This window comes from Mixophyes fleayi, chromosome 1 (genome assembly GCF_038048845.1).
Source record: "Mixophyes fleayi isolate aMixFle1 chromosome 1, aMixFle1.hap1, whole genome shotgun sequence".
Lineage (NCBI taxonomy): Eukaryota > Metazoa > Chordata > Amphibia > Anura > Limnodynastidae > Mixophyes > Mixophyes fleayi.
Genome location: NC_134402.1, coordinates 60,754,036 through 60,826,124, shown reverse-complemented (window position 1 = coordinate 60,826,124; position 72,089 = coordinate 60,754,036).

Sequence of the window (72,089 nt, the reverse complement as noted above, 5' to 3'; positions counted from 1 at the left end):
CCCTACAGTACTAAAATTACTACTTAGCATAGGCCAGACATGCAGTTTTTCTGGAGCTTGAAATCACCGTCCACTGTCCAATCCAAATGCCCTAAAAACCTACAGTATGAAATTACGTCATTTAGTATGGACAGACTGAAAATGTCAGTTTTAAAGCGTCAATACCCTGACCCCATGCCTGTATTACATTATACAGACATGGGGTCAGGGTATCGCCACTTTAAAACCGGCATTTTCCTCTACCACTCTACTACCTCTTTTGGAATGCTGCAGCACCTATCTACTAAGGTTTTGTAAGAGTAGTTATACCTTAAATTACCCCTAAACCTTCTACCTTCTGTTTTTTTCTTTCTCTGAAGAATGCCTGTACCTTGTTAGAACCCTTGATATATTTGAATGCTTCTACATTGCACCCTCTCTGTTCGCGCTCCAAGCTATGAATATTGAGATTCTTTAGTCTTTCCTGGTATGTATTGTGATGTAGACCATGCATCATTTTACTAGCCCTTCTTTGCAAAATCTCTAATTTATTTATGTCCTTCTCAAGCTATAGGCTATAGCATGCAGAATTTAACTAAATATTCTAAGTGTAGTTTCACCAATGACCTAGATAGTTACATTGCCACCTCTCTCTTTCTGCTACTAATTTATTTTCCTATGCAACCTACTGACCTTTACTATTGCTTTGCTACATTGTCTTTTGACATTAAAGTTACCTGAAATAGTAACTCCTACAGTCATGGGCAAAAGTTTTGAGAATGACACAAAAATTATTTTTCACAAAGTCTGTTGCCTCAGTTTTTATGATGGCAATTTGCATATACTCCAGATTGTCATTAAGAGTGATAAGATGAATTGCCATTAATTTCAATGAACTTTATTCAAAAAACAACATTTCCACTGCATTTCAGCCCTGCCACAAAAGCACCAGCTGACATCAGGTCAGTGATTCTCTCGTTAACACAGGTGAGAGTGTTGACGAGGACAAGGCTGGAGATCACTCTGTCATGCTGATTTAGTTAGAATAAAAGACTGGAAGCTTTACAAGGAGGGTGGTGCTTGATATCATTGTTCTTCCTCTGTTAACCATGGTTACCTGTAAGGAAACACGTGCAGTCATCATTGCTTTACAGGCAAGGATATTGCTGCTAGTAAGATTGCACCTAAATCAATCATTTATCGAATCATCAAGAATTTCAAGGAGAAAGGTTCAATAGTTGTGAAGGCGGCTTCAGGGCGCACAAGAACGTTTAGCAAGCGACAGGACTGTCAACAAAAGTTGATTCAGCTGCGGGATCGGGGCACCACCAGCTCAGAGCTTGCTCAGGGATGGCAGCAGGCAGGTGTGAGTGCATCTTCACGCACAGTGAGGCGAAGACTTTTGGAGGATGGCCTGGTGTCAAGAAGGCCAGCAAAGAAGCTACTTCTATCCAGGAAAAACATCAGGGACAGACTGATATTTTGCAAAAGGTACAGAGATTGGACTGGGGTGAAGTCATTTTCTCTGATGAATCCCTTTTCAGATTGTTTGGGGCATCTGGAAAAACGCTTGTTCAGAGAAGGAAAGATGAGCGCTACTATCAGTCCTGTGTCATGCCAACAGTAAAGCATCCTGAGACCATTCATGTGTGGGGTTGTTTCTCAGCCAAGGGAGTAGGCTCACTCACAATTTTGCCTAAGAACACAGCCATGAATAAAGAAATGGTACCAAAACATCCTGACGAATAATACCTTTTCCAGCATGAAGGAGCACCTTGCCATAAGGCAAAACTGATAACTAAGTTTCTCGGGGATCAAAACATCAAAATTTTGGGTCCATGGCCAGGAAAGTCCACAGACCTTAAGCCCATTCAGAACTTGTGGTCAATCCTCAAGAGGTGGGTGGACAAACAAACACCCACAGATTCTGACAAACACCAAGCATTGATTAGGCAAGAATGGGTGGTCATAAGTCCCTATGTGGCCCAGAAGTTGATTGACAGCATGCCAGGGCGAATTGCAGAGGTCTTCAAAAAGAAGTGTCAACCCTGAAAATATTGACTCCTTGCATAAACTTACTGTAATTGTCAATAAAAGTCTTTGACTTTCTTGTAATTTTACTTGAGTATACCATAGCAACATCTGACAAAAAGGGCTAAAAACACTGAATCAGCTTTGTGAAAACCAATACTTGTGTCATTCTCAAAACTTTTGGCTCAGTAGTTGTCATTTTTGTGCTATTAATTACTGTATTTGGCTTTTTGAGATCACACTCTTGACCATTCCTCCAATCTACCTAGAACATTCATAATTTCGGTAACTCCACCCCCAGTGTGTCTACCCTGTTGCATATCTTTATACTCTGCAAAAATAAAGAATTTCCCTTCGATACCAGTAGTATCACCAACAAAGATATTAAAGTTGGTTGGTGGTTCAACTACAGATTCTTGAATAATACACTTATAACATCTCCCTCTTTTCAATGCATTCCATTTACTACAACTCTTTGTTGTTTATCCTTCAAACAGTGCTATATTTGCTCAACCACCTTTGACTCTTATTCATAGAATTCCTATATGTTTACTCTTATTCATATTATATTTATGCATACAAAATACTGTATAGTTTCTCCTACTATGGAAAACAATTATAAAGTACTGATGCTACTTGCTACTGGTGAACTAAGGACAAATTAACCATTATTGAATTATATATTTTCATGATGGTATGTTATGAGATAAACTTTGCCTATTTTTGGAAAAACTAGTATCTGGACAACGAGGCATGACTAATGCAGAATGTTTCAATACAAATATTCTCAGACGTATGTGTTACGAGCCGCGGCGGTGCCCAGCCGCCGCGACTCACTCACCTGCGTCCCGGCCGTCGCTATGGCGACCGGGACGTCACTTCCGGCCCTGACCCGGCCGTTGCCAGGGCAACGAGAAGACGCTTCGGCGCTGCGTCCCGGCAATGAGAGGAAGCCGGGCGTAGCGCTCACCATATGTTCTAGCCTGTGGGCTAATTAATGCAGCCTATTAATTATGCTGGGGGCTGTGTCTAATTCAGAGCTAGGCTCTGATTGGTGGCCACTGGTATTTAAGGCAATGAGGTCTGCTGCCTCATTGCCGGTTATAGCTTCTGTGTTCCAGTCTGCTGACCTGCTAGTTCCTGTCCTGTATCCTGATATCTCTATTTGACTCCCCGTGTATGACCCTTGGCTTTGATTTGGACCTTGCTCGTGTTTCCTGTGACCCTGATCTTTGGCCTGTTTACCAGTTCTGCTATTTGCCTGTGACCCCTGACCTCAGCTTGTTCATCGATACCGTTGTCTGCTGCCGGCCCTTGACCTCTGCGTGGACCTGACTCCTCTTGCCTGGGTTCTCCCCAGCTGGTACGCACTTCACGACCCTCTGTCAGTCTGCGGCCCAGTCTGTCCCCACCATCAGGGGCTCCAGTGAACACCTGACTGGCAGAGTAGATTCCGGGTTGTGTTGTGCCGGCTGGAGGGGTTCCTAACATTATAACCGGCCCACTCACGGAGACGAGGTTGGAATGGATGCAAGTGGATCCTCACCGTCTCCGGCACAAGCCCTAGCAGCTCATGTTGAGTCCTTATATCAGATGATCCAGGGATTGGCTGAGCGTCTGTCTGTTCAAGAAGAAGCCGCAAAAGTGTCACAACCCACTCCAAGTTCCGTCTGTGAACCTAAGATGAACTTGCCGGATCGCTTCTCTGGAAATAGGTCCCTGTTTCGGAATTTCAGGGAGAGCTGCAAGCTCTATTTCCGATTGAGACCCCGCTCCTCCGGGTCAGAGCATCAAAGAGTCGGGATTATCATTTCCCTTCTACAGGGTGACCCCCAGTCCTGGGCGTTTTCCTTGCCGCAGACCAGTCCTGCCATGCAGTCAGTAGACGCTTTCTTTGAGGCGTTAGGTCTACTATATGACGACCCGGACCGTACTGCCTCCGCTGAAACTCATCTACGGGCCTTGAAACAAGGCCGGCGCTCGGCAGAGGAATACTGCGCTGAATTCCGTAGATGGTCACCTGATAGTGGATGGAATGATCCTGCCTTGCGGTGTCAGTTCCGTCTTGGCCTGTCGGAACAGGTCAAAGACTCTTTGGTGCAGTACCCATCTCCTACCTCTCTGGAGGATCTGATGCACCTCTCCATTAAAATCAACAGGAGATTTAAAGAGCGGAAAATCGAAAAGGAGACATCATCACCTCTATCCGGCTTCATTCCTGTTCCCACGGATGGTGAGGAACCCATGCAATTGGGGGCGTATCGTCTCTCCCTTGAGGAAAGAGACAAGAGAAGATCACAGGGCCTATGTCTCTATTGCGGCACAAAAGGCCACTTCTCCCGTTCCTGCCCGAATAAGCCGGGAAAAGAGCATGCCTAGGGAACGAGGGGAAAGTTCACCTAGGTCTGCAGATTGTCTCCCCGAAAAACGCCGTATTGATCCCTGCACAGCTCATGTTTAGTGCTCGTTCAATGGACCTGTCTGCCTTCGTTGATAGTGGAGCTGCAGGCAACTTCCTGGACATCGGGTTCGCCCGCGCTGCTAAAATTCCGATGGTAAAACTCAAGTCCGCTATTACTGTCTGTGGCTTAGATGGAGGTCCGTTGCCTGGTGGCAAGATTTCCTGGGAGACCTCGCCACTACAATTAAAAATCGGAGCTCTCCATTCAGAGTCAATAACCTTCCTTCTTATCGATTGTTCATCAGTTCCCTTGATCTTGGGTCACCCATGGCTTTCCCGTCATAACCCTGTCATGGACTGGGTAAAGGGAGAAATTGTCCAGTGAAGCTCTTACTGTACACAGTCCTGCTTGTCACTGCCCCTGCGGGTGATTCAGTCTATTCCGGAGCAGCTTCCCTCACAATATCATGAGTTCTGGGATGTGTTCTCCAAGAAAGCTGCTGACACCTTACCACCACACCGTGACTTTGACTGTGCCATCGAGCTTATTCCTGGTTCCAAGTTGCCTAAGGGTCGCCTGTACTCTCTCTCTGGTCCGGAGACCAAGTCCATGCAGGAATACATTGAAGAAAATCTGGAGAAGGGCTTCATCAGGCCATCTAAATCTCCCGTAGGAGCAGGATGCTTCTTTGTATCCAAAAAGGACGGAGGACTAAGACCCTGTATTGATTACCGGGGATTGAATCTTATTACAATCAAGAATACCTATCCCCTTCCGCTCATCTCCGTATTATTTGATCAGCTGAGAGGTGCTACTGTCTTCTCAAAAATCGATCTTCGTGGAGAGTATAACCTCATCCGTATCAAGGAGGGAGACGAGTGAAAGACGGCATTCAATACGCACTCTGGCCATTATGAATACTTGGTTATGCCGTTCGGTCTTAGCAATGCACCTGCAGTATTCCAGGACTTAATCAATGAGGTTCTTCGGGACTTCCTTGGTAGTTTCGTGGTCGTCTATTTAGATGATATCCTCATCTATTCCAGATCGCTGTCTGTACATCAGAATCACGTTAAACAAGTTCTACAAAGACTGCGAGAGAACCACCTTTACGCCAAACTAGAAAAGTGTGAGTTCGAGGTGCAGAAAGTATCCTTTTTAGGTTACATAATCTCTTCTGAGGGATTCTCCATGGATCCAACTAAGGTTCAGGCTATTCTAGATTGGGTGCAACCAAACAACCTTAAGGCGGTGCAGAGGTTTCTGGGCTTCTCCAATTATTATAGAAGGTTCATTCCAGGTTTTGCGGACATCGTGGCTCCCATTGTCGCCCTAACCCGTAAAGGGATGGATCCAACTAATTGGTCGCCTCAAGCAGTAGCCTCATTCGAAAGCCTGAAAAAAGCCTTTGTCTCCGCTCAGGTCCTTAGACACCCGGATCCAGCTAAACCATTTGTTCTTGAGGTCGACGCCTCTGACGTCGGTGCTGGGGCTATACTATCACAGAAGGACCCTCATACTAATCGTCTACACCCGTGTGCCTATTTCTCCCGTCAGTTCTCTTCAGCAGAAGCCAACTATGATGTCGGGAATAGGGAACTGTTGGCAATCAAATGGGCCTTCGAGGAGTGGCGACATTGGCTGGAGGGTGCTCCACATCAGATCTCTGTCATTACCGACCACAAGAACTTGCAATATATACAATCGGCCAAACGTCTAAATCCCAGACAGGCCCGTTGGTCGTTGTTCTTTACCCGGTTCAATTTCCTGATCACCTATCGACCGGGTTCCAAAAATGTCCGGGCAGATGCTCTGTCCAGAAGTTTCTTGGCACACCACGTTCCAGTTTCGAACCCAGAGCCTATTATTCCTCCTTCCATAATCCATGTTGGATTAACCCAAGATCTGAGTATCACACTTTAGAGATTCCAGAAATTAGCCCCTGATACTACTCCGGAACAACGTCTTTTTGTTCCAGTCCATCTAAGGAAGGCGGTTCTTGCAGAGGCGCATAATAGTAGGTCTGCTGGACACCCTGGAGTTTATAAGACGCTGGAGATCCTTTCCCGTACGGTCTGGTGGCCATCCTTGTCCGCTGACGTCAAAAGTCATGTCCTCTCGTGTGAAATTTGTGCCAGGAACAAAGTCCCCAGGACTCGCCCGGTGGGTCAATTGCTTCCATTGCCCATTCCTGCAAAACCTTGGACACATTTGTCCATGGATTTTATTGTTGATTTGCCACCTTCTGCAGGACATAATACTATTTGGGTTGTGGTGGACCGTTTCAGTAAAATGGCACATTTCATCCCATTAACCAGGCTTCCTACAGCTCGAGATCTGGCCATTCTCTTCATACAACATGTTTTCCGGCTCCATGGCCTTCCTTCCGATATTGTTTCTGATCGTGGTCCACAATTCATAGCACAATTCTGGAAATCCTTCTGCACCCTCCTCGGAATCCGGATCAGTCTGTCATCTGCATACCACCCTCAGTCTAACGGGCAAACTGAAAGGGTTAACCAAGCACTTGAACAGTTCCTCCGATGTTATTCCTCAGAATTCCATGACAACTGGTCATCTTTGCTGCCTTGGGCAGAGTTTGCCTACAATAACTCATGTCACTCATCTACTCAAACTTCCCCGTTCTACTGTAACTTCGGTTTCCATCCCAGGTCTAATTCTCTGTACTCTCTCAAATCTGCTGGTATTCCGGAGATTCATTCCACAGCTGCTGATCTGAAAGTAATTTGGGGGAAAGTTCAGTCCTCCTTGAAAAAATCCTCATTGTCGGTCAAAAAATTTTCGGATCGCCACCGTACCACCTGCCCATTCAAAGTGGGCCAGAAAGTATGGCTATCAACTAGAAATCTCAGGCTCAGACAGCCTTGTAAAAAACTAGGGCCTAAATTTATTGGGCCGTTCATGATTACCAAACAGATCAATCCGGTAGCTTTTAGATTGAAGATTCCTAGCTCACTAAAAATTCCGAACACATTTCATTGTTCATTATTGAAGCCGGTATTGTATCCTAGCCAATCCTCAACTGTGCCTGGGGGAAGTTCGAGGAAGCCACTAAGATATGTGGTTCAAAGGATTTTAGATTCCAAAAAAGTGCAAGGACAGGTGCACTTCCTGGTGCAGTGGAGGAATCGCGGGTTAGAAGAGCGATCTTGGGTTCCGCGAAGACAACTCCATGCCCCTAAACAATTGAAGGAATTCTTCAGGAGGTTCCCAAGAAAACCTGGATGTCGGGGTCCCTCGACCCCTCCTCAAGGGGGGGTACTGTTACGAGCCGCGGCGGTGCCCAGCCGCCGCGACTCACTCACCTGCATCCCGGCCGTCGCTATGGCGACCGGGACGTCACTTCCGGCCCTGACCCGGCCGTTGCCAGGGCAACGAGAAGACGCTTCGGCGCTGCGTCCCGGCAATGAGAGGAAGCCGGGCGCAGCGCTCACCATATGTTCTAGCCTGTGGGCTAATTAATGCAGCCTATTAATTATGCTGGGGGCTGTGTCTAATTCAGAGCTAGGCTCTGATTGGTGGCCACTGGTATTTAAGGCAATGAGGTCTGCTGCCTCATTGCCAGTTATAGCTTCTGTGTTCCAGTCTGCTGACCTGCTAGTTCCTGTCCTGTATCCTGATATCTCTATTTGACTCCCCGTGTATGACCCTTGGCTTTGATTTGGACCTTGCTCGTGTTTCCTGTGACCCTGATCTTTGGCCTGTTTACCCGTTCTGCTATTTGCCTGTGACCCCTGACCTCAGCTTGTTCATCGATACCGTTGTCTGCTGCCGGCCCTTGACCTCTGCGTGGACCTGACTCCTCTTGCCTGGGTTCTCCCCAGCTGGTACGCACTTCACGACCCTCTGTCAGTCTGCGGCCCAGTCTGTCCCCACCATCAGGGGCTCCAGTGAACACCTGACTGGCAGAGTAGATTCCGGGTTGTGTTGTGCCGGCTGGAGGGGTTCCTAACAGTATGAGGTGTTGTTTCTGTACATACTTTTATCATTTGAATGTTGTTGCCTGGAAAGTCAGGTTCCACTGTTGAAATAAAATAGCTATGATATTTTGGTCACATACCCTCTTTGGGAGCATACAGTAGCTGCTACCTAATCCAAAAAAAAAACATACTTGACATCAAAGCTGTGGACCCCAGATTTTGGTGTAACAACCCTCCAGACAACATCTTATAGGACATTAAAGGACTCCATACAGTGCTCCATGGTGACAACCAAATAAGTATTACTATTTCTAGGTTTACTAGGTTGAATATACCATGTTTGTAACACATGTAGGGCCTGATACATGGTTGGATGTAAGTCTGTTTGCATGCCATATACTGCACATGTTCATAAATGGACCTAACACAATTGCATGCAATTCATGTCTAAATGCAAATTACACAAATGACTTCCTATAGCTTGAAGTGTGGAATGGGGGTAGGAAGGGGCAGATGGATGTATGCACTGTGCATTAAGGGCGTACCAAGAGCATGCTGACGCAGATGGGGCTGATTCAAGTCCTGGTTTTCTCTTAAGTACGCTTGTTTTAAAACATATCATTTGCAGTAGCAAACAAATTTTGAGATCTGTTTGGATTTGAATATGGTCAGAACTAAGCTCAAGTTCTGTGATCTTTTTAAACCACCACTTTTGTACAAGCTGCGTTTTGATTTGGATCAGGCCCACAGTCTCTTTAAGCTAATCTCAACAGCTAAACGCAATAGTGCATTTACAAGTGAGATATTTTGGAATGTCTGCAATCACTTCTTCAACCTCTGCAGCACACTCTTACTGAGTCTCTAGTCATGCTGGTAAAGCTCATTTACAAAAGTAGGAAAAATGTAATTATAATATACACCCTCATAATCATATGATAGGCTTGAGCAAGGAAAAAAGCCTATGACCTTCAAAGGCGAATCGGCATTCAGTCAATCATAAGAAGGCACCCACGTGTGATATGGATACTGAAAGGTGTATCTGTGTCTCTGTGCTAGTCTGCTTCAGTCGCAATTTTGCAAACATTCCCTAATGTACACGGATCATGTTTGACTGACCATTTCCTCCCCCTGTTCTGCCTCTCCGGTCACAAGGAGGCACAATTATTGGATTCCTCCAAATCTACATAAGAGCAAATGTGTAATTTTTTTTCTTGGTGAGCATGCCCAGTACAAATTTATGTATTTTACACTAAACAAATGGGAGTAGCGCAAACTCAGCATGAACCCCTGAACCGCTCATCTCTATTGTTTTCCCTTTAAAAAACAATGAGGGAGATCTTGCAGTAGCCCAAATAAAAATGTTACTATAATAATGCAAATAGATGGTGCAACGTTGTGTAACATAGCTATTAATTATCACCTGGATGGGTCAATATGCAAACAGCCAATCAGAACCAGCTAGCTAGCACTTCTGATAGTCATTATTATCACTGTGTATCGTTGCCCTCTAGCACCATCAAGAAAAAAGCCTCATAAAAGGCATATCTATGGATGCACCCATGCAGGGCCTGATCAACCAATAGGCTGATCAGGCAGCAGCCGGGGACCCTAGGTCCTTGGGGGTGAAGCACCAGCACACAAACATGTTTTGTTTTTTGTTTTTTCTCTAACGTGTCCGTCCGTGGTCTCAAGAGGCCTGCCCGGACTGTCACTGTATACAATGAGGCTGATACAGGCAGCTAGCAGCAAATCCGATGCTGCTAGCAGCCCTGCCAGTATGGCTGTGGTGCACTGCTTAGTGTGGTCTCGTGAGATTATCCCATTACAGTAATCACTGACCCCGCGCCTGCACTGACAGGGCGGCTAACAGCACTGGATTTGCTGTTATCAGCCTGTCAAGAAAGCAGAAGCCCTGGAGCCTGGAGAGAAGAGGTGCAGAAAAGAGAAAAGTAAGTGCAGTTTGTTAAATATTGGGGGGGTGACACATTGGCTGTGTTGGGGAGGAGATAACTGGGGGAGGGTTAATGAATTGTCTAGGGAGGAGGATTAATGAATTGGCTAGGAGGGGTTAATGAAATGGCAATGGTAGGTCAATAAATAGACTAGGGGTGTTAATAAATCGGCATTGGGAGATTAATTAATTGGCTGGGGGAGTTAATGAAATGACAATGGGGGGTAAATTAATTGGCTATGGGGGATTAATGAATTGGCTAGGGGAGTTAATGAATTGGCTGGTGTAGGGAAGGTGATGAAATAAATTGTGGGAGGCATGATCTCTGTATTTTGTGGTGGTGACATGGATGCTCTCTGTGGTCTCAGAAGTCACTAAAATGCTAAATACTAGACTGGGTTGGTAGATGTTAGTATATGATTGTAAATATGATTATAAATAATTTTCATATGTTTTATTGTCTACGCATATATGCCTGTACTAGGGGGTTGTTTTATTTGGTCATAATGGAGTGCTGTGTTTTTGCACATTTTCAAAACAGGACCTCAAGTTTCCAGAAAACAGCCAACTGATAACAATGCTCCAAAAGCAAGCAAGAGAGAACATCAGGTAGTGTACGCTGCAAGATAAGGTAAGAGTGCGGCACAAATTGTTTAGCGGTGAATGCAGAATTTACTGTCATGACATTTTAATATGTTTACAGAATGAAGTGTTTTATGTAGTAATTAAGGGCCTGATTCATTAAGGATCTTAACTTAAGAAACTTCTTATTTCAGTCTCCTGGACAAAACCATGATACAATGCAAGGGGTGCAAATTAGTATTTTGTTTTGCACATAAGTTAAATACTGACTGTTTTTTCATGTAGCACACAAATACTTGATAGCTTATTTTTACACTGAAATTTAAAGTTGATATTTGTGTGCTACATGAAAAAACAGTCAGTATTTAACTTATGTGCATAACAGAAAACTAATTTGCACCCTTTGCATTGTAACATAATTTTGTCCAGGAGACTTAAATAAGAAATTTCTTAAGTTAAGATCCTTAATGAATCAGGCCCTAATATTTTACAATTTTGTATATATATATATATATATATATATATATAAATATATATATATATAAAGGCTTTGTGTTTACTTAAATATTATATATGCGGTGGTCGAAGTGGGCTGATAGACGGTGGTATTATTATTATTATTATTACCATTTATTTATATAGCACCACTAATTCCGTAGCACTGTACTTTTGTAATTCACTCACATCAGTCCCTGCCATACCACCACCTCTACTGTGAAATGATTTCCACTTTGACTACTGTATGTATGTATATATGTATGTATGTATGTTTGTATATATATATAAATATATATATATATATATATATATATATATATATATATATATAAATATATATATATATATATATATATGTATGTTTATATATATATATATATATATATATACATACACACACACACACACACATACACTTGGTGGAACACTTAAATATTCTCTATCTAATTGTGTTGTAATTACATGATCACACCATTACTGTATTGCCTACAATTTCCTGTCCCATTCTTCCCGTTCCTCCTCTCCAGGCATAAAGATGTCTGCAAATGTGGATCTTACACAAAAATATTCAGCAGATTTTCTAATATTTATTAGATTGACTACTGTTTGCTATGTATATGTATAGATATTTTTACATGATAATGGATGCCAAAAGAAGAAAAGAGTGCAAAGCAATGACTCCACTGGTGATTCCTACATTGTACATAAGAGGTTTGCAGATCTTCTTTAAAAAGAAAAAGTATTTCTCACTAAATGATGGCTTGAGAAAGCACTCCACAGCAAAACATGCATTGTCATGTACATTTTGTCCTACCATCTATAGTTATTAAGGTGGCTTTTCTAAATTTTATTACAGGTGTATGTGCAGAATGCAGCATTGTGGTGACGAGGATTAGTGCAGTTAGCAATTCAGTAGATCTTGTAATTGTACTATGTCTAAATGAGAAACTATCCCCATATAGATATTACCCAGTCTGTAAGGACCGCAGCTGGGAGAGAGAATTAATGTTGTCTCTGTAAAGAATGTAGCACTGTTAGCATTTTTAATACAGTAACTTTCTACTTAGCTACACAGTTATGGGATAGGTGCAACAGTTACAATTAATCTCTTTGCCCCAATCATTTCACAATATTAGGGTAGTTACATTGAACAAAAGTACAAAGAACTATTACAAGATGTGAATGTCTAGCGAATTGTACTGATACCATTAATATAAAAAGGATGAACAGTATATGTCAAAATAAACTGTGACACCACCTCAACAAATATCACATTTAATCAAAAGAACAATTAATTAATAGTACTATATAAATATAAGGAATCTATTACCACACTCAGCATATAGTTCTTCTAAATCATGTACACTAAATCATGTACACTTATATATTCAAAATAATTTGCTGGTTTCTTTTACTATTTATAATTTTGCATGATCTTTTTTTTTAGATTATCGATAAAGATTCCTGTTTAATGATAAATAATGATGGAAATGGAAATTATCTGTCCAGTGTACTACATACTCTAACTCTTTAGCTTATTTATGTTCCCCAGATCCCCAGTGCACAAGTACTGTGTCCTATTACTTGGGGGTAAGATTACTAGTGTTTATAGTGAGTTCAACTGAGTATGCTTTGTAATTATGTATGGTAATGTCATAGCCCTGTTACAATATTTAAATGTATCTATGTTTCCTTAAAGTGGTCAGGTGGGTTGTGGGTAAAGATCAGGTGGGTTCTGGTATCCTTCACCCTTCCTTTCTCTACAGGACATTCGTTTTTTCTATTTTTTGTAACCACACAATGCGAAGATTGAAATACTGAGGATGCATCACCAGAAAAGTCAAACTTCTCTCTGCCTGCTGGGTCTGCACATTCACCATCTGTGCTCCTCCTGAAGGCAATGGAAGAGGCAAAAAACAAAGCCACTGACCTCATCAGTGGAATACATGAAACCCTCCAGGAGATGAAGGTCCACCAATTGTGTCAATATAAGCACCTAGAAACAGTACTAGGGGAGTTTGGCACAGCACTGATGGGCATTCTCAATAGGATGGTCCCTCCGGCACCAGGTACTGGCCCCACATCTGGCCCCAGGGTGCCTGATGGAGTAGAGACTTCACCACCCATCTCTGCTCCTTAAACCTCCACTGCTTGGGCCACAAGGAGCTAGGTACTAATGTCAACAATAAACATTGACCCTGGAGGAAAATGCTATAAAAATATTGGAAGACATTTTGCAAATATTTTATATATTTAATAACATTTATTTGAAATCTGCTGGTCTTTTTCAATCAATCCAACATTGGTAACACATTAAAACAGAGTATATCTTGTGCTTAGTAAAGAAGGACAGTATATTTGGAAGCTGTGTTAAGTCCATTAACAATTCTGAGTATGTTTTTGTGAAATAATGTGTTAAAATTGTTTAGATACACCAACATTTTCATGCAGCCTGGATTATATGCCCATGTATACATAATTCTTCCAAATCAAAATGATAAATGACCAAATCGATCCAAAAAAATGACTATAGATTAGGTTAGTAGTTGCTAGATGTTTTAGTTAGAAATATTAAATTGAAAAATATGTAGTAATTGTGTATCACAGTATTTATTTTTAGTTTGCACTTACAACTCAAGTATTGTTAAAAACATAATTTAAAAAAAAAAAAAAAAAAAAAATTCTGCGGACGAAAGTTCCATATCATGATCTCCTGGTTCCTCCAATATAATTTTCACCTCTTCCTTAACAATTTTTCATAGCATTGTCACTAATAATAGGCTGCCTATTATTAGCAACAATGTTATGAAAAATTGCACACAAGCCAATAATATCACACTCAACATCCAGTGCATACATGAGGGCTCCAAACAATGCATCTAAAAATCAGGCTTTGAGAAGGTCAAATGTTCATTTAATGATTGACCATGTGGATGCATGTGTTGAATTGTGGGTATGTATTGTATGAAACTTGTTAGTCTGTGGCTGAATGTAAAATAGGAGTAAGGAGTCCTCGATGAAAAGGATAGACACTGTCACCTGCAAGCAGAACGAACATTTTAGAAAGAATAGTCATTTGTGATTGAATGATATCTTACTGCATTGAACTGTATGAAATGCATAGCTTTATATGGGAATAAACCCCAATATTGAAATGTTCAGTGTTATCCTGATTTTCCACTATAGCAAAGTATTTCCTACCCATTCCCTCCTATAGATATCCCTTTTTAAGTAACTATTATATTATTAAAACTATTAAATCATATCCTTGAATCTTCTGCATTGTATTATATTTGAATGCATGTAACTTAAATAAGAGGGTATAATTCATTTAATAGAATTGCCCATTGTTTTTTTCAAACAATTTCTTTGTAAATAGAATGTCATCTTGCAGAATAATCCTGTCTGTTGGTACTTAGAGATGTTTTGCAAATGGTGTAATTGAGTATGTTGTTTTGGAGTACAGAACATTGCTAGCCCCATTTTTAGCATGTTGTACTGTGTACTTGTTACACTTCAAAGGGATGAGCATAAAAGAGAATAGATGCAAACTCTGAAAGGTGAAACATTTTAATATTTGATATCAAGTGGAGGCATACAGTATTTTGCAATTATAAGATAAAATCTGAACACAAGCCATCTTCGGTCAAACAGATGGTGCATCTGAATGTCAAGATAAATCCAAGTGGTTGTCTAGATCAGTTTTATTTCATGAGATCTACTTTCATAAATGTGCTTGGAAATGTTACAAACAGCTACTTGAAAGCTTAGACACAAAGCCCTTGTAAAATCAGGAAGTATTTGAAATTGTAGAAAAATTATATGCCAAAATCTCTTACAACGTGTAAACTGAGTAGTGTAACACGTAATAAAAAAATGTTTAAAAACAATGCTGACTGTTTTCAATGCAAAATAATTCTGTGATTGACTGACATCATTCATGTGAACCGGGCACAATTTATTAAGGGGAGATTGGCATCGGCCAACATGACTATTCATTGTTGAGGCTTTTGGTTCAAATTATTAAGAAATGCATAATTATTTGTTAATAGTTTCTCAATTCTTATTAAGAATTATTAGAAAATTAGTTTGACAAGAATAAGAAGATGTGGCTGAATAAAATTAGGTTTTAGGGTTTACTTAAAACAGCTTTTGAAACTTTGGCTAGATATTTATACCCCTGTATTTATACCCCTGTACTTGGTTATATAGTATTAAAATTGGACAACAAGATCCTTAAAGAGCACTATGTGATGATGATGATGATGATGATGATGTTCTATTCTTGAACATCCTGAACCTGATATGTCATGTCTGGTGGCTTTTTTTCAAGAACTCCAGACCGATCTTATTTAGGAATAAAGCTAACACCTCCAATTGTGAGTGGCAGCCCTTTGATTACAATGCAGTTCTAACTTGGATTGCCGATATCGGCATGGCTATGGCCTCACATTAAATTTTAACCTATAAAATTCATAGTGAGAAATTGGTGACGCATGCCAAGGGGTCCTTCACTCAGAAGGACCAAGAGTTGTGATTCTTCGGAAGGGGTAGTGAACCCCAGCCATACTGGTAACACTATATGTTTATTATCTGCTGACTGCCCGTTCTCCTACAACTGTGCCTCCTCTGTGAAGGAAAAAACAGGGATTGTTAGCGTGAGCCGTTGCAATAAGCTGTGCAGGAGGGAGGCAAGCGATGCAGGAATCAAGAGGCCAGCCCACCCAAAGAGGGGGGATATATACAGGTGGAATTTGGAACCTCCCTCTGGCACCCATTGGCTGGACACTGCACAGCCATTCAGTCTATTACTTCTCTTAGCATAAAAACACATATATGTATGATCCAAAAATAGTAACTCTCTCATATTAGAGTTAGGACCAACCTATAAGCAGAAGTGCCGTGACGTGACAGGTGACTTCATGCATTTGCAAATTTGTGTAGCTAAGAATTCTGCATTTTTATGTACAGCAGCTCTGTTACTGGTTAACAGCAGTGGGCTTGGGGGATTTTCTCTGTATTTGCTCCTCTCGGGATAACCCCACCCTTTGAAGCACCTGCTGTTAAACTATTGATTGAGCAACTTTTCTTTCTGTTTAGTTAATTGCAAAGTTGTAAGTATTTGAGGCAGAGCAATCCAAGTATCTTTTAATAGGATTAAAATAATGAAACTATTTTAATTCATTAGTAAGATGCAGTCCGTGTCATAAAAAATACATGTTAATACACTGAAGACAGTAGGTCCTCAAATTAAGATAATAAATAAACATATTGATTATATGAACTTCTATGTTGTCACGGTTTCTAATAAACGCTATCTAGAAACAACAGATCCTAAAAATAGTTCACAGCGGTAAATGTTACAAAGTCCATCTACACTACTCTTCACTGCTCTTTTAAACAATTCCAGACAGTAAGCTGTTGACTGACGTTTCACAATGTTTTGTTGTTTCTGCCATGGTGCAACTTGGGATGGAAATAAAAAGGGGGTTGTGGGGGAAGGGGAGGTGAAGAGACAGTATACACGGTACAGCCGATCTCTTTGATGCTGCTGATGTGGGTCTCCAAATAAATAATTATTAGTGAAACCTGACTCTGAATAGGCTTTTGCTCATTTTCTTCTTCAACCCCCTGAAAATCACCCTTGGAGTGTGTGACTGTTTCATGCACATGCTGTATTACAAGAAGCAGCTGCCACAAGTGAATGTACTATACATATACATATATATATATATATATATATATATATATATATATATATAAATACTAACGCAACTTGAAAATAAATATAAGTATAATTATCTTAGTAATAATAATAATAATAATAATAATAAGTCCCTGACAACGTTAATTCAAATAATTATATCACTTGTTACCTAAAAGTTTTGCTTAATTTGTTAATCATGTTCATGGGAAGAAGTTGCTGAGTAAATATGTATGCTGTTGATCCCAAAAGCAGTACTTCTAAACTTCCTATAACACATCCTTTCATCTAGAAGAGTCAAAACTTCTGTAACATAGTTGGACAATTCAGTAAAAATTATGTTATAAAAAATGACTGAAGATCTGTCCTTACCTATTCTTGAAGTTAAATAAATATTATTTTAGCATGCCTATATAAAGATAACATTCAACTGTGCAAGTCATCAGATAATGTTTTAAAAATGTTTCCATCAAATTCATCAATATCCTGTCTAATCCAACATCTTTTTTCTTTATCCCACAATGACATTCATCAAAATTGGCTTTGTCTAAATAAGTTTACATATGTATTTTTTACTCTAAGTTTGCAATATTACATTTGCTGTTTCAGGATAAATGGTACAAATCTGTTTTAGGTCTCCCCCTTTCCTGAAAAATAGCAATTTTGTAAATTATTGATCCAGGTCAAACTGCCTGGAGAACAGTTCAATGTACAATAGTAATGTCTAGATTGTAACAAATAAATTTTATTGACTATAATACAAGTGTAAGAAAGTATAATATCGTCCAATGATAATTTTGATATTTAAAAAGTGTTTTTGATGGTAAAGATAGGAAGTAATAGCTTTAAAAAAAATATGTTGGCCATCCCAACTGTGGGAACATAATTATTGTATGATTTACATTGGATTTAAAAATACATACATAAATTCATCCATATTTAAGTTTTGTATTAAACATATTACAATATATTTTATGAAATAATAGAAGATTTTATGTTTTAAATGAGTATTAGCTCTACCTTTTTTAGCTAACATTTACTAGAACGTACTAGAGAAAGGATAGCTATGGGCAACACATTTACTTTTCCTTTTTAGAAGGTTTGATGAATATACCCCATCATCTAAATTTTCCAGTGCTGTATAGCTATCTTTTTATTAGGGGAAAAAAAAATTTCTTTGTTTTCTTTTTTCTAATTTTTTTATATTTATAAGCTTAAATAAAAGAACTTCTATCTAATATGTTTCTGCTCATCTTGCCTCTGAAACACAAACAGGGAAGTCAATTAAATGTAAATTGATGTTTTAACAGAAAAAAAGTTAAATTGACAATATTACGAGTTTATTTTACAGCAGGATTAACAATAGTGGTTTTCTAATGGAAATATTAGACCCATTAATGTTGTCTCCATTAGAACACTAAAAGCTGTACAATTAACGATCTGTAGAGAACTTTTTTCCTTGGGTCTGAAAATAAATTTTAAATGATAGCTACAATATGCATCAAAAGAGGCCAAGCAGAATACAAAATGTACATATTATGTAAATGCACTTAAGCTTAATTTATTTTATGTTTGTTTTTAGTTGTACTCAACATAAAAGTTCTGCATAAAGAGTTTTTATAACCCTGACACAAGGTTATTTTTTAAGACTGAAATAAACATACATGGGATTATTAATGATGATCAGGTGGTAGATAAAATTGGTTTTATGTTCTTGCAATTGGTTGTGGGCTGTGCATATGTACATATGGTCACCAACAATGTATTTGGATGCAACTGATTTTGTGACTTTCATAAGATGGAAATTAAAATTGAGTTCCCTACATTAATGCAACTCATGAACTTTAGATACAAATATGAAATGTCATGTCTTAGTGCTGACACCCACCAGAATTAAAGCATCGTTCCAAAAATACTGTGTTTAATTAATCATTTATTTTTCATATTGTGAGTTAACAACTCAGGGGAGTAATGCACGTAAGACTATGTATAAGTCAGGTGTTTGGTCTATCCATTTTTTTATTACGCTGCACATGCCTACCATATATAAATTCAGTCTAGTTGTGCTCTGAACAAAACACTGGTTAAAATTGAATTAAAGGATTCATTACATATATGCTTACACTTCATTCATAACATGTGATATCTTATCTAACCAGGGAAAACAAAAAATGTGTATACATTGTGAAAATTCATCGGCTAAGTGGTTTGAGGAAACAATAAACCATTGAGAATACATTCTAGGTATATTATGAAGCATGTCATGTTTTATAAATATAGATAACTGTAGGTTTAATTTTTATGGTACCTATAGTTTAATAACAATTAAAAGGTCACTGCAGAGCATTAGAAGTGCTTTGAAATAGGGAAATTTGATCAGTGTTTAAATGTTTATGCAATAAAAACGGTTGAATTCAAAGGTATAATAGTATCATTAAAATCTTTTAGCTCTGTCGTTATTTCCTTCGAAAGTATTGTGTTTTCATCATAAAATTGCAGGACAGAGATACTTTCTTGATTGATTTTTTTCCCCCTGGTTTCCCTATTCCTTATAATGCAGGGGGTAGGGGGATATACAGGATTTCTCGAGGTAGGGTTTCAGAAACAAAAGAGAAAAAAACACTTTCAGCAATTTTAATAAATATAGAAAAGTATTATGTACATACATGTAATAACGTGTGTTAAACAAATAAAGCATAAAGTAAGCTGTATATTAAAAAAAACACATTAAAATTAATCTTGGCCATCTTGGTATAATGTAATACCATGTAAAGTAATACAATAAAATGAATACTAATTTCCCACATGCAACTAAAAAAATAATAATAATAATAATGTTACAGGTACGCAGCCAAGATACAGCAGAATATCACGAGTAACTTAGTTTTACTGTATTTTCATTTTCTTAAAGTCACAGAAACACTAGATTTAAAAGTGAGTACAGTCATTGTGATCTTTTGTTGAAGTTTTTTAAAGCATAGACACATAAGTCTTAGGCCTAGATTTACTAAGCTGCGGGTTTGAAAAAGTGGGGATGTTGCCTATAGCAACCAATCAGATTCTAGCTTTCATTTATTTAGAACCTTCTACAAAATGACAGCTAGAATCTGATTGGTTGCTATAGGCAACATCCCCACTTTTTCAAACCCGCAGCTCAGTAAATATACCCCTTAGACTGCATAAGTTATAGTTTTTTTTTAATGCAGACAGGAGGAGATTCCTAGCAGCTATTTCTTCCTTCTATAGCTACAACAACAACAACAACAACTTAAAGCTGTTCTGAAGTTGGCTTCCCATGCAAATTAGAAACATATTAGCACTTGCTCTATGAATAAATGCAGATTTTCATTTAATATTAGTGTAGCATTTTCATATTCTAATGTCGGACACCAAACAAACAATGTTACACTTGGAACTGATGTTATTTTAACAGTCTCTCTCAGTCAAGCACAATACAGTAGCTTATATCACAGTTATTGTACTAGTTAGAAAGTGATATCCATCACATGCAAAAAGATAGGTAAACAGAATTTATAAAGTTCTTATCTGAGTATCCCAATGTACTGATGCATTTCTCCACAGAGGAGAGAGAAGATATTTTTGCATGTTATGGATATTGCTCTTTAACTAGCACACTGACTGTGGAATTCTGAGATTTTGCAGAACCTTATTCCTCCAGCTGTAACCTCATTTCTGATAATTGACTATATACCACATATATACCCCATATAGCACCAGTTTAACTTTTATTGTAGAACATTGTACATGTCTTGTAATTTTGTTTAATTTTTGTAATCGTAGCATTTGCCCATGACTGTAATACTTAATACTTATATCCCCAAAATCGAGACAATCTTTGAAGCCTCTAGGTATTTACAGCATCTATTAGAATGTGTTATGTCAATAATGGCCACTTGTCAGCTACATTATGGTATTTACCATTTCCAGTAAACTTGTACAACTATATGGATTAATGTAAAATTCTTTCTTACCAGTGAAATTAAAATATATAGGGATCTAAATTCCAGAACACTAGTTGCTATGAAGAAAAAAGAAAATGAAAAGAAGACATTGTTATAAACAACCTTTGAGCCTTTCAACAAAAACAATTCCTTTCTTGTCTTTCTAATCAATGCTGTTACACTGTTTACACATTTTTCTTGGATATCAGTACATAAATTAAATATAATTTATTCAAATAAAATAGAAGAGAAGTAGTTTACATTGCCTATTAAAAATCAATATCCACTGGTATCATTCCTTCCCTATTCAAGCAGCAATTACTACTATTCTGAAAAAAACAAAATCCTGACCCAAACGTCCTCTCAAATTACCATCCCATCTCTCAGCTCCCATCCCCTCCAAGCTTGTCGAGAAAATTGCCTACACTCGCCTCACACACTTTCTTACAGCAAACAACCTACTGGATCCTCTTCAGTCAGGCCTTCGCTCTTAACACTCCACAGAGACTGCGCTGACCAAGGTTATCAATGATTTGATCACAGCAAGAACTAAAAGCCATTATTCTCTTCTAATTTTCCTGGATCTCTCTGCTGCATTCCACACTGTTGACCACTCTCTCCTCATGCAAACGCTACAATCCCTAGGTCTTGAAGGCACTGTCCTATCCTGGTTCTCATCCTACCTATCTAATCGCTCTTTTCAGTGTTATTTCTCTGGAGCCACCTCTGCTCTGCTTCCTTTATCAGTTGGAGTACCGCAAGGCTCAGTGCTAGGTCCTCTGCTGTTCTCTATCTATACCGCTTCTCTTGGAAAACTAATAAGCTCCTTTGGATTTCAGTATCCTCTCGATGCAGATGATACACAAACTTATGTATCCTCTCCTGACCTTTCACCATCTGTGCTGTCTCGTGTTACTGACTGTCTTTCTGCCATTTCATCTTGGATGTCCTCTCGCCAACTCAAACTCAATCTTTCAAAAACAGAATAAATAATATTCCCACCCAAAAACAGAATCCTCCTGCCTGACATTTCTATTTCATTGATAACATGACCATATATCTCACCCCGCAAGCTTTCTGCCTAGGTGTAATCCTTGCCTCACAACTATCCTTTGTTCCCCACATCGACTATATATCTAAATTGTGTTGCAAACATCTAAAAAACATTTAGCGTATATGCACATATCTCACACAAGACACTGAAAAACTTTAATTCATGCACTGATCATCTCCCGCATTGACTATTGCAATTCCCTCCTTACTGCTTTTCCCAAAATCAGACTCAAATCCCTACAATCTAATTTGCATGTAGAAGCTAGATTGAATTTTCTTGCAAATTGTTCTTCCTCTGCTGAGCCACTTTGTCAATCTCTATATTGGCTGCCTGTTTTTCAACGAATCCAATATAACATTTTTCTACCAACATGCAAGGCCATCAACAAAATTGCACCGACATACAGTGCATCTCCTGACTTGTCTCAAAATATCTACCAACTAGCCACCTCGGTTCTGCACAAGATCTGTGTTTCTCATCCACTTTCATCACATCCTCCCATTCCCAGTTACAGGACTTTCTTCGGGGTGCACCCACTTTATGGAATTCTCTCCCTTGCACAGTAAGACTTTCCTCTAATCTTCAAACCTTCAAGCGTTGTCTGAAAACCCACCACTTCCGGCAAGCTTATAATATTCCTCAACCACCATCTTAATCTCCCGAGGTTATCTTAATTCCACCATCTGCACAGCTAACACAAGACAACAACCCTCTAATCAACATTGCTGTGTGACTGATCATGCAGCATACTTCTTACCTTTGCATTCTTGCTCGACCAATATGCAATATGATATAGCACTTACTGTTGTGTATCAAACTCCCAGTGTCCCATAGATTGAAGCTTGCGAGCAAAGTCCTCTTACCTCTCTGTCTGGATGTATTGTTTTATTGTACAGTATTGTTTTATTAATGATTGTCCCCAATTGTAAAGCGCTATGGAATTTGCTGGCGCTATATAAATAAATATTGATGATGATGATCCCAATCGGAAGTGCTATAATAGATGTGCATAATTCCCTTTGAGTTAAAACCATGGACACATTTTTTGTCACAATCCGATTTAACCTCAAGAAGATGTTTGGTTAATTATTTAGTTGATTAAAGTTCTGAAGTGTATGAATTTTGACATGTTATCAAGCTTAGTTGTCATTTCATAGTCTGTCGACATTTCTCTTTAGATTTACCGGGTTATCTTGTCTGCAACTTATTACTTTGAAGTGCCGCCAGTAATTTAGAGCAATTTCTTTTAAATTAAGTCCAGAATATAGGTTATACTAGCTTGTGATGTTATTCTACCTTTTCACTGAAAGTAACGCCTGTCTTCTCTAGAATGTGCCTGTCAAGTTGCCATGGAAATTCCTATGTTCTGAATACTGTTCTTCTGCTTTGAATGCCTAATATTGATAAAAGCATCTGCAATTTTTCAGAAGTAGCATTCATAGGATGGAATGAAATCATTATTGTCCAATTACTTGAAATGTTCAGAACAGAAATGTTTTCCATTATTAATTATCTACATTCCATTTCTTATTAGTTTGTTGTTTATCATTGTTATCTATTATTATGCTTAACTTAAAAAGTGATAACATATTATGATGTGACTTCAAAAAAAATATGTTATTGGAAGTAAATACACTACTACAAATACAAATCTTCAGGTATGAGTAGAAATAGTTACCTGATATAGAACACCTGGGCCAAATGCAAAAAGGGCATGAAAAATTTGCACATTAAGGTCCAAACTGGGCTATGACATGGTCCAATTGTGTCTCTGGTAATAAGCATAGCTCCTTTGTGGTAAGGTATCCAATGAGCATTCTGGTTTTCAACAGAGAACCCTGAAAAGGTACTTGCACTCTAATACAGAAGGGCTACAAAGTGGACCTCCCAAAATGGAGTATTAACAGGAGGCTGTTGATAAACAAACAGAGAAGCACCAGAACCCCTTGAAAATCCAAAATCCAAGAGCAAGCCAGAGAGTTAGGTTGCAAGCAGATGCAAAGAGTCTAGGTATAGGCCAAAGTCAGGTCAAGTAGATAAAAAAACAAGACAGGATGCATACCTGAGTTCACAAGCCAGGAACAAAAGAAGGTGATGTTTAAGCTACATATTATAGCATAGGAAAATTTGAGCTGAACTAAAGGGTTTATGTATAAATAGTCAAGATAAAGATGTTGGAGTAAGGACAAGATAATACAATTCTATGAAATACAAATATGAAAAAAATGGAAGGAAATCAATAGACTTTGTCACTGTGCTGAGAGCGGGTGGTGCACAGTTTAAACCCTAGGTCAGACAGGTTACATACACTATATCTTACATCGCAAAGTAGCCAAACATTGACAGAAACCACGTCTCCCTTAAAATAGTGCAAAGTCTCTTGACATGAAATTATTGCCAAATAATACTATTAACTTGAGTGGAGAAGCCATTTAACAAACTCATTGGAGTATGTTGTGGTTAGTATTATTTTCTGTGAAAAGAAAATATGAGATTTTCATTGTTTTTTTGTAACAATCCTTAAAGGTTGTAGTTTTGTTTTTACAACTTAATCTCTACTATTACCCTATACACAATATCGATGTTTTGAACAAGTAAATCTATGAATAGTAACAGTTCAACTGGACATTAATGTAAACCAACAGTCATGAGATAAAATTATTATTCAACAGTGAAGTTAATTTCTCAAAGGGGCACATTTCTACAAAAGCCATAACAACTAATCACAGAGCTACAGTAGACATACTGGCCCAAACTTTGAAAGGAATGACCTCACTCCACCCAACTCCTTTTTATCATCCAGCGCAAATGTATGCTTCTCCACAAATGCCACCACTTTGCTCTGTTTATCCATGCAATTTGGCAGAAAACTAGTTGCATAAATGCAAATCTGGGTACATGACATCACCAAAGAGGATTTTAAGCAGTTTTTCCACTTTGCTCATCCAGCCATTATCTAGCCTGCACCAAGCAACATTAGTTGTAGAATAGTAAACATTGCCTGGTTATATGGTTGTAAGTGAATAAAATATGTGTAATCAGATGTTAAACATGTAACATTTGTAGGGCCTTATTTTCAATTTAACACTTGGTATTGGAATTAGAGGTTATCAGCAAATGCCTATAATCAACATCATTTGATGCCCTGAACATTATTGAACTTATTGATGACATTACCAGTGCAAATTTTATATATTGTTAGGTGTAAATACTTTTCACCTTTTAAAGTTTTATATTTTTTACTATTGGGCCTGTTGATCTCTATGGATTGGTTATTGCCTGCTCTGGAAATAAACATTATGCTTGTAAAACTGTCTATGCAATAACTGTACCTAGTTTATATGTTTATATTTTATAGAATGATTTTCTTGTATTGCAGTGAAGATTCTTTTTTATTACTTTCTTATTAATAGTGGGTAATTAAACACATTTTTCAGGACCAGCGATTTTCCCACTTTTGACATGAAAGCAGATTTACACCTTTGTACATGTTTAGTAGTTAACCTTCCTCCCCTCCCTACATCTCCAATCTCATCTCTACCTACACTCCTAGCCGGCCCCTCCACTCTGCCTGTGACCGCCGCCTCACTACTTCACTGATCACCTCTTTTCACTCTTGTCTCCAGGACTTTGCCCGGGCTGCTCTCCTGCTGTGCAACGATCTTCCATTTTCTATCAGGTTAGCATCTACACTCAAAGGCTTCAAGCGTGACCTTAAGACTCATTTCTTTATTCAAGTCTATCAGTCCTCCTCCTAGCTCGCTTGTCCTAGCTCTCTTCCCCAGTTAGTATCACCCTATTTGTGTCTACCCCTTTCCTTTAGGATGTAAGCTCTCAGAGCAGGGCCCTCTTTCCTTGTGTGCTCCTTCTACTGTTCCATCACCCTCTGTACCTCTTGGCCTGCTTCCCTAGCCCTGTTTTCTTAAGCTTCGGCCTACTTCTCTCTGATTTCTAGCATCACTTTCACTCATTGTAACAGAAATAATTTGATTTGCATGACATATACAGAAAACAGGGATCCATGACAAAACATGATACATAAAGAACAAAATATGAAGAACAAAAATATATAAATATATACACACTCACACACACACACACACACACACACACACACATAACATGGTAATGCAAAGGGTACAGAACCGATGTCCCCACAAATAATCCATACTGCATTACCTACAAATGAATGTATATGCACAGCCGCTATATCGCGGGTCAAAATGCCGTTTCGCGCATGCGCGATGACGTCACCGATTACGCGGGCACAAAATGGCGCCGCGCATCGCATATATTAGACCCAAATTTTCACATAAGTTATCTTATTACTCCTGATGAAGTTCATTGACTGAACGAAACGCGTTGAGCCCCTATACCATATCTGGAAGACTACTGGCTATACTGCTACACCCTGAGACACATACCTTTAGAATATCCTGCACCGAGCTTCTGTGTGAAGCCTGCTGAGAGATTTCTACTATCTAAGGGGATGAGACTGCAGACCAGTTACTTACAGATAAGCCTATTTAAAGCATATATATTGTGAGATGGCACTTTAAATGCTATACCTGAATAAATGTTTATATAAAATACTACACCATTTGGCTTATATATTTCCTTTTTATGATGAGCGGATAAGTTTGGTGTCACGGTTGTTTTAGAACATACATTATATCCATCGTTAAGGAGATTTGGTTGCAGATCATACTCCGGGATTTCTAAGGAGCTACTATACAGATAAGCGGTTTGATTTTATATATCTGGTACGCACACCACCTATTATTATTCTGCACGATCAATATACAGATCAACTTTTTCCTGCACTTCAGTATTTATGAGTCACTTGCGGTGCATTTATACAGACACCGTCCTGGTTTAACTCCTCTGGACTATTTTGTGTGCATCTGTGCTTATATGTTTATATACATTGTATACACCTGAAGGCGCTGCCCTTCACCATATATATATCTTACTATATATATATATATATATATATATATATATATATTATATACATACATACATACATACATGCATACATACACAGAGAGAGAGGGAGAGCAATGGGCTGGAGCTATAATAGTATACAGTGGTATATCCAGTGGTCAAAGTTGGATGATTTACAATGGAATGCATGCCGCCACTTCTCCCACTGCTTTAATTGTAAAGCTATCAAATTCCATTCACTTCTATGTTCCATGCAAACACTGAATTTCCACTTCGACCACTGGCCATATACCACAAGTATTCCTACATTATTCCTATGGTTTACAGTATATTAGTAAAATATATAGTATAACAGTCACAAATCCATGACAATTAACACTGTTCTTTACTTCCTCCTTAGACAGGGTATTGACCTTCTAAAAGAACTGTTGCTAACAGGGTTTCAATCTGTTGCCAAAAAGTTAAAGAGAGGCGCCCAAATGGTGAAGTACATTTGTGTAGTATTCTTACTAATTCTAGAGTGTGCAAAAGTTCCAAGGAAAAACTTAAAAAAATAGTTATCTGAAAGACTGAAATGATCAGTGGTAACTCTCCACTCTAGGAACATTAAGGTATTCAGTGTGTGCTCTACCTTGGAAGCAGATGTTTGCTACCATTTTCCATGAATAATGTGTGTTGCACTGTGTATAGAAGTAAAAGTGTTAATTACATCTTAGTTAAGTTTATTAGAAATTGATGGTCTCCACAACAGCAAAACTGTCATAGAGTTTTCAAGGCCACCTGCTACAAAAAAACAGTAAAAAGAATTAAAGATATGGAAACAGAGTAAAAATAATAGTGAATATATTATAGGTAAAAAAATAGATTCAACGTTTAATAAAATTAGCAACATATATTGTAGTTAAAACAGCAAGATTTTAAAATTGAAACTTTGGTGTGGAAGGGAGGTAAGTATTTGACCTTTCATGATAGTATCTCTCTTGTATGTATACATATTAGTGATACCTATATAAACAATATCCTGGGACCACAAATCAAAGTGCATAAATAACCCACATATTAATTTAATCCAATATTTACTGCATTTGCTAGATTTTAATGTAAATATTTCATATTCTTAACTTCTCTTTGTAAATATATTCATTATACAGTGATGATTTGGAACTGTTCTTATCAAAATATAATAGGCTTTTCTGACAAACCACTTAGCAAGAGATTTTCTAGTTTCCAAGGCAACCTCAATCCTTTCTCAGTTTCAAAGTGATTTCTCATTCTGAACATGAACTAAACTGAAACTGGAAGTTGTTTATTGTAGAAAGAGTTAGGTGTTTTCATTGGCAGAACCAATTATTAAAACTGTCAAACAGAAAACCATATAGTTTCATATATTAAGAGGCACATGATTAAATTAACATACATGCAGATGTAACACGTGACATGTTAGGATATCACAAAATGATTGGCTATACAAGGCATAACTTGATATAATTACATGGGATTTCTGTGATGATGTAACTCAGAATAGTGCAATACACATTATATTTTATGTAATGCTATATATGCAAGAAAACACAAAAAATAATATGACAATTGGTTACATAAGTACATTTGACATGTAAGATGGAAATTTTGTTTAATTCCTATAACTATGCCCACATGCAACTTACCATCTGTTCAACTTCTGGATAATTTTTTTTTTTTTTTGTTAAAGATAAATTGTTTTATTTAAAAATCGAATGGAGAAAATTCTCGGAGAACTGCAATATCCTATGTAATGAATTCCCTTACATGATGTACATTTTCCTTTGTATTTTTTCGTGTCCTTGCGATGTTGTAACCTGTGGTGATACATAAACTATACATACAAATGCTAAAAGTTAGATGCCTGTTTCTGGAGCCAACTTATTGCATTAAAGAAACACAATCAAGGATAAAATATCCACTAAATGACCCACAAGTAATTATGATTTTCATATTGTCAATGACGAGACAAGAAGTGTTGCAGCTCTGGTGGGGCGATTTTATTTTACTTTTAACATGTGTGTTATTGGTTAACATTACATTTTAGCTGGGATTACTATTTCAGAACAAATGGTGTATATTTAAATCTCAATTACAACCAATGCACATGTTTTGCACTCTTATTACACTTTAATTGCCTTGCTTCCAGTATAATTGGGATGCAAGGTAAAACATCAAGTTAAAGCACTCTACATCTACACTTTCTGATCAATACTGTATTAAAGGGTCGATGTCCTCCAGAAAAGTATGCCTGAGTTTAATTCAATCTCTTGCTGGAAGTGTCCAGTTTTCAGGAAAGAAGGAAATATATAAAAACTTGTTGAGCTCACTAAACTGACAGAAGTCAGCATGATATAATCATCAGTAGCTATTTTTATAGAGCCACTAATTCCACACAGACAACTCACTCACATCAGTCCATGCCCCAATTCAGCTTACAGTCTAAATTCCCTAATATACACACAATGAGAGAAACTAAGGTAAATTTACTAGCATCCAATTATCTTGTTAGTATGTTTTTGGAATGTGGGAGGAGACCGGAACACATGGAGGAAACCCATGCAAACATTATCATCATCATCATCATCACCATTTATTTATATAGCGCCACTGATTCCGCAGCGCTGTACAGAGAACTCATTCACATCAGTCCCTGCCCCATTGGAGCTTACAGTCTAAATTCCCTAACATGGAGAACACAAGGAGAACATTCCACACAGATAAGGCCATGGTCAGGAATTGAACTCATGACTCTAGAGTCTAGACCCAAACACCAAACACCAAAGTTTACTGAAAATTTAAAGGAACAAATGAGTTTGTAGCACAATATAGTGCCAATGATTTACTTGTAAAATTATTACATCTCCCTCCTTTGAAATAAAGCTTCTGGCGTATTTATTATTCTGTTTTGTATGTTAACTTCAGTAGTATTTAAACTCTTCCCATTTAACGAGTTTTAAAAGTCTGTTGATTAACCACATTTCTGCTGTAAGCTTGTGCTGCTAATGGTAAATACTATTGAAGTTGTACTCTTAAACATTGTCCTGATCCTGGTTGGTTTCACTTAAATAATCAGTGTTCCCTTGTACTTTGTGTTAATTCCTATTTCTCTTTACTTGTTTCAGTTTCTTTGAGTAGAATTGGTGGATACATATGTCTCTCTGGGCTTTTGATGATTTTCTTTTATCCTTATCTGGTTACCAATCAGTGCTCTGATACAGTAGGTTTTTGGTACTGCTGCTGTTCTTTCCACAGTAGCACATTTTTCATCTGTATTTGTATTTGTATTTTTTGTCCTAGGTCAAGTGCTGAGAATGGGCTGACAGATTATTGAAGTATTAACACTGTGACTCTTTAGGACAGTGGTGGCCAACCTGTGGCCAACTACATCATGGTGTTCTAGGCGCAGACAGGGGCAGATTGGGCCTCAGCCAGTAAACTCCCCAGTCATGTGACCTCCGAAGCATATTCCAGGGAGGTCACAGTGTCATATACAAACCAATCAGGGAAGGAGGAGAAGAGATTACAGAGCGTTCTCCCTCCTTCCTCTGCACAGGCTTCAGTGGCTGTGTGGTTAGTGTGGCAGGTAAGTAAATGCATGTTGTGAGATTTTATGAAATTTGTGGAGATCTAATGGCATGTGGGGAAGTCCAATGTCATATAAAGGACATGTGGGGTGGTCCAATGTGGCATATGGGGTCATCTGATGACATATAATGGACATGTGGGGAGATCTGATAGGCATCTAAGGGGCATGTTTGGAGGCTAATGCTATGTTTGGAGGTCTGATGTGCATGTAAGTGGCATGTTGTGAAATTTGATGGCACTTTGGGAGATCTGATGGAATGTGGGGAGGCTGGTGGGCAGGTAAAAGGCATGTGGTGAGATCTTTTGACATTTGGGGAGGTCTGATGGCATATAAGTGGCATGGGGGATGCTGATGGGCATGTAGTGAGATCTGATTGTCAGGATTCCCAATATAAAACCACAGAGAGAGTGTAGTGAACGAAGTGGTTTTTATTAAACACCAGTTACACAGGTTGCAGGATGCAGTACGGTAGGGTATGGTAGAAATAGCAAAAGAACTCAGTAAACAACAGATGCAGAACACAATGATCTGCAGGACTTTACCACAAAGTAGTGGAGATGACACACAAGGTGCAAGAGTCTGCGGAGCAAGGGCCTGAAGGTTACGGATACAGGATGTGATGGTCTGCAGGACTTTACTACAAAGTAGTGGAGATGCCAGTAACAAGCTGCAACAGGTTATTCCTCTGTAACACTGGAAGCAGGTATTGGTGGTAATACTCTGCAACAGGATAATGCAGAAACGCTGGAGAGCTGAAAACAGGTATTGGTGGTAATACTCTGCAGCAGGATAATGCTGGAACACTGGAGAGCTGAAAGCAGGTACAGAGTCACAGACAAGCCGAGTCAGGGGTCACAGGAAGAGGTGCAAAAATGGAAAGACGAGCAGAGGTCAACACCAGAAGATCAATCAGGATAGCACACAGGAAGAGCAACACAGGTAATGGCAACAGATGATTTGGCCAAGACTGCTGAGAAAAGCAGGTTTTTATAGGCAAGACGCAGATGGTAAACATCCTGGAGTAACAAGGCAGCTCTGGCAGGTAAGAGAGCAGTCTGAGTAACACAGTGGCCCCTTTGGTGGAACAGTGGTAGTACAGGCAGGATTCACATATATACAAATGTCCACCATAGTTCCTGGCAGACAGGAGCTGAAGTATGTAGATCATGACACTGATGGCATGTGGGGAAGTCTGATGGACATTTGGAGAGGTCTGCTGGGAATGTAAAGGAAATTTGAAAAGGTTCTAGGGGAATGTTGGCCATTTATGACTTTTTTATACCCAATAATTACCTTCACAGAGAATTTGGATGCAGTAGCAGCGTGAGCTACTGTGAACAGACTATAAGTAGCCATTTGAAACCTCCTTAGCTGATTACAGCAGTAAGGTAAGAGTAAATATTTTAGCAATGTTGAATATTTCTTTTTTGCTAATTGTAAATTATGTTATATTTTCAATGTATGTGTGTGCAGCATGTATGTGTATTTATACTGTGTATATGTATATATACACATATAAAAATAAAGTTGCCTCTTTATGACATCTATAGACTTAAGGGCATATTTACTAAACTGCGGGTTTGAAAAAGTGGAGATGTTGCTTATAGCAACCAATCGGTTTATAGCTGTAATTTTTGTAGAATGTACTAAATAAATGATAGCTAGAATCTGATTGGCTGCTATAGGCAACATCTCCACTTTTTCAAACCCGCAGTTTAGTAAATATACCCCCTAGTCTCTCGTTGGCCACCCCTGTTTTCGGATTTCCTACTATTTTTCAAAGCCATTGAGTTAGTGTGCATATGCTCCCGCAAAGTGGTAAGTTCAGCCCTACCACTGCCAGCTTGGATAGCCAAAAATCTGAGTATCACATCCCTGCACAAGTGAAAATGTATTGTAAAATAGTGGTGAGAGAAGTTTTCAATCGCTGCAATAAGAGGCAATATAAAATCTCTCATATCACCATTAAATGATAAATAGACCTCCTAAATTCTCTAGGGGTCAATAGTTAATGATAATGTTTTGCATTTTCTTTCACCTTTACTGGACATACACCATATGCAGTATGAGTTTCTTTAACTCTTCATTCTCAGTTGTTACTGTTTGTACAGCTTTCCATTTGACATTTTCACTGCAAGGTATGCTACAATGACATGCACTTATGCCTCCAAATCTATTTTCTCCTGTTCTGGGTAAGAATGCCCTTGGATAATATGTCAGCTATTAAAATGTCTTCAAATAGTTTGTGTTGCACTGACATATTCACATTTTTCTTACTAGTTGTGGCCCCGTCCCCAATGATGGCAAGCGAAGTAACCACATGACTAACAGTGAAAGCCTCACTCAGCGGGGTGAACGGTCATGTGACCGGCTAGGCGACCCCAGGCGATGGCGTGAGAAAGTCAGGTGACATTCAGGATTCCCACCCTTTGAGGTCATCATCTATTTTAGGATCTGAAAAGGATGAGGATGGTCTCAGATCCCTGGTGAGGAGTGTGCATGGTGAGTGCCATGAGATGCAGTTTTATGACCCCATAAAGTGGGTTAAACACCCCATTTAAATAGAACCCAATAGAGAGGAGTATTGGATAACAGAAGGTATCCCCACCTTCAGGGATAGCAAGAAGAGGCACCAGTGAAAGGCAGTATATGCTGAGAGCTGAACCTGGATGAGAGTAGACAAGAGGATGATATGTGCAGGAGGAAAAGGCTGTTTATTTTTGCTATGATATGGTCTTGCGCCCAACATTTCATTTGGCACTACTAGTGTGCACTCCATGCTAATTGTGTTTAAACACCTGAGTATTCCAGGGACCCTCTGGTCATGGATGGCACAACTACACCATAAAATGCTTAGTGGCTGATTTCTCTTACTTCACTTAACCTCTTATCAACCTTTTACCACTTGTGGCATGTGGGGATGCTGATGGGCATGCAAGGGGCATGTGCTGAGATCCAATGGCATGTGGGGAGGTCTGATGGACATTTGGAGAGTTCTGATGGGAATGTAAAGGAAATTTGAAAATGTCTGAGGGGCAAGTTGGCCATTTATGGCCTTTTTATGCCCACTAATTACCTGCACAGTGGTTTTGGATGCAGTAGCAGCGTGAGCTACTGTGAAGAGACTATAAGTAGCCATTATAAGTGTGACAAATCAAAGAACTTTTATTTAAATGGTGGTGAAGAAACTATCAGTGCACGACTTCTGCCAGGCAACCAGGAAATCCCTGTATCAAACAAGGGACAACCGCAAAAAATGGGGACTCTAAACCGGGGCGCACATTTCTACATCCAGGACACATGTCCTGGGCACTACTGAACCGCAACCCCTCTGGGTGAAAGGAGCGCACCCACAAGTCTACCAATCGGGATGATACTTGGACCGAGACTATAACCAACTGCTTTGAGAAAGGCGGGATTAGTGTGTCCATTACCGTACTGTGCGCCCGACCACTGGGCATCGCTACCGCTGTGTTTTCGGCCACACCGAATCTTCAAGAGCTGCTGCTCGCCACCAAATCCACACTTATCCACGCTTAACTCCTATAAACTTCCTTAATAAACAAATCCATGTCAATATTGTTCAAATGCACTCCATCCTGCATATAAAGAAAATGGGTCTGAAATCTAATACTCAATCCACAGGCCACCTAAAGAGAAGGTCATACGTGCAGTCACTGGATTAATATTTTTACGAACCATAAGCTATCTCCTCCTGTAAGAGTCCCTTAGAGGCAGACCATCGTAGACCCCCACGGCCTATCCAGGATATCCCTACAGGCCACCAAGAGCGCAGAAATATCTCTAGCTGCCTTATGCAATGCAGCCCATGCACCTAAAAGTGCACCAGTACTCACATCTGCAGTGGGGTCCGATGGTCTGTAAGGCAGAAAGAAAACCAACATAGATCAGCCTACATAAACAGCAGTAACTCAATCAGTGGAAGAAAAAGGGGACTCTGGTCAGAGATCCCCGAAAAGAAATTAAAGCTGAGAAAGAGATAGCAAGAACGCATAGCAAACTGCGCATCGGATAGTGAAACACCTGTCCACATAGTAATCATCATCAAGCCTGATAACCATGAATGAGACCAGTGTGGAGTGTGGAGTGTACGGGCTGGAGCCCGTCACCATGTTCAGTGCAGCATGGAAAGGACTGGTAGCCTATGCTACAGCAATCTGGGGGGGTGGCGTTGTTCACGGAAACCCATTGTGGGAATGACAGGTGCTGAATCAGCCTGTATTTCCCTGGAGCTTTTCTGGGAACCACCCCCACCGGTGAGACCACAAAGTCCTGATAAGCAGGGATCCTGAAAGCCCGCTCCTATGACCTAATGCAATCTCCTTGCCCACCTTGGCTACCAGGACTTCAACTGATTCCAGGTTCCTAACCATGGACATCTTCACAGACCCCCAGATAGGTAACTAAAAAAACATGTAGGAACCCCTCCCTTTAAAACTCTGCTGCAGACTGAAATGGATAGCATGCAAACCAGCAGCCCAGAATAACCACGTTAATTGGGGATTCACGCCCTTAGCGCAGCACTGGGGGCGTGCAGGTTACCTGCCCCATATAAGCAGTCGGTGTCTCATTGCGGACGGGGAAGCGTTACCCCATCTGTCCTGGGACACCTTCAACCATGTCTCCACATCCCGATAGCCAAGCAATAAGCTGGGATGGCAATCCTATTTCTCCTGATATACCTCATGCTAGTCACATCCCTGGGTGGAATGATGTGTACATATCATGGCTCATGTGTAAGTATTGTAACATGTCCATCCACTCGCGAGGACACGGCTCAAAATAGCATGCAACAAACAGGAATGCCCCTGTAAGTCAATTTTTGTAAATCTTATAACTCCCCTCGTGCCAGCGCCCCTGTCACCACCTTCTTGGCTTTCTCAGTCACAGTGAACATGTCAATATACCTGCCTTCATATATCCTATCCTGCACCGAGATCCAAACACCTTGAAATAATGCTGTGTTAGCGCAGCGCACCATTTCATCCCCAGCGAGCTGGGATCCCCTGTATCACTCAGCCCATCTTAGTGCTCTACTGTCCTCACATGCGACAAAATGCTTGTGCAAGCACTTCACTAGTTTCTTGGGGCACAAGATCCCATACTAGAGCTATAGCATTCAGACAAAACAGGACGGTCATCTGGTAAAGCAAACATGTCAAACTCACCTGACCAAACGGAACCGCCCTCGGTGCTGGCCAACTGACCTTCCACACCCGACCGCACTGAGGTAAAGCTACCATCACTCACAGATCGTGCATATCAAGCATCCACACCTGCAGGGAGAGACATGTTACTGACAGAACATGAGGCAATGAAACATTAGATGCAGATCTGCTCCTGAGGTGACTCACCTGTTACTAACCTAGTGCAGAACCAAGCCATTTCTCTTCTCTCTGCTGCCCCACTATTTTTCCCAGACAGTTAGACTTGCTACGTGACCGGAACAGAGTTACAGACCTGGGCCTTTGCCCCCTACTGATGATACTCCCAGCAGACTGCGCTGTAGAGTCAATTCTCTGTCCCCCTCTAAAACGTTGATGTGTGTCCTTGCTACCTCTCCCCTTACCTGTGTAGTGCTCTGACCCACAGAAGTCCTGACATGTGTCCTGCCTGTTTCTACCTGCTGAGGGGTGCCCATAAATCAGAATGAAATGAACTAACAACTATGTCTGCTCCTTGTAGCCCTTCTATTTCATGTAACAGTATTATTTTTTTAAGGTTTCCCATGAGAATGCAATTTGAAGCACTATGCATGTAAATCTGTACCTCTTAAAGGTTGCTTGAAAAATGGATAATTTACCACTATATTCATCCAGCTCCAGTTGTCAGTAAATGGCAGTGATGCTCAACACAATATACTTTAAAGGGTGCATGTGGAGCCCTCCAACCTCCAAAAGAGCTGCACATTACACTTAATTTCAAAATAACTTTGGCACCCCTACATCACTCATCCCAAAATGCACCCACATGTAGACCTGCTCCAACAAGAGTGTTTCTTAAGGTTAAAATAGGTAGTACAGGGTGGGAACAGATTTTAGCCATTATTGCTTTATCTATGCTCTTTAATTTAGTCCTGATTTGAGGGTCTATATGTACAGTATACAATTATTATGATGATTATTATTATTATTATTATTATTATTATTATTCTTATGCATCCCTATAATCAATTAAATCAATACTATGACATTTTTTATATAGACTGTGCATTTAGAACTTTATTTACATATTTTAGAAATATTATCTTGCTGTCTATAAGGGTTGAAATTCGGAAATTTTACTGTCGTCCTCATTAGTGACGTCAATAGCAAGTGCCGCTGTTTCCTTCAATCGGAAAATAAAGCAGTCGTCTACCAGGCATGTTGGGAATGTACTGTTTTTTTTTTAAGTTAAGTCTGCATTTCCGTATTATCGGCTTTATTTTGTAGGAATTTACTGTGTCAGCAATCTAAGCATCGGTAATGTGACTACCACCGATATTTTACTAAATGTACCTTCAATTTTTTTTTTGCAAATGAGTTATGTCATAAAAGGCAAACCACAGTGACTATCTATCAGTGTGGACCATAACATAGGTATTTTATGAATATATGCCAGATTTTTGAATGCGTGCGAATAACATATTAAACCTAAAAATACACACTGTAATGTTGTTCTGACATATATGTTTTCTATAAATTCTCTATACAAATGGGAAGTATAGTAACCACAGACAAATAGAATGCATGACTGAGAGAATGTTTTATTGCTGAAACTTAAATAAGTCATCAGCAGACTCATATGTGTGGCTATAAAATTATAAAACAAGCCCTCAGCACAAGATCAAAATTACTTTTTTCAAATCTGTCACAGCCTGCACTAGGGATTGTCATAATTAGGTGAACACATTTCTTGATTCCATGTCTAATTTTTCCCAGGTGTCAGAAATGTCTTGAGAGGATTTGAAGCAACACAGCTTTAAACTGGGTGGACAGCCATTAAATAGAAATGCCATAAATGTCTTTGATACATTAAATGGCCTATGATACTGTACAACTGGATAAAATATTAATTTTCTAGTATGATAAGAAAAACCAAAGTATTTTTGCCTCTAATCTAGCTTGGCATCTCTAGCATTCCTTTGATCTATATCAAAGGGTAATGTAGTTTTTTCATTATGCTACTTAAGATATATACTATGCGTTAAACGTTAATTAAATATTGTTAGTTGTGTAGCAGTTTCCGCACAGGAACACACGCAAACTATTCAAAGATGTTGCACCACCTATTCCTGAAATAGCTAATTCAATTATTTAAGTTATGATGCACACATGCAATCACGTGCTGAGAGCTGAATTCAGTGTAGGACATGAAACAGATCGATATCAGCCAGTTCCATGATTAACTGATAGCAATGAGTTTCCAGTCCTCCACTAAACCCTGATTATCTGCTGGAGTTCAGAAGTGGAGGAGTAGAAGAAGCAGAGCTGCTATTAAGACAACAGACTGAAAACACTTCTAAGACCCAGAAGAAGAGAGTATCAGATAAGTACATTTAAATTTGCATTGGGCCACCAGGGAGCTGCGATCTTCATTTTATTTAAAGTTACCATGGACTGTGCTCTTTATTTTACACTGTCCACCAGGGACCGGACTCTCTATTATACATTGGGCCACAAAAGCCTAGTCTCTTTATTTTAAATTATCCACCAAATAATGAAAATTACAATTTACACTAGGGGTAAGTTTTCGGGTTTTAATTGTCTGGGCACCATAAGGTATGATTGTTAATAGTGACGGTGGTAATGGTGAATGGTCTTACATGTAGGGGGTGCACATTTTGCTAACTTTGCTAACTGTTGGGTACTAAAAATTCCATATCCTGCCAGGGAAGAGGATGAAATCCAGGCAGTAGCAAGTGAGAGTTGATTCAGCTTTTTCTTGCCAAGCAACATCTACAGATCGATAAAAATAGATCTAATAGTATCTGGATTTTAAATTACTGCTAAATGCAGTTTTCATTGAATTTGATAGTGCTGGTAAAAGGGGTGATTTGTTAGAGTCATTTGTGACTCTGCAAAGTCTTATCTGGTTAAAACAATAATAACTACAATTGTAAAGTAAAAAATATGAACAAAACATTAAATTGTTGCAGATGCAAGAGTGGCAAAGCTGGTCAACATGTTGGATGTTAGGAGTTTAACATAACTTTGCTCGGCAAGTGAGAGGGTGGTAAAGTAAAAGACAGGATTAGAGGAAGTAAGTGTGGGAGCAATATTTTCTTCACTGGCACTAAATGGTAAGGGAGCACTTTGCAGATAGCTGGTCTGTTTTGAGTACCAAAGATGGTTTGGATCTCCGGACACTATGTGCGGCTGGCTGGACATTTCTTGTCTAGGGCTGTGGTAAGTGTATTGTTATAGAAAGAGACTTCAGCATGAGGACATGATAGAAATAGGAGAGGGGAGAGATTCAAGTGAGCCTGAGCAGAGGATAGGATCTATAGTGTTTAGGTGTCGCTGTGTGTTTACAGATTTGGGTAAAGTTGAAGGTGCAGGAGGCATGATGAGGTAGAGGGAAAGGAGGTCCTGGACAGAGAGCAAGAAGACCTAGTTAGAAAAACTGGAGATGGCACAATAGATAACAGAACACAAGGTCCAGGGAGTGTACATCGTAATGAGTGGGAGATGATGTCCACTGAGAGCGATCAAAAGAAGAATTAAGTGTAAGGAGTTTAGAAGTGGCAATGCCAGTAAGGCTGTCACTGAAATGTTGAAATTCCTAAACTAACAGTGGGTAGGACAGTGGAAAGGAAAGGAGAAAGCAAAGACGGAAAGTTGTGAAGGAATTAGGAATCTAGGACTAAGGTGAGATAGATGACAGCAATGTGGAGATTTAGTGGAGAGAAGAGACACACGGTATGGAGGAGAAAAAAAAAGGAAAAGTGAGGGTTTTGGTGGATGACTCAGAACTTTGCAGACAGAGAACAGGAGAAAGATTAATCTACTATCTTGTAGGTAGGTCAATGGGGACAGGTTTAAGTAATGGCAAGGATGTTGAAAGTATAAGATTGGTCATGAATGGATGTGAGTTTATTGCAAACAGATATAACATTCCAGATTGTGCATGGAAAGAGAAGATAGGAAAGTAGAGAGATTAGAATGAAGTTAGAAGAGTTGGAGGTCTGTGGTGGATGGGAAATTATGGGATGGAAGGAGCAATGTCAGCAGAAAGAGGGAATTACGTGGAACCAATGTTGGGGGTGAAGTTGCTTGGAGCAGGATGTGGGTGAGAAAGAGGGAGATAAATGGGTGATGGAGGAGTTTCAAGCAAACAAGTTACAGGCTTGCGATAATTTGGTGAGAGGGAGAAGCAATGAAGGGAAGGAATTGTATAGGAGTAGCTGAATCAGCCAATAGAGGGCAGTGGAAGGTGACAGTTGTAAAGAGGATGATCATTGAGCAGGAGTGGAAAAGAAAGTAAATGGTTATACAGAACTTTCATGAGAAAGTGCAATGGTTAATAACAAACCATGGTGAATAACAGAAAATGTGTACCTTGAAGATGGGGAAAGGGGTGTCAGGTAAATAGTTATAAAGGATTAAAAGTGGGGGGCTACAAACAGAATCAAAAATAAAAGTAAGTAAGAGAACATTGTGAAAAAGTCATTTAATGAAGCATGGGTGGCAAACAATATAATAGGGAGGTAGCAGGAACTCACAGAAGAATGCTACATTTTGACGTATTTTAGTAGCATTTCAAGTTAGAATGTTTATCTCCTATGTAATTCCTTAATAACTCAAACTATTGTAAATTCTAACACTCAACTGTAACTGTGGCTGAATCACTTATAAATAAGGTATTGTATCAATATATTTAAATTAATAGTGCAGTGTGCTTAATTTATATAATTGCAAATGTACTTATTTTTGATATTGTGTATTAGAAAGCTACTGGTTTTTTATATTGTGTGTATATTGGTATAGGAAATGTATTTATTTCTGAGACAGGGGAGGAAATTTGTTTTTGTTTTAACCTTTCTAGAGGAAACCCCAATTAGGCTAATTGTGAGTGACCAGCACTTGAATAGACAGGAGGGAGTCGTTACCTGTATCCTGCCCAGTTAAAGTGAATGGAAACATCTTATCAATGTGATTTAGGATATCACAGATTAGTTTACATTCTGTTGAGTTTGCATTGCATTTAAAATCCAAGTTTAAAGAACATCTCACATCCTGATGTTAATTTTTTAATGAAAAATTTCACTCTCTCCAAAGCCATCTTGGATCAGTGGGCTGGCTTACCACCTGCCAGGATTTGTGTCAGAATAAAAAGGAGAGCTGTTTGACCATGTAATGTATTATTGTTCCAGCTGACCTTCTGGTCACTGGTACTATAAACCAGTGTGAACTGTCCTTATTAGGATACTTGAGCCAATAAACATGGAGCCTGCTTGACAACTACTTCCCTGCTGTAATTCCTGTGAGCTGCAGATTAGATCCAAATTGAATCTGTATTCCGACTGTTCGGAGATTTGCACCCAGTGTCTAGTACCACCACTCTGCCCACTACCCAGCAGCTCTGGCCAGTGTGATAGGCCAGGGGGGAACCATCCACTGCAACCCTGATCTACAGGAAGAGGTCAGGGGTACCAGCCCAGGTGTCCAGTGAGGGGGTACTCTAGCAGCGACAGTTACTCAGAAGGACACGGTTCTGGATGCCGCTAAGGAGTCCAGTTGTGGCAGCAGCTTAATCCTCTCCCTACCCTTACTGCAGTTAGAGGGCGCATTTGGCAGAAAGAAAGGGGATGGCAAGCCAAAGCGGTCCCCAGTTACACAACGTAAAGGGTGGCATAGGTGGTCCATCCTGTCACGGTAACAAACATACATTTGAAATAAACATGTGACATGCATCCTTCACTAGACTTGCAGCCTACATAGACTAAGTTATAATGGTTGCAGAGACATGATCGGTGACTGGACTCAAACCTCCAATAACCATACACCCACAAAGGCCTCCATTAAAATTCTTAAACAAAAGAGAATAAAAGTCAGTGTTTCAATTTAAAACAAATTTCACTTCTGAATGCTGGCTAATTTACTAGTGCATAGATAATTACCAATAATATGTTCCAGTTATGTGGTAGAATTAATGTGTAGTATTATCCTTATTTGCGTGTGGTATAATTCTCTTATAAATTAGAAGGACATTATATTAAATTCTACAAATTTGTACTATTTAGTACGAAGAACTGATGCACATAAGAGAAACACATATTCTTTGAGCATTAGAAATTGGTACCAGCTTTACAGAGCCATAAAATGTAATGGGCACAACACTGATATTTTACCTTTGATGTATATTAACCATAACTAGCAGCCCTCTCCAACTAGCTGGCAGCTAACAGGAGTCATAGTAAGGAAACAGCTAAAGAGACAGTGGCAGATGGCATAGGCTCAGAGCTGAATAACAGGTTAACAGGCAGAAAACAAACAGTTTAGGAGGAGGTTCACAAATTAGGAGGAATAACTTGGGTCAAAATCCAGACAAGCTTATACAGTAATATAGAAAAAAGAAAGAAAGAAAGGGGTGCTCCAGAATGCAGCCAATATTTTTTAATCAATAATTACTGCCTTAGTAGAAACAAGTGGAGGCAATTAAGCTAGCAAAAGCATATAGTAAAGATGAAATTTAAAAGCAGGTTACTTTAGGACATTAGGACCAGAATGAACACAAGTATCTACTGCTTGATCCATGTTGCCGTGGAGTGGTGAATAATGAAGTATGAACACCAGGCCTCGCTCCTACACATTTTGTAACACAGAATTGTGACAAAGGAATAGTCTGGCATAGGGCATTCCATACTTTTATAGTCCTATACTGTAGGAACTACCAATAAGAGACAACAAAATGAATAAGGCATTTAGCCAATGGGTTTATTATTCAATGAATGAAATGAGTACACAATTTAATGAGGATTTTCATTAAAAGAATGCTGACTAATCTTGATACATAGAATTAGTGACTCTAAACCAGATAAATACAGGACAACACACCTTTCTCCCAAGACAACATGGGCTAGATTTACTAAGCTGCGGGTTTGAAAAAGTGGGGATGTTGCCTATAGCAACCAATCAGATTCTAGCTTTCATTTATTTAGTACCTTCTACAAAATGATAGCTAGAATCTGATTGGTTGCTATAGGCAACATCCCCACTTTTTCAAACCCGCAGCTTAGTAAATCTAGCCCCATGTCTTTTAAGCAATAAAAATTAAAGATGTTTGTACAATATTAACATTAGTCTCAACCAGCTCTTTAGCCTATAAGATTTCAAAAGGTGTGTGGTCTTTTCACCAATCATTTGAATTTAAAAACAGTCAGAGAGAGACTCATATCTGACATCCATATATGGATTTAAATCAGCTTAAGTTGCCAAGTGGTTGTTTCAACCTTAACTGTTACATAAATGCCCTTATAAAGGGTTATTTTACCTAATAAATAAATACTCTTGGGACTTGTTTGGTGAAGAAAGGTCTCAAAATTTATTGAAAATAAATTAATTAAAGTAGTGGCGACTATCTAGCAACCAGCCATTTCAACACCAAAATTGTGGTAACCAAAAACATACTGTCACAAATGAAAAGGAGATGAAGGCTTTCTAGCAGTATTAGCTATACTGTACAGGGAGGCACAGAGTCTAATGCATACCAACAGATATTATCACTTTAGAATGGATCTTATTGATGTGGACTGCACTATTAGTGCCTCTCCATATCCTTCTGGGAATAATATCTGATCATATTAAGCAAATACTGGGCCAGCGAGCCATGATCATGGCAAGATAGGACTTAATTCTCACTATTAACTCCAAACTCTTCAGTTTCCCCAGATCATTTCCACCGAAATGTAAAAACAGCACTAACGGAATCCCTAACTTAGCTACATATAGGGACAGGGTTTTTAATAATGAAGACCAACACAAGACCTTGCTCCAGATTAATCCCTGGTATTATTGTGGATCTTCAGGCTTCTGACCCCAGACTTGCCTGACCCTCCTATTGCTTAATTCTCCCATGGATCATCTGGTGCTTTTCACACACCCTTTATCTACAGTCACTTGTCAAAATTGGAAAACAAGAGTCTCCAGCTTCCCAGCTTAAACTAGCAATCCAGATATCCTATATCAACAGTCATCTGTTTAACTTGGAAAACCAGAGTCTACAGTTTCTCAGCTCAACCTGGCAATCCAAACATCATATATCTGCAGTCATCTGTCTAACTAGGAAAACCAAAGTTTCCAGATTCCAAACTTATCCTGGCACACCAGACACCCTGCAGTCACCAGTCATTCTTGGAAAACCTGGGTCTTTAGCTTCCCAATTAAACCTGGTTAACCTGACAACCCACACCCACAGTCATCCTTTTGTGCCTGGTCTCCCAGTTAAAACTGCTTACTTTGACTAACCTAATCCTGTTTTAACTGTTTCTATGAACTTGTGTTAGTTGTATTATTTACTGCATCTCATTTTTACCTTTGTTTAAAATAAACCACTAAGTTTAATTTACATTCTATCCATGGTCTTCATATTGAGAATCCTGACACATTGCTTATTAGGCAGCCTTATATATTTCTTGTAGAATCTTGACCTAAACCAATCTACCTACATCCGTAATAGTTTTAAAGGAACAAAACTCTGCAGCTGCAACTGTGGCAACGCCTATCTTAATGAATGACTGTCGTAACCTGTCCAACTAAGACCCAGCCTACACAAGCATCTCTGAAATCCAGCCCCATTAACATGTAAACACAAGCCAAGTACACTGGGCAAATCACTTTATTGTCTTTCCTCACCAACATATTACAGCAAATTTACCGAGCATCTACCGAGCAAATCAGTTTTTGAGGTGTGGATCTTACAAACCAAACTATTCCCATTGAAAAACCCCATTCATCATCAGCAAACTCGCACAGTGCGAAAACTTAGAAGACACCACTTATTCACTAAGACTGAATGCCCCAAAAAATGCCATAGAGAAAGCTAAACAGGCAAACCTCTAATATATAAGATGCAACCAGAGCCACTGCCCCCATAAATTTCTTCAAAAGATCAACATTATCTGGCCGCCTCCTATCCTCCACCACCAGTCTGGTTCAGCCTCTTAAAGCCGTGAAGGCAAAAAAATCATCAGAGCCATCAGTGCCACCTCACAATTGTATAAAATACAGTCAAAGCATGATAAAGCGTCAGCAATAGTATTATTAGCCCCAGGAGCATGCCTAGATTTGCAATCAATTTTTAGACACAGCCATGTTAGGACCAAGTGTCTAAGTAATCTATTTGCTGGAGGGGACAAGGCATGCTGGTTATTAATCTCTTGAACCACTCCCAGATTAACACACTAGAATACTATGCTCTTGTCTCGTAAACAATCCCCCCACAATTCAAAGCCACTTTACAGCTACTATAATAGGGAATAACTGCAACAGAAGCAAGTTTTTACGAAACCCTTCTGATGCTAATCAAGGGGCCAAGTGCACAAATCTCCGTCCAAGTGACCCCCGAAGCCAGCAGATATAACAGTGTCTGTAAACAGGTGAATGGCCTTAATAAATGTGAGAGGAGAAACTCACAAATGGACCCCATTAAAAGGTTGAATTAAAGCCTGCCACATCGTTAAATCATCTCTTATTTCCCCAGACAAACTTGTAAAATGATGACCCTACAAAACAACCACCATAGCTCTTTCAAGCTTAAGAAAAATTATCTGACCCATCGGGATAACCTGACATGGAAAATTCAGCAGGTGCAAGAGAGAATGAACCTGTTTCAGAATGACTCTACTAACTCCTTCAAATGACTACAGCATGCCCCTCAATTTAGACATCTTGTCAGCCCACAACATACAACAACCTGCATGTCTATTTAATTTCTCAAATATGACAACTTAACAATCAGACCCTTAGTTTTCTAGACTGCTATTGGCACACCCATTAATATTAACTCTTGCAGGGCTGAAATTTTCTTCTTCACCACAACCAGGGCGCTTATATGCCTTTTACAGTTGCTTCTGATTGCAAACACATCTTTTAGCATGTATGCGCGACCTTCATCACTAGTAACCAGCACTTATACCATGACATGTAGCTGGTGCACATGATGCGGCAGAAAAATACGACCTTTGACATGTCCAAAGCTTGAATTGGACATTGCTGTGTGCGCTTGAGCTGAACTAACCCTTGCTGTACATTAACATTGTGCATACACCCAGTTCCCTCCCCATTCCAGCCATGAAATCATAGGCTATAGTGCTTCGTACTCAAAGATAAATAGTCCAGTTCTGAGTTTGAGCAAGACACCGTGGGTCGTTCTATGATTTCGGGTATAGGTCCACTCACTTCTTCACTGTCTTTTTATGTTGATACTTTCTTACAACCTAAGTAACATTTTTAAATGTTATATTAGAGATTCCACTCATTTGCTAAATTGACTTACTACTATAAAATGACAAGATAACTTTGCCTTTTTCACTCTTCACTTTGAGTCATTGTACAGTAACATCCCTCATGATTTAGGTGTTATGGTTATAGAGGAAGTTTTGAGTAAAAATGCTATGCTTACATTGACAAATTTTAGTTGATTCAATTCAGTTTATTGTCTAGCATAATTATTTTCTCTTGATTACTCTTTTTAGTTAAGGTGATGGGTATGGCCATGGGAACCCTCTTTACCCCAAGCTATGCTAACCTATATATGGGTGACTTTGAAGACATCCATGTGTGGGATGACTCATTTGGGATGGCATGGTCTTTCATGGGCTTTACATTGATTATCCTTTCTTTTTTTTGGGGTGGGGTGATTCACGTGCACTTTCATTTCTACAGACACTCAAAACAAAGGAGAGTATCAAACAAATTGCAATGGATCCTCAAGTCACCAAAAACTGATAATGCAATGTGGATAATTGAAATCAATATATATTTATTAAAACCAATGTATATTAAAAGTGTGGTATCACTACTCAACATGCAATATAAACACAATACAAATACAAATAAACAGCCGTCTGTAAAAAGAGGAACCACCAAAAATTTATAGGTGTTCCTATATTGAATAGTTAAAAATCAAACTTGTATTAGATCCTCCCAAAAATCCGATGGCACAATAAAGTGTCTTATGTAGATAGTTCTTGCCAAAAAAGGTCTCAATATAGAGCATATACAATTCAGTACTCACGATAGCGTGTAATGTTATATCTTGATGGAGCAGGCAGGATTTAATAACGGAGGTTTGACAATTCACGGATAATAATGTTAAAAGCACTTTCTTACCAGACTCCTGGAATTGACGGTGTATCACCCAATGTGTGCCTTTTCCGCCGCTCTGTACGCGCTGCAACAGAGAAACTCCTCCTACGGAATGTAACCTCCTCAGATCCTCGTCCAGCCGTTGAAATACCTCCACAATACTGGTATCGGAGATCCTGAAATAGCTACTATAGTAGCAATAAACTTAATGCGAGTCTTCTTGTAAGATCTTTATAAAGGTAATTCCGGCTGTAGCGGTCTTTAAGTCTCCAGACATTATGAGTGATCAATCGCAAAAAAACAAAAGGGGCCAAACTTACGCGTTTTGTTGCCAGCGGGCAACTTCATCAGAGATATAATCCCAGTCCTTATTAGATGGGTTTATATAAGATCCAAACACGTCTAATTAAAATCTCACCTGCTTTTAATTAAGCAATACATCCACAATGCAAAAACCAGTTTTAAAAAATCATTTAAAAAACCAACCTTTAATAGGTTTTCAGATTAATCAATAATTATCCGTACCTACTTTTAAAATTAAAATCATTCATAACATAATATCTTTATCACTGTTGTTATCTAAATCCTTACATCTCACTAACCCTTTACATTAAACACACAGTGATAACTAGAAGCAATAGAAAGAAAAAATTTGAGAGAACCCTATGTGTCTTAGGGGCACTCAAAGGATAATAAGGTTATAAAACTAGGTCAAATTTTATTAGTATAAATTAAAATAATATTTGTATTACTTGAGTATGGATAGAAGTAGTGAAATATTAAAAACAAGCAAATGACATTATGAACCAAGAATAAACTCTGTTAAAATCGAGAGGTAAACTATCGAAAACGCGCTGTTTCTCCAATAATATATCTCAATTTTCTGAATTGGGTGCTGAACGTGATACAGAATTATCAAAGATTCTCTACTGAATTATATTTCATATTTCTTGAAATTGCATGTCCACTGAATCTGGATAATATATGAGCACGTATCTCTTTAATTAAAGATTTAATAAATTCAAGAGTGACCCTCTATAGAATTGTGAATTACACTGGAAATAAAGAGCAATAATGCGTTCTAATTAGCGTGGCTAGGTAATATGTTTCCCCTCAGTATAGATCGTAAGGGGTTACTCCCCAGATCCCATCCCCTTAGATTATATGTGAGACAGGTATCCCTTTAAAAGTCAGGTGTTACATGTAAAGAGGTAATCCTCTATTAGATTGAGATAGTCCTATTCGCAAATAGTCATAATGGTAAGTTCCTGTTAGTAGTATAAATCCCTAGTTAGCATAGGGTATAATATAAAATGAAGGTCTAAAGTCTCATTTCAACTATATTGTACAAATGGGGAGATGCATATTATGCCGGGAATCGCAGCAGTCACTGCAGCTATACCACAGCAGCTGATGAGTTTGTAGATAGAAGCCTATGATAACGGCTAATCTACAGAACAATTCAGGTAACACTCTAACTCAGCCCTACAGCTACCCTGACTATATAATTATATTTAGGAGCAGAGGAGAAACAGCGCGTGTAACACCGACGCGCGTTTCACTCAACTAGGCTTTATCAAGGCAACCCGACCTGGTTTCCTCATTGGATATTTATAGCGAGAGACACGCCTATTATGCAACGTCATGATTGGCAGTTGCTATGGTGACACTATAGTGTTCATTCGAGACAGTACTTGTGGCCCGCCTCCTAGTGGGCGTCATGTTACACGGTCACTATAGTAACTAGTGACGCTAGTAAACAACGTTGGTTGAATGGAATGGACGATAATGAAAAAGTAAGTATGTACAGATATTAACAAGCACATGTATTGAATTGTTATTAAAGCGTGTCTCTCTCTGTTCAGTATTCCATGATAAGGATTCTGCTGGATCCAAGTAATACCCTTTCCGTGTACATAATGAGGCTTATGCTTTTATTCCTTAGTCTCAGTAAGAACTATGACGATCACGCTTTAATAACAATTCAATACATGTGCTTGTTCATATCTGTACATACTTACTTTTTCATTATCGTCCATTCCATTCAACCAACGTTGTTTACTAGCGTCACTAGTTACTATAGTGACCGTGTAACATGACGCCCACTAGGAGGCGGGCCACAAGTACTGTCTCGAATGAACACTATAGTGTCACTATAGCAACTGCCTATCATGACGTTGCATAATAGGCGTGTCTCTCCCTATAAATATCCAATGAGGACACCAGGTCGGGTTGCCTTGATAAAGCCTAGTTGAGTGAAACGCGCGTCGGTGTTACACGCGCTGTTTCTCCTCTGCTCCTAAATATAATTATATAGTCAGGGTAGCTGTAGGGCTGAGTTAGAGTGTTACCTGGACTGTTCTGTAGATTAGCCGTTATCATAGGCTTCTATCTACAGACTCATCAGCTGCTGTGGTATAGCTGCAGTGACTGCTGCGATTCCCGGCATAATATGCATCTCCCCATTTGTACAATATAGTTGAAATGAGACTTTAGACCTTCATTTTATATTTTACCCTATGCTAACTAGGGATTTATACTACTAACAGGAACTTACCATTATGACTATTTGCGAATATAGGACTATCTCAATCTAATAGAGGATTACCTCTTTACATGTAACACCTGACTTTTAAAGGGATACCTATCTCACATATAATCTAAGGGGATGGGATCTGGGGAGTAACCCCATACGATCTATACTGAGGGGAAACATATTACCTAGCCATGCTAATTAGAACGCGTTGTTGATCTTTATTTTGCAGTGTAATTCCCAATCCTATAGAGGGTCACTCTTGAATTTATTAAATCTCTAATTAAAGAGATACGTGCTCATATATTATCCAGATTAAGTGGACATGCAATTTCAAGAAATATGAAATATAATTCAGTAGAGAATCTTTGATAATTCTGTATCACGTTCAGCACCCAATTCAGAAAATTGAGATATATTATTGGAGAAACAGTGCGTTTTCGATAGTTTACCTCTCGATTTTAACAGAGTTTATTCTTGGTTCATAATGTAATTTGCTTGTTTTTAATATTTCACTACTTCTATCCATACTTAAGTAATAAAAATATTATTTTAATTTATACTAATAAAATTTGATCTAGTTTTATAACCTTGTTATCCTTTGAGTGCCCCTAAGACACATAGGGTTCTCTCCATTTGTTCTTTCTAGTTATTGAATATGTGTGGGTGCACCTATCTCCAGATGTGGAGCTAATATACTTTATATTTGAGATTGAGAAATAAGTTTTATCTCTGTCTGGAGTATACAGGATTATCCTGGTGCGGTAGGGTGGTTTGCAGATAACTAGAAGCACAACAGATGATGTCTTGTGTGGCTGTTGGACCGAAATTACTACACATCTTATATCAGCCATCTTAATACTGATATATTAAACTAATCGGATATATTCAATACCATATACAGTGTGTTTAGATAAACTATTATAATAAAACAGAAAACCAATGCCAATAGTAATGATGATTACTAGACTAACTAGTTGGATTCAATAAATGCAACAGTGTTAAAGACATCAAGTCCCCATCACTATTGTTATCTTTGGCATTAAATCTCACTAACCACCTTGAATTAAACACACAGTAATATCTAGAAGCACGGCAGATAATTTAAACAGGCGTTGCTACACACATCTTGTACCTTCTTCATATCAATATAATAAACTAATCGGATATATTCAATACCATATAAAATATGTTCAAATGGACTATTATGATAAACCAAAAATCTTATACCAATAATAGTGTATGCTAAACTATTTGGTTGAGTTGAATAGATTCATTAAGACCCATGGGGGATAGTGTGTTTAGGAGATAAATCCAGTAGGCCTCCTGTTTACATAGGTTTCAGAACCTATCACTTCCCTTGGGTGTTGGTGTAATGAACTCCAAACCTGTAATAGAAAGGCAATCAGGATTACATTTGTGTTTCTCCAAGAAACGTCTTGATACACTGTGGTCCACAGCCCATTCAGGACATTTCTTCTATGTTCATTAAACCTTATTTTGAGTTTTCTCATAGAATGCCCCACATAGTACACATTGCAACTGCATCTAAGTAAATAAATTACAAAAACTGGAGTGGATGGAATCCAGTCCAGATTCGATGACCCAGAATCATTTACTTCGTATTTCTTTTGAGATTTTCTGTTTTGTGTTCTTAAAAAACTTGAAGCAAGTATATTTTTCAAATTATTAGCTTTTTTGAAAACCACTATTGGGTTTTTTGGTAGAACTGACTTCAATAGTGGATCCTGTTTCAGAATGGGGTAATTAGAACAAATAATTTTCTGTATAGTCGAAGATGCTTTATTATACTTAGAAATAATTGGCATTCTAAATCCGCACCATATTTCTTCCTTTTCTCTTTTTTACATTTAGTATTACTATTCTGATTTTGGTGAAACCCATTACTAACATTTTTCGAATCAATCTTAACTTCGTTGGACATCAGCAATGTTGTTCTATTTACTTTTACAACCTCTTCCAATGCTTGATTAACTAAAAATGGGGGATATCCCGATCTAGAAATTTTTTTGACAATCTTAGCTTGTTGAAAAAAGACCTCCTCATCTGAACGATTGCGGTGTAAGCGTATAAACTGACCCTTTGGTATATTTTTCTTCCACTTGTAGTGGTGGGCACTTGAATAGTGTAGATAATTGTTACAATCCACCTGTTTAAAGTATGTAGAAGTAGATATCATACCGTTAGTAACCGTGAGGGACAGGTGAAGAAATTCTATCTCAGTTTTATGGTACTTATAAGTAAATTTGAGATGGTAATCATTTCTATTCAAATAATCTACAAAAGCCCATGCTCGTGACTCACCACCTTTCCAAATAAAAAATAAATCATCTATATATCGGCCATAGAGGACAAGATCCACCCCAAACTCGCCAGCCCAGATGTAGGACTCCTCAAAGTCTCCTACGTATAGATTGGTGTAGCTGGGGGCGAAGCGCATCCCCATGGCCGTTCCCATAACTTGTAAATAATGTTTGCCCTCAAACAAAAAGTGATTAAGTGACAAAATAAAAGTGATAGAATCTGTGAAAAACCTCTGATGTTCGAACAGAAGTTCACCTCTTTGAGCTAATACTTTCTTGATCACTTCAACTTCTTTAGCATGAGGAATATTTGTATATAAGGACTTGACGTCCAACGTAAGAAATGCAAAATCCTCATTCCAAATAACATTTTGAAGAAGACCCAAGAGATATGTAGAATCTCTAATATAAGATCTTAATTGAACCACCAGGGGTTGTAAATAAAAGTCAACATAACTCAATAAATTTGCAGTGAGTGATCCGATCCCTGAAATAATTGTACGCCTAGGAGGGGAGCGCAAGTGCTTGTATATTTTAGGTAAGTGATAATAAACTGGTGTAACAGGGTGAGAAACAAATAAAAAATTCAACTCATTGCTTGAAATAACCCCCTCGGTAAATGCCCTATATAGAAGATCTTTTAGTTCTAATCTATACATCTCACTAGGATTGTTACCTTTTTTTTTTTATAAAACTCACAGTTATCCAGTTGTCTATAGGCCTCCTTTTGGTAATCTATCAGATCTACTACACCTCCTCCTTTATCCGCATTCTTAATTATTATCGAGGGATCATGTTGTAATGCTTTAATGGCTTCCTGTTCTTGATGTGATAAATTAGAATATCTTGTATTGTTTTTGTTTTTATTCATTCTAGAACATATATCTCTGAACTGTTCCATGGCGACCTTGTAAGAGCAATCCTTCTGTGTACTTTTCATTTGGATAGGAAAAAAATCAGATTTAATTTTAAAGTTTAACCTCATGGGAGTACCTTGATGATTAAACAAAGGGTTATAATTTGAAATGTTTGCCCCAGTTTCCCACTTAAAATATTGACTTCTTAGACCTTTTCCTTGAGGGTTGTTGACCTATAAGAGAGAGGCTGATATCACTAATTACTTACATTACTGCAGTTCACATTTTCATAAGATCCAACTACTAAGTCTCAAATGCAACTGTTCTAAAGGCATTACATTTCAGACACAAGCTAAAGAGTTAATTCAAAGCCTTACAGATAGAGGCTATCCTTTATATGTTTTGGATAAAGCCTTTTTCTGAGGTCAATTTGTTTAGGAGAGATAGTTTGCTGCATCTTAAACCATTTGATGAAAATAATATTTTTGAACTTAAACTACAGAAAGATCTCGTCTGTGTTGGGGGCCTAAAAAAGGAGCCAATTACTCAGGACCCTCATGAGCAAGCATTTATCTCAAGGTATAATAAGAGGTCAAAAGAGATTACGGGGATACTTAAGAAAGAGTATATGTTTTCAAAACAAGAGCCTTCTGTCAAATCTATTCTTCCTCCTAAACCTAATGGATGTTTTAAGTGTAGTGGTGCCAGGTGTTATACATGTTACCACATTCTGAAGTACATGACACTATATATCATTGTACATGACATTATTCTGTATATCATTAGGTTAAAGGGTTTATCAGCTGCAGTACGAAATATGTAATTTATGTTCTTAGATGCAGTTGTGGTGGTATAAAAAAGTGCTCCATGTGAAAACAGGTAATTGAGACTTTTTGCCTTGAGAAACACACTTTATGTAATGTGATGTTTCCTTACAGCTACACTGTGTGTTACATGAATGGCGGCATGTCATGCTATCAATTTAACACTTGCCACATCTGTAGAATGTAGAGGTTACCATCAATCAAAATGTCTAGTGAAAGGGATGATTTTTCTTGCTGCAAAGGAACAATGCTAGACTTGGTAGAGTGGAACATTATTTATTGCAGTAATGTGTTGTTTTTTTAGCTGATGAGATATAAGTTGAATTTGCAGTAAAACTGTTTTTAAGAATGTAAAAGAGTCTGGGAAAACTAAGTAGACTAATTGTCTTACAACACTAGAAGAAAGATAACTAGATTATTACATTAGAAGAATAATAAATTCATAACTCAATACATACAGTAATCCGGAGCTCAAGTGGCTCAACCTGGTAGTGTTTGAGGATGTGAAAAGTACTTACTGAGTCAATATAAGCCTCTATTGAGTACCAATAAGATTCTTATTTGGTTATTACTTGTGCGTATGAGCTACTTACTAAACTATGGTGACCCTACTGTGATATGAGGTATATTTGATTTTTGAGTACTGAAGGTACTGGCATATATCTGTTGATATTGTCAAAGTCAGCATATTGGATAAAGTCATTTCAATTAATATCAAGCAAACTTGGTTGTCTTCGTCTGAAAATATGTGTATAGCATGCTACGGCGTGGAAGGGCATATACAGCCGCAACACGTGGCAATAACAGTTTTTACACTTTTATACACATTCACACAAACACACACATTTGTAATTAGTACACATTGATTGTAGTTGCAACACATAGTTATTTATGTAAAAATCTAGCAGTATTTATGTTTAATATTATAAGTTGTATGCATGTTAGTAAAACTCAAGGTTCAGGTTGCAGGAACTGTGTCATGTTTAGTATCATTTTGATCCCCTATTCATCAGCAGCTGTCCAGTTCATTCGCCGAAGAGAACGCTCATTGCATACTCTAGTTTTTGATGTTAGGGAATAAATGTTTAAAGTGATACCAACTGTAATTTGCTAATAGACTAGTTGAAACTGGATTCTTGGCGGGAATGTCGGAGCACATCCCCAGGAGAGATGACCCCACTTTTGGATATTTTGGTTTGAACTGGCCTATGACCTGCAGTTCACTGGACCTTCCTGAAGCCTGGACCAATAGAAGCAAGCCACACCATCTGCATTGTTTTACTGTATTTCTGACTGCATATAAGCAGGAGCTTTGGGCTTAGTGACCAGTCTTCTTTGATCACAGACTTCAGACCTGAATGACTGTTCACTGGATACAGGGCACCTGCGATAAGTAACGGCTGTACCTATTTTTATTTCGCTTGAATTATTCTGCTACTTTTGGATAATAAATTACTTTGTGCTTTGGAAACACAAATCGAGATTCGACAATCGTTATTGGATAGCGACAAAACGTGCATAACAATATTTATTGTGTGTTATAATATTATGTGAAAACATGTATGCATTTGTGAATACTAGCCAGATGTGTTGCATTGCTATAGCCAGGATCCTACACCTTATAAAAGCTTTTCTAGATGTCATGTGTGATAGATGTTATTTTTTCAAACCCATTTTATTTATTTTGCATACAACATTTTTGTTGTTAGCAAAATTTAATGCATAATTTTAAAGTAAATCAGAAACACAATACTCTATAAATGCTTATTGACTTAGTGTTGCGATTTTATTTTCTTCAGAATAGCACTGAAAGTACTCTCTCTAATTTTTTGGAGGAACAGGCCGATTTGCAGAGGTGCAAAGTTCCAATGATAAAAGCTACTTAGCCATTGCTCAGAATGACTATTTCACACTGTATTCTTAACTTCGTATTTTGAATTTCTTTTTTAAATGTTTATTTATTGAGGGTCATAACAGTACAAGCCAAGTGCCAGTATTACTGCATCAATAAACCTAATTCACAGACACAATCAACAGGAGTGCGACTTTTAAAGTAATTAATACTAATTACTAGTCATGAATGTTAAGACTAATTTTTGGGTAAAAGAAGAAGGTTACTTAGGAAGTAAAGGGAGAGAGAGAAACAGCACAGCTAAGACCATTAAAGGAGAGAGGAAAAAAGTAGGAAGAAAAAAGAACAAAAAGTAAAAGGAGAGTGAGTGTGGAGCCCAAACTTTGAGGATATTAGTCACGAATTCTATACGTTGTACGTGACAAGCCCTGCTTGTATTTTGCTTTTTTTTTTTAGCCTTTGCATAAAGCTGGGACAACAATGGTCAATTTGATTCTGTAGCATAGTGTGATTGGGGTAGAACTGGGGACACTTAAGATGACATTTTTTGGTAAAATGAAGAAAAAGGTGAATATTTTGTTGAATAGTTTTGAAAAGTATCATAATCTTGTCCATAAATAATATTTTAGTGGTAATATCACTAGGTATTACTTGCTCTAAATTAGTTTATGACCACTTTGTTTCAATGTGTACAAGACTTAAATCACACTAAGGGGGGTATTCAATTGTTGCCGTTAACGCTCTTAAACGAGCGCTCTAAAAATATTAGCGTTAATACGGTAATTACTCGCTAAATTTCATCTCGCTGTGAGATGAAATTCAGCTAGTAAACTACCGTATTAACGGTATTTACACGCATATTACCGTATAAACTGTAATATTTTTTGAGCGCTCGTTTTTTTTTTGTTTTAGCGCGTTAAAAGCAACAATTGAATACCCCCCTAATTGTTGGGTTTGTGCACATGTATCCCATCCCTGTAAATGTGACAAACTAATGAAGCCCTTTTCTTTCACAATGACAGACTATCGCCACTCTTTTTTAAAAGTGACTGGGAGAAATAACAAGAGGTGTGAAAAAAATAAAAATACTTTAACAAAACCGTATTTCTTCAACTAGCTACTTTTTGGTTTCAATTATTATGAGAATTGTGGAACATGCTCAGTAAGGAACCTTTGCTGTAATTAAATTCTATAGAAACAAGGTGTGCATTTAAAACCTTATGCTAAGAATGATTGAAATGAGTTACATAAAAGATGTGTGCTTGAAGAATATATATATAATAACATATAGATAACATACATATACAGTAGTTTGACCATGATGAGTTGGACATACAAAATGTTCTGTCAAATGTCAGTATTATGTGTAACTGATAGTCAGTTATTTTGACATTTATATATACCTTCAAGAAAGAGCAGACCAGCACCAGTCTCTTAGAAAAATAATCCATTTTAATCAATTTTAATTCAACCAGTAGTAATTGTTAAATAACAAAGAGTAGTTGATACAAAAGGACTTTCATCAAGGGAATATATATATATATATATATATATATATTTTTTTAACTCAGGGTTCTTTGAATATACTCTGCAAGGTGATTTTATGCATTCACTATTTCTGTAAAGGAATATAATGCATGCATTTTAGGCTCATGGAGGGCTATCTCAAAACAGCACAGGATCTCTAACCCAGATCCCTCTATGATGAATTCATCTGTACTTTCCTTTTAATAGAGGAACCTCTAATCATTCAACATTCTAAAAATCTCAAAGGACTAATTTTCATGTAATTGATACTTTTACAATCAATAAGTAATGTCCTGTACAGCACAAGTAGCTTCCCAGTTTTCAAATAAATCCTAGTCAATCACTGTCTTAGGGCTAGATTTACTAAGCTGCGGGTTTGAAAAAGTGGGAATGTTGCCTATAGCAACCAAACAGATTCTAGCTGTCATTTTGTAGAAAGCACTAAATAAATGAAAGCTAGAATCTGATTGGTTGCTATAGGCAACATCCCCACTTTTTCAAACCCGCAGCTTAGTAAATCTAGCCCTTAGTGTAATTTACCTCTATTTAGTCACATATTTTTATAAGAATGTTTGGATACTTACAATGAATAAGTTATTATTATAATATTTTACTGTCTAAAGAAAGTATACTAGGAAATCTTCTAGCACTTTCAGAGGAATCTGTAGCTTTGTCTAAATGATCATCTAGGTGGGAAGTTACATGGATTTAAGAGTATCCTAAGGGCAATGTCAAAATAAATTGGAAGTAAACAGAGTCTTCACAGCAAGTGACTGTATTAAAGCCTTTTATACTACATACCTTTTTACTTACTTGCTTGTCCCAGGTGTTTATTCATAATGCAAATCAAGCTGATTGAATTAGCTCAACTTTATCACTGCTCTGTAACCTACAATTACCAGCCTACAGTCAATAAACATCTGCAGGATTATTTGTCTCATGCCTTAAGCAAAATGACACTGCAAGCAGTTATCATCTCACCATGTGAGCTGCCCATTTTGAATAATTAATCAAACTAACTCTACTTGTATAATATAGTATAAAGTACTTATATAGGTGCCATCTAAAGTAGAGATTTGAAAACAATACATGTCCTTAATAGTGAATTTAAATATTTTTCAAAATATCAAATTACATTTGTAATTAACAAATTACAAGAATGTGAACATTAATGAAAGTGAAAGAGGATGGGTGGCAGTGTGCTAAAAAGTCTCCAGTGATATTGTACTGTGCCATAGCTCACACAGAAACAGGAAAGGTGGCATAGTTCTTTCCAGTCTACAGTGTCAGTGCCATTGCTCATTGTCATTGCTGAATCAGAAACAGGGGTGGCAGTGTTCTTAAAAGTCTCTAGTCACATTGCTCTGTGTGATAACGCTCACAGAAACAGGAGAGGTGGCAGTGTTCAGTGCTGAAACAGAAATAATAAGGGTGGCAGTTTTCTTAAAAGTCTCCAGTCACATTGCTCTGTGCCATAGCTCACACAGAAACAGGAGAGGTGACAGTGTACTTGCCAGTCTACAGTGTCAGTGCCATTGCTTGAACAGAAACAGTAGGTGTGGCAGTGTTCTCGAAAGTCTCCAGTCACATTGCTCTGTACCATAGCTCACACAGAAACAGGAGAGGTGACAGTGTTCTTGCCAGTCTACAGTGTCAATGCCATTGCTGAGACAGAAACAGTAGGGGTGGCAGTGTCCTTGTCACTCTCCAGTCACATTGCTGTGTGCCATTTTTAATACAGAAACAGAAGGGGTGGTAGTGTTCTTATAAATCTCCATTGACATTGCTCTGTTCCATTGCTCATACAGAAGCTGGAGGGGTGGCAGTGTTTTTGTCACTCTCCAGACTTCAGTCATACTGTTTTTGTCACTCTCCAGTCTCAGTGCCATTGGCCACACAGAAACAGGGGTAGCATTGTTCTTGTCACTCTCCAGTCACATTGTCCTTGTCACTCTTCAGTCTCAGTGCCATTGGTCACACAGAAACAGGGATAGCAGTGTTCTCGACCCAGACCTCAACATCTCAAGAGATGCAATGAGCTCCTGATCAACAAGCTGACAGCTCAAGTGGTACATGACATGACGACATCTCCTCCCTCAGTTTCTTTGGCAACTGCTGATAGGGAAAACTTAGCTTTCCCAAGATACCCAGTGGTGACGCAGATGAGTCAGCAAAGCTTTTTGACATTTGGTTACTTTGCAATACCTAAGCATCCCACTCTCCTGTGTGTGTACTTGGAAAGAGTTTTCAGCACAGCCGGGTAACCTCTCAACGATCAGAATAGGAGGCTACTTCCTAAAAATGAGTAAAAGATGATGTTCATCAAAATTCCACGAGGAAGGCCTTTAACGGCAATTACATCAAAGTACAGAGACTTCTGTAATGGTGGATTCCAGCAGAGATAAACTAGCTGAGAAAAGAAAGCTGGCTGATGCTGGAATGCTTATTAATATTTTGGGTATAATGGCATGTTGGCAATTTTATGTCTTTCTACACAAAGTTTCACCTTTATTAAAGATGTTTTTTTTCTTTAAAAAGGTAAAAGCTTTTTTTTTTACATTTCTGTTTATTTACATCTATGTTACAGAGACTTCTGTAATTATGGATTCCTGTGGGGATGAATTAATATTGTGTGAGGATGATATACACACTGATGAGGGTGAGGATGAGGCTGAAGATGATGACAACAACATCTTGCCACTGTAGAGTTAATTGACAGCACTGTCAGCTTAGCTGCCTTAAGCTAATTTGAGGTTGTTTTGTGTGGGGCCCAAACAAATTAAGCACTTCAGCCACAAAAGTGGTACTCCTTGTCGCTGAAGTGCTTGATTATTTATAGCCGTAAAATTATTCAGTTGCGTTTCTGCTCTCTCAAGTTATTTAATAATAAAAATGGGCAGCACAGTGGCTAAGTGGTTAGCACTTCTGCCTAACGGTACTGGGGTCATGAGTTCAATTCCCAACCATGGCCTTATCTGTGAGGAGTTTGTATGTTCTCCCCGTTTTTGCGTGGGTTTCCTCCGGGTGCTCTGGTTTGGCCAATTGGCTGCTAACAAATTGACCCTAGCGTGTGTGTGTGTGTGTGTATGTGTGTGTGTATGTGTGTTTGTGTGTGCGTCTTAGGGAATTTAGACTGTAAGCCCCAATGGGGCAGGGACTGATGTGAGTGAGTTCTCTGTACAGCGCTGCGGAATTAGTGGCACTACATAAATAAATGGTAATAATAATAATAATAATAATAAAAATGGTAGGAGCAGTGGAACCTTTATAAATGATTTGGTTCCCATATGCATAGTGTAAGGTATTGAAGTTTTTATGAATGCATGGATGCTGATTTATTTGTGGCAATTTGAGATTGTTCATCTCTTAGTGAATGACTCCCAAATCACACGATACTTTAAAAAAGTGGGACTGTGAAATCTAGAATATTAGAATCAATGAAATAACTTATTTTATTATATAATGCAAAATGTGTTATTTTCAATACTTTTCTCGCTATATTCACCCTGCTGAGCAAAGTTAGCTTTTCTTTCCATTCGCTGGTGATTTCAGTGTTCTTTCTCGCATGAAATATGTACCATAAATATTTAAAATGACTAAACTACTTTCACATGTCTGCGTGCTGCAGTTGTACCTATGGTACTCTTTGATGGTTACCTAAAAGTAATGTTACATTTTTTTTGTCAGTTCCTCACTTCTCCAATCCTCTTAATAATCTGTGATGTTTGTTAAAGCTCAGATCGAATGAGGCCAAATTTCGTCTGGCTGTTTTATACAGTTTGACTGAATTGGGTTTAGTTTTAATGCTTTATTCAGAATTGTGGCACCGTACGTGACTAAATATGTCATTCATGTGCAAGGGAAATTCTTTCTTTGTCCATGCTGTAGAGGGGATGACAACTATTACATTGGTTTATAATGTTATAATGGATGTCCTATTTCTTACACAAAACAAAGCTTGTCTAATAGCTCACATAATCTTAATCTTCTAATAACAAAAGCCATTTAATTTTAAATTAGGCTGCTTTATGGAAAATATGCTTTCATGATTTCAAGTTATATTTTTAACGTTGTGATGGTGATTTTATGGCAATCTTTATATAAAAACATAGTGTGCCTGTGCTACATGAAAAATCAGCCAGTATTTAGCTTATGTGCAAAATAAAAAAAATGATTTGCATTGCACCCCTTGCATTGTAACATGAAATATCCAGAAGAAAACTTACCAGTAATGGGCAGATTAAGAGGGTGGGCACCGGAGGCATGTGTCCCCGGCACCCCTCTCTCAGGGAGACCAGGCTCTATGCCTCTGTTGCTGCTCCCAAATGTCTCAACACATGATACGCCACGACAGTGTGAAGAGGAGCAGAGAGGAGCCGTGCTGCCTCTCGGGTATAAGGTAAGTGAAGTGTGTTTCAGTGTGTGCATGTGTGTGTCACTGTGTGTGAGTCAGTGTCTGTCAGGCAGAGAAGGGAGTTGTTGGACTTTTTTGACAAGAAAGTGTACATGACACTGACAGGAAATGAAGGTTGTCAAATCATCTGCAACTTCCACCTGTAGTTCAAAATTCTGTGTTTCTGCATATAGGTATATAGCAGCGGTTGCAACTTATATTAACTGCCAAAATAACTGGAGCAAATGAAGCCAAATAATTGCTGTCTCTTTTGTATGTAGGCCATACTCCTGTAGAATGCTAAAAACCTCTACTGCTTTATAAAAATTAGGACTTTTAGCAAGAATGTGGCAGTAGCTCCACTTCCAGAATCAGCTTCTACCACTGAAAGGAGCACTGATTTGCAGGCTCTAGAACAACAGTGGTCCATTTACTCTCCAATGTATGCAAGATCTCTAGTTCCTTCATTGAAAATCCTTCTTCTGCCACAGTGTAGTCCATTTAAGGAACAAATGACATCTCTTAATCCCTGTATATAATCAGCAGAATATTTTCTGCATGTGGGCACACAAATCTTCAATGTACTCACCTGCTTGCCCTGCTCAATCAAAAATGTCACACTTTTAATGGAGACATTGGAAGGCATTGGGTGATATTCTGATACTGCTACACACTTTTATATGTATATGGAACCCCTCAATGATACACAATTAGCAGAACTAAAAAAAAACAATCAATTGATGTGACTAAATGCTTATCAAATTAATAATTGTTTAAGCCACTCTGCTGTTTTTCATTGTGAAAGGCGGTTTCCACCATCACAATATTTTAATTTAATCCCTTTTTCATACCTTTCTGCTACTATTACTAAATACATTGATGTTTTATTCTAGCTTCCTTATGTGTTTTTTAGCCACATTTCTATGATCATAGTATTGTTTTGTTTATTTTTGCTGAATTTAAATGCATTCAATGCATTGATCGTAGCAGAGCTGAGTCATTAATGGTAAAAATGTGCAAATTTAATTAGCCTCGATGTTCTGAGGAAGGCTAATTAAATCTCCCCCTAATGTAATGTGGGTAGGAGGTGGGCTATTAATTTAATGGTGGAGTTTGGGTGAGGGATAATTATTTAATGGTGAGTGCTATTTATTAAATGTGAATATGAATTAATTCATGTTGGCAATGGTTTTGGGAAATGGGTTTATTTTTTGGGAAAATTTGTTTAGGGAGTTTTTTTAGGGACACAAAAAATAAAAGAGAAGGAAGGGGTGTACAGAGCCTAATGGTAATCTGATAATAAATATATTTGTATATAAATATCATTTAAGCATTATTCACAAATTAATATATATATAAATCATAAACAATATAGTAAAGAGGAGAAATGAGGTCCTTTGGATAAAGGTCCTAAGAGGTGAGGAGTAAAAGTAGGTAACTGAAGGAAATGAGAGCGGAGGGAGGAAGACAGGGGGTTGTTAGTAGAGGATAGTAGGGGGATGGAAACCGGAAAGTGTATGAAGGAGTTAGGAGTGTGGCTTATTCTATAGGTCTATTGTGAAATAGGAGGTCCACGCATTCCAGTTGGAGGAGAACTGGAGGGGACGGTTATGAATAATACTGGTGATATGTTCCATTTTATGTGTTTGCCAGAATATTGGAATGAGTGTTTGAATCGTGGGTGAGTCTGTTTTCTTACAATAGCAAGGCAGATTAGGTATCTCGCTGTTTCAAGAATGCATCCAATCAACTTTTCTGTGTGTTTCGGAGTATCAGGGATTGTGCGTGGGAGATGGTAATAGGAAATATTGTCAAGGAGTCGGAAGAGTGATACATTTTTTCAATTAGATGACGTACCTCCTTCCAAAAATTTACTATTTTGGGGCAAGTCCACCATATGTGGGCCAGGGAGTCTTCCCCTTCACATCCTCTCTAGCATGAGGTAGAAACATTAGGGTAGATGGCTCAAAGTCTTGTGGGTACCAGGTACCATCTGTATAGGAGTTTGTATGAGTTTTCTTTTAGTTGTGTATAAATGGAGCTTTTAGCAACAGCTTCACTGACTCGGGTCCAATCCTCTGGGTCAAGAACCCCCCCCCCCATGTCCTCCTCCCATCTAAGCTCATGTCTCTCTTTAGTAGGTTCACTATGCTTAATAAAGAGTGAATAAAATGTTGAAATTAAGACTCTGGAAGATTATTTTTTAAATATGTACACTATTAATTTAAAGTTGGGGCTGGTTGGGAAAAATAGTTCTTTTAGTAAATCTGAATACTACTAAATTTATTACACTTCATATTTTGGGCTAGTTGTAGGGAGGGAGGCTTGATTATTCAAGGGAGTGCTGTTGATATACTCACTGGGTGGTTTGGGGATTCCTAAAATTTATGTACCTGACTTTTTTCCAGATAGGGCCCCCAACATTCCAAGATCCAGACAAGCAGCAACTGAGCTAAAGACACCAGCAGCCACAGGTGGAGAAAGTGACAAGGTAGGAGAGAGCAGGACAGTCTGGGCAGAACGGTGGCTCTGTGTTTAGCACGTCTGCCTCACAGTACTGGGGTCATGAGTTCAATTCCCGACCATAGCCTTATCTGTGTGCAGTTTGTATGTTCTCCCCGTGTTTGCGCTGGTTTCCTCCCACACTCCAAAAACATACTAGTAGGTTAATTGGGTGCTATCAAAATTGACCCTAGTCTCTCTCTGCCTGTCTGTCTGTGTGTATGTTAGGGAATTTAGACTGTAAGCTCCAATGAGGCAGGGACTGATGTGAATGAGTTCTCTGTACAGCGCTGCGGAATCAGTGGCGCTATATAAATAAATGGTGATGATGATCATGACAGTCTGCCAACTGTTCTGAATCTGGTGGGGAAGTCCCGAATTTGGGTGACTGTCTTGCTTAGTCAGGATTTGGTACAGTTGGGAGGTTTGTCCTGCTTCATACTGTTGTGAAGGTAGAGCTGTGTGCACATAACTGTAATGCACACAGTATTGTGTCATATTACACAATAAGGGCTCCCCTGTCTTAAGTGCCCCGGGCCCCCCAGAACCTTAATCCAGCTATATCCAGCTCTGGGCGAAGTATATCTGTTTATTGTATTTTGAGTACTTGTGTTAGGTCCTATATGGGTTTGATTCTTTAACCAAAGTAAGACAAAATATTAGTAAGTTTTCTCCTGGACAAACCATGTTACAATGAGAGGGGTGGAAATTAGTTTATTATTTAACACATAAGTTAATTACTGGCTGTTTTTATATATAGCACACAAATACTTGATAGCTTTATTTTAACACTGAAATGTAAAGTGGATTTATGACATACCCTACCCCAACTATCTGCCATCACATTTTAAATTTGTCCACTCCCTCTCCAATGCACCATGATTTTGACAAGGTGCAAAGTTACTGCTATTTTTTGCTTTACTCTCCTTAATGAATCAAGCCATATGAATTTTGGTATGCTATTTGTAGCTGCCAACATATTGCCAAGTCAATAGACCTGTTTTTTTACCATGTTTTAAATGTATATGATTTAAGTAAACTAATTTGCTTTTATCATGTAAGCATAAGTTCACTTTAGCATAAAATGAGAATTGAAAAAAAAAATAATCATATTCAGTCACTCTTCCAGTGCTCCACCTTAGAAATACAACCAATCAATTTGCCCTTTACAATCCAAGATGCTACCAAAACTCTTATCCACTCGCTCTTCATCCCCTGCCTTGACTTCTGCAGCCTCCTTCTATATGGCATTCTGCTCACCCATCTATCCCTGCTTTGGTTCAACTTAAATGCCGCAGCATGACTGATCTTCTCTCACTGCTCCACATTTTCTGCACCACTTTGCCTACATTGGCTCCCCTTGTCCTCCAGAAACCAATTCTAATTACTCACCATTAGTTATAAACCCTTCACATCTCTATCCCTCCATATATCTAAAATTCCATCTCAAAATACTGTCCGTCTCGCCTGCTTAGATTTACCACTGACCTGCACCTGAATCACGACTACAAGACTTCTTGACTTTTCAAGTATTCCATGGCTGATAAGACTCTTTCAAAGCCTTGAAATCTTTAAATGCTCTCTTAAAAACACATCTCTTTATTAGAGCTTACCGTACTCCCACCAATACTACCTACACTAAAGCACACTCAAATCTGTCCCAATAGCAACACTCATGTCTCTCATTTTATGTATCATCATCATCATCACCATTTATTTATATAGCGCCACTAATTCCACAGCGCTGTGCAGAGAACTCACTCACATCAGTACCTGCCCCATTGGGGCTTACAGTCTAAATTTCACTAACATAAACACACACACACAAACACAAACACACACATACACACACAAACTAGGGTCAATTTGTTAGCAGCCAATTAACCTACCAGTATGTTTTTGGAGTGTGGGAGGAAACTGGAGCACCCGGAGGACACCCACGCAAACACGGGGAGAGCATGGAAACTCCTCACAGATAAGGCCATGTTTGGGAATTGAACTGATGACCCCAGTGCTGTAAGGCAGAAGTGCTGAACACTTAGCAACCATGCTGTATGTTCTGTATTACCCATTGTTGAAGTTGAATAATTGGATGAAGTTATTTTATTTATTAAATAATGACTGCAATGGTTTTTCCGTGTGATTGCGATTGGTGAGCTACGGCGTAAAAGGGTTAATTATACAATCGCAATTGCAAGCACAAGATAAATTTACATTAAAGGTATTTATGGTTCAGGTCCTAAAAAAGTTATGTTGTTGGTCTTATATTGTTCCTCGTTTCACTAGAAGAAATCCGGAATAAGCAGCTAAGTGATCGCACACTGCGATCGCTAGTTATGATTATTATAAGATTGATACTTAATAATACTCTACGCAGCAAATGTTAATAGGTTAGTTTAAACTGGATTTAGGCAGTTCCCAAGGCAAGCCACTCACACAGCTGTTTGGGTGAATTGCCCCCACTTTTTGGAAAAGCATCGTTTGAACTGACCTATGACCAGCATTTTACTGGAACATCATAAACCCTGGACCAATGGAGAAAGACCTTACTTTATCTTTGCTTACATTGTGACATCTTCACTCTTTTTTTCCCCGGAATCCAGGCCTTTCTTCTAAGGCAATTGTTATTTAATAAATAAAAATAAATAAATGTCATTCATGTGGCCCACTGTAGGTGGTTTGCAGGCCATCCAGTAATCATAATTCTACAATAGGGAACTAGATGGTAGAACCTAGTATTGTTCTTACCTTATGTATTATGTAAGTCTTTTACCCTGTTGCTATCTTTAACATTTGTGATTTCTTATTCTCTATTTATGCTCATTATTTTAGTAACATATTAGAATAGTTGACGAGGCTAAAAAAAAAAGTTACCAGCCCTTCAAGTTCAACCTATTTTGGATCACCTGCAAATCCTATCTTATTTTTGAAATTGATCCAGATGAAGCAAACACCAATATTGCAGTTCTATTTCTCCCTGGATCCACTACTATCATTCATTTTAATTGACGGTTATAACCCTGGATTCCTTTTGTGCTAAAAATTTGTCTAACCATTTCTTAAACATATCAATTGTTTCTGCCATCACAACCTTCCCTGGCAGTGAATTCCATATCTTGACTGCCCTTACTGTAAAGAACCTCTTCCTTTCCTAGTTGTGAAACTTCCTCTCCTCTAAACTTAGGGGGTGACCGTGTGTCCTGTGTACAGTCCTTGGGTAAAAAGTTCCCATGAAATTTTGCTATAGCGACATCATATCCCCTCTTAGATGCCTTTTTTCTAAAGTAAACACACCTAAACTAATTAACTTTTTCTTATAATTTCATAAATCCATACCCTTTATCAATTTTCTTGCCCTTCTCTGAACCCTTTCTAGTTCCAAAATTTCTTTTTCATAGAGTTATGCCCAGGGCTTACTCCGTATTCAAGATGAGGTGTTACCAACGATTTATATAGTGGAAAAATTACACTGTCTTCCCTTGCATCTATGCCCCTTTCTATACATGCCGATACTTTGTTGGCAATTGCAGTTGCTGCTTGACATTGAGCACTATTGCTAAGTCTATGGTCTATGAGCACTCCCAAATCCTTTTCCATTATAGATTCCCCTAAATTTATCCCATTTAATTTAAAGATTGCGTTCTTGTTTTTGATCCCTAACTGCATAATCTGACATTTATCTATATTAAAATTCATCTTCCATTTGGCCGCCCAATCCTTCAGTTTATTCAAGACCCTCTCCAAAGAAACCACATTTTGCTCTGACTATCTTGCAAAGTTTGGTGTGATTTGCAAAAATGGAAACTTTGCTCTCTAAACCACCAGGTCATTAATACATATATTGTAATGAGTGGACCGAGCATGGAACCTTGAGGTGCACCACCTAAAACTTCTGACCAATTAGAAAATATTCTATTTATCACAACTCTCTCTTCCCTATTAACCAACCAGTATTTGATCCAAGTACAAATGCTGTTTCCTAGACTGAGTTCCCTTACTTTGTAAAGAAACCTCTTGTGTGGCACTGTATCAAATGCCTTTGCAAAATCTAAGTAGACCACATCTACTGTACTACCATAGTCTAAGTTCATGTCAAACTAATTAGATTAGTTTGACATGACCTACCCATCACAAATCCATGCTGTTTCCCTCTAATAATCTTATTGCTCACCAAGTTATCCTGAATACTATCCCTTAATATACCCTCCATCAGTTTCCCGACTATTGTCAGGCTTACAGGTCTATATTGCCCTGGTTGTGATCTCATTCCCTTTTTATACAACGGCACCACATCTGCTATTCGCCAATCCCTCAGTACTGAGCCAGATGAAATTGAATCTATGAAAGTATAGCAGTCTAGCTATTTATGAGTTTAGCTCCATAGGAATCCTTGGGTGTATGCCATCTGGACCTGGAACTTTATTTATCTTGATTTTATTCAGTCATCTTTGGTCTTTTTCCTTTGTCAGCCAAGTGTTAATTAATGGTACGGTTGCATTTCCATTTTTATCTATTATTCCTACCATTTGTTCCTCTCTAATAAATAATAAATGAAAGAAAGTTTTTAACACCTCTGATTTTTCCTTATTATCATTTATTAATCCACCCATCCCACTTCCTAGGGGTCCTATATTGTCTTTATTAATCCTTTTAGTATTTATATACTTTAAAAACTTTTTAAGGGTTGTCTTACTTACTTTTGCAACTTCTTTTTCATTTTCTAATTTAGCCAATCTAATTTCCTTTTTGCATGATTTATTACATTCCTTGTAGATACGAAAGAACTCCTCAGTCCCTTCAGATTTAAACAATTGAAATGCACATTTCTTCCTTTCCATTTATAACATTACCGTTTTATTTAGCCACATAGGTTTCAACTTAGTTCTTTGACATTTGTTTCCCATAGGAATGAACTTATACGTGTATTTTACAAACAACATTTTAAAGACAGCCCACTCTTTTTCTGTATTTTTTCCTTATATTATTTATTAAACCAGAGTTTCTGCCATACTTCTCTTCTGTCTCTTAAATCATACTTATCAGTGCCAGTGAGTTTGTTTTGTGACCCACACAACAAAAAACTTCTCCTGTATTCAAATTTATCACTGTTAACAAATTGTATGATCTATTCAGTATGAAGTTGCTATAAAATTGCATTATGAAATGAATATATCTGAGTGCATATTTTCTGTATTTTCATAGCCAAGGTTATTGTTTTATTCATGTGTTTATGTATTGTGTGTGAACTTTATGTACTGAGATTTCTAAAATGTAATATATAACATCCTCAGTGAATAAAGAGTAAAGTGAAACTGTGGTGAACCCAATGAAATCCAGCGACTATTTTAGATAATCCAGTGACCATTCAGTTCCACTTCTGATAATGTTTTCATCTATCATTCATGCTGTAAAGAATAACCTATTATAAAACTCCAATATTTTGCACATTTTGTTCATTCGTTAGCTACTGAATGTCTTTGGGCCCTCAAGCTCTTTTTATACACCTAAGAAAAGCCCATTGTAATTTATAGCTCGCTGGTTTTGCTTGTGGGTTGATTGTCCAGAAGTCTCCTAGGGAGGAAGGCAGAAGGTTGTTAATGAATCAATATAGATTATAATAGCTGGGTATAAAAGTTGCGTAATGTTCATTATGTAGTGATAAGGCTTTATGTAGCTTTATGCCTAGGGGTAGAATGGATTACGAGGGGCCAATTTACCTGCATTTTCTTTCAACTGCAAACGAAATTTAACTAAAGGAATGAGGAAGATCAGCCACTGTAATTCAGTAGGCCAATAAAACATGTGTCTAGCCGGTGTGGTAACAAGGTTAGGGCACCAAATTTAAGGCACTAAGGTTTGTGTGCGGACAGGCACAAACTATGAAATTGTGGCCATGTGCAGCACTAATACTGTACATTGTGTCTCTGCTGCTAAACTTTTCCAAATCTAGTTTTGCTTCTTTCCCATTTAATTTGTATGATGATAAACAGTTCTAGATTTAGTGTTCTCTTCCACTAGGTAATTTAAATATGATATAGACAATGATCATGTGTATTTTATAAGTATATTTCTTAAGGTAAAAAATACAATGTTTTTAAAATATTTAAAAATAATGAAAAGAGTATATTGTATATTGTATTTACATTCTATTTGAATACTGGTATTTAGTGTATTTTTAATTCTGCCAGTGTTATGCTTTCTGAATGCTGTTGTGTGCATTATTACTGCTTGCTACAAATGTACATTTTTGTAGCTGTTCAGGGAGGATAATTCATATTAATGAGACTTGTATAGCATTTCTTCTTTTTAGAGGTGCCACGTAATCACAAATTAAAATTAAAAAATGTCACAAAACAGTATTTTCATTCAGCTATTGCACTTCCATAAATGACTCTTATTGTGTCTTATGGTTTTGATAACTAATTGATATATTTGTTATTTGATCTGGAGATCATTGTTTTAGGAGTTTTTTAATGATATTAAAAGAAATTCCTTCTTTTAAATCTGTGACCCATAGTTTTACATATATGTCATTTCTAGATATTAGGGTACTTTCAGCAGCTATTTAATGCAAATGATTTGTGAATTCAATGGATATAAATACACTGCTACAGTCCCAAAGGTTTCATCTGCATCATGTGAAACACTCACTCAACATTTTTGAATAGTGTCTGATGACAAAGTAAGTTGAGATCTCTAACATGATGTACAGATGAAATTTGAGAGTCATGGTTATATCAGGCGGGCTCATGACAGATAGGAATAAGTATATATTTTTGGATTATAAAACTGTTTTCTCCCAAACCTCATAGAAAAGGAATACTGATATATAAAGACATTATCTTTCAATATTTTTCAAAACAAGATTAGCAAAATCAGTTAGAAAAACATTTTTTCTGGTCATGGTATTTGCACCCAGTATTTGAGAATCCCTTGATTACAGCCTATATACAAGTAATGATCTGTGTGAGTGGCATTGCCTGGTCAGAGTTGCGAGCAGACGTGCTGTGTGTGAGCTCTGCTGATCCCTGGGCTATACCAGCATTTTAGGGGTGCTCATCTTGCTTGTCGAGATCCCTCATTTATTCCTGGACTCGTATGGCCCCCCTGCTCCCTTCAGCACCACTAGATACCACAGGGACAACCAAGTTCTGGTCATTTTTCAGCCTACCTCACCTCACATATAGAAGGCAATGTCCTGCTTGTTGGCCGGGCTGCTGTAGCCACTGGTCCTCCCCCTGATACTCACCTCCACCGCCTATAAAACCTGCAGTACTAGATCACATCATCTCCCTTGACCACCAAGCGGATAGGCCATGCTGTCGGACACCTCTCATGGACGTCCTGCCATCTTGATGACACCAGACGTGAGGAGCCTGCACCTTGATCCCAGTGAGGACACGACTTCCACACTACCTGACTAGCACTTTGGACTACGCCCACCTTAAGGCTACTATATCCATGGCCGGTAAGCCTGCCTGTCTTTTAACTAACTAACCTTTGTGCCATTGGGATAAGAACTATTGACCACTGGGGATACCATTCGTCCTCTCTCTTTAACCTTCTTAAGTGGGCTTCACAAGTGACACCCCCCGAGATGCTTATGGACTGTTCTATTGTATTTTGTTTGTATTTTGTCTATTGTATTTTGTTTTTCCTTTTGTAGCTGAGACATGTTTCCTAATCTACCACCTGCACTCTTCTGTCTCTGCTACTAGAAGCCTCATCAGCCGACCATTTCAGACCATACCATGATTGCGCTACCTATGTTTTAACAAATTTCCTATGTAGGCAGAGTGTCTCTGAATCTCCTGTGCTGTGGGTTCCCCTTTGCCACACTCCTTTTAGTTTAACTTTCTCCTTCACCGTATCTCTGGAATCTTTCATCCTTTTTTTCCCCCAATGGCACCACAAAACTCCAACCATGCCGAAATGCAAGGAGATTCATTTTACACAGTGTCAGGAACACTCGGACTGGATGACAAAGACTAATCACTCACTACCCGAAAGGACTACTTGCCTCTGATTACAGAGATGAAGGAATTGAGATTGTCATTTCACGCTGATGTGCAATCAGCCCTTAAGACTCTTAAGGCTGATGTTACTGCACTTGGTGACTGCACTGACCAGGTTGAACGAAAAGTTGAGGAGCAGTGTCATAACAAAATTCCATTAGAGCGAACTAGATCAAGTCAAACAGGACCTGAAAGCCATCTAGGACTGCCAAGAATATATCGATAACCATGCTAGAAGAACAATCTCCTCCTCCTTGACAGAGTCCATAGAGCCCTCAGGCACTGAACCCA